General features: G+C 43.1%; 1 protein-coding gene and 3 pseudogenes across 1 annotated transcript; 2 read left to right on the top strand and 2 right to left on the bottom strand.

The window, feature by feature from the left end:
* Positions 1-20938: 20938 nt before the first annotated feature.
* Positions 20939-27483, bottom strand: LOC125828974 (agamous-like MADS-box protein AGL62; annotated as a pseudogene).
* A 33-nt stretch (positions 27484-27516) lies between these two features.
* Positions 27517-29504, bottom strand: LOC125828973 (uncharacterized; annotated as a pseudogene).
* A 9036-nt stretch (positions 29505-38540) lies between these two features.
* Positions 38541-46139, top strand: LOC125828994 (uncharacterized). Its single transcript, XM_049508282.1, is given in 12 exon segments — positions 38541-38594; positions 39305-39327; positions 39329-39380; positions 39799-40030; positions 40033-40094; positions 40620-40678; positions 41152-41360; positions 41363-41481; positions 41484-43028; positions 43030-43752; positions 43807-45157; positions 45160-46139. Coding segments are annotated over 12 exon segments (5370 nt in total). The 3' UTR covers positions 46101-46139.
* Positions 46140-46670: 531 nt separating this feature from the next.
* LOC125828995 (uncharacterized) lies at positions 46671-54143 on the top strand (annotated as a pseudogene).
* The last annotated feature ends 17946 nt before the right edge of the window (positions 54144-72089 follow it).

Genomic DNA, 72089 nt, shown 5'->3' with positions numbered 1-72089 from the left:
CCATACCTTTATTGAAGGGTTGGAACCAAACATGAAAATTTTACTTGATTCTGTTGCAGGTGGACAAGCTTTGGAGAAGACATATGTTGAGTTGTTTACAATGCTTAATAGAATTTCACAAGGTAATCCTGAGTGTAATGGAGGAGGAGCTAAACCGGTCGTACAAAAGACTGCTGGAGTGTTGAAAATAGATGCAGTGACAACTCTGACTGCACAGATTCAGCAATGCAGAATATGATGACTACTCATCTCAGTAACGTGTCACTCGGACAACAACAAACTCAAGTTAATATGGTGCAACCACCATCTTGGTGTGAAGTATGTGGAGGTGGAGATCACAATGTTGAGGTATGTGGAGTGAACCCAGAATCTGTTCATTTTGTAGGTAATGCCCAGCGAGAAGGAAATCACCAAAACTATGGCAATACTTACAATCCAAGCTGGTGGAATCACCCAAACTTTTCATGGGGTGGTAATCAAAACCAACATCAAGGACAGAACCAGTATAGGCCACAAGGTAGTGGACAACATTACAATCAGCAAAGCCATGGAAACCAGCAAGGTCATGGTAATTAGCAGACTACTAAGCAAGGTTATATGAGTGTGGAGGACATGCTAAAACAAATCATGGCTGACCAAGCTAAGTTAGCAACAGATGTCCGAAACAATCAACTAGCGACTCAAAATTTGGAAAAGCAATTTGGGCAGTTCGCTAGTGCACAAAATTCCCGACCACAAAGGGGTCTGCCTAGAAATACTGATCCAAAGCCAAAATAGGTAAATGTTGTGAGTACTCGTAATGGTCGTCCATTGGAGGAGTTAATGCCAAAGACCAAAGTTGTAGAAGAAAACAGAAAGCAGGTAGATGAAGCTGGACCAAGTGAGCAAAGGGTGGATGAGGAACCAAAAGCAAAACCACCTCCTCCATTCCCATAGAAATTCAAAAAGCAGAAGAAGGAGGAATGTTTCGGTAAGTTTATTGAGTTACTCAAACAAGTACATGTTAACTTGCCTTTGATTGATGTGTTGCAGGGCATTCCTAAGTATGACAAATATGTGAAAGATGTGGTAGCTAACAAGAGTAGATTGGTTGAGTATGCAACAGTGTGAGGAGTGCAGTTCTAGGATTCAGAATAGGCTCCCAACTAAGTTGAAACATCCAGGGAGTTTTACTGTGAAAATAAAATTGGTAAGTGCATTGAGGCAAGAGGGTTCTGTGATTTGGGCGCAAATATCAACTTGATTCCTACGTCCATGTTTCTCAAGTTGGGACTAGGAAGGCCCAAGTCCACAACCATTATGTTGCAGTTAGACGACCACTCAGTAGCAAGGCCAGATGGCGTTATTGAGGATGTCTTAGTCTAAGTGGGAACTCTGATTTTCCCCGTAGACTTTGCCATCTTGGATTTTGAGCCTGACCCAGAGGTCCCATTTATTTTGGGACGCCCATTCCTAGCAACCGATGGTGCGTTAATTGATGTGGCGGCTGGTAGACTGACAATGAGGGCTCATGGCAAGGTAGAGGTATTTGATGTGTACAAGGCAATGAAGTTTCCTGCAATATATGAGGAGCTGTTAACAATTATAGTCATTGATAAGGAAATGACAACTATTTATGTTGAAGCCCTAGACCCTTTAGAGAAAGTGTTAATTGGGAAAGACATTGAGGGAGACGTTAAAGCCCATGCTTCGCAAGTTTGTGGAGCTATTAAACATAGTCTTGGGACCACCTCCCAAGGCATCAATTGAGGAAGCACCAAAGTTGGAGTTAAAGGCTCTCCCCTCTCATCTCAGGTATGCATTCTTAGGTGTCAATGAATCTTTACCTGTAATCCTTTCTTCTGCTTTGTCTAAAGTGCAGGTTAAGGCCTCTCTGAAAATATTGAAGAAGAGGAAAAAGGCGATAGGCTGGCAGATGGATGACATACATGGCATCAACCCAGCTTTATGCATGCACATGATATTTATGGAGGAGGGCCACAAGTCAAGTGTAGAACCTCAACGCAGACTAAACCCAGTGATGAAAGATATGGTGTGCAAGGAGGTGATTAAATGGCTTGATGCGGGTATTGTATACCCGATTTCAAATAATAAGTAGGTCAGCTCGGTTTAGTGTGTGCCTAAAAAAGGAGGCATGACAGTGATCACCAATGAAAAATATGAGTTGATTCCAACTAGGACAGTGACACGGTGGCGAATATGCATGGATTACAGAAAATTGAATGAGGCCACTAGAAAGGATCACTACCCAATTCCTTTTATTGATCAGATGCTGGACAGGTTAGCTGGGCAAGAATATTATTGTTTCCTGGATGGCTATTCAGGATATAACCAAATTGTGATTGCACTAGAGGACCAGGAGAAAACTACATTCACTTGTCCTTATGGGACATATGTTTTCAAGCGAATGTCGTTAGGGATATGCAATGCTCCATCCACCTTCCAAAGATGCATGATGGCTTTCATGATATGGTTGAAGATTTTGTGGAGATATTCATGGATGACTTCTCAGTCTTTGAGGAGTCTTTTATAGGTGTCTGGAAAAGTTGGACAGGGTGCATGCTAGATCCGAGGAAACTAATCTTGTCCTAAACTAGGGAAAATGTCATTTTCTAGTGAAGGAAGGGATTGTATTGGGTCGTAAGGTGTCAAAATGAGGGCTGCGTTGATCGTACCAAAGTGGAAGTCTTTAAAAAGCTACCTCCCCCAGTCTCTGTTAAAGGGGTGAGAAGCTTTTTGGGTCATGCTGGTTTCTACAGGAGATTCATCAAGGATTTCTCTAAGACTGCATGATCCATGTGTAGTCTCCTAGAGAAGGAGATGAAATTTGTATTCGATGAGCAATGCATTCAAGCTTTTGAAGCTTTGAAGAAGAAGTTGATAGAAGCTTCAATCATGACTTCCCCAAATTGGGAGCTATATTTTTAGCTGATGTGTGACACAAGTGATGTGGCTGTAGGAGCAGTGTTAGGGAAAGGAAAGAGAAGGTGTTTCACTCAATATATTATGCAAGTAAAACACTAGATGTAGCCTAAACCAACTACACAGTGAAAAGAAATGCTACCCTTGGTCTATGCTTTTGACAAATATCTTACCTGGTAGGGACTAAAGTTGTTGTTTATACTGACCATGCAACTATTAGGTACATGTTCAACAAGAAGGATGCAAAGTCGCGGTTAATTAAGTGGATTCTATTGCTGCAAGAGTATGCCATAGAGATCAAGGACCGAAGAGGTTTCAAAAACCAAATTGCAGATCACCTGTCAAGATTGGAGAGTTCTTCACATGTGGGAGAGGAAGGTCAGATTCGGGAAGAGTTTCCTGATGAATAGCTATTGGCGCTAGAGGTGATAGAACTACCATGGTATGCAGATATTGTTAATTATTTGGTGAGCGAATTGTTCCCACCGAGTGAAACCACACATCAAAAGAAGAGGCTGATTAAGATGCTCGGTTCTACATATGGGATGAGTCTTATCTCTTCAAGCAAGGACCGGACAAAATGATGAGGAGGTGTGTGCCTGGGTCTAAGATGAGACAAGTGATAGATAGTTAACATTCGCCTTCATGTAGGGGTCATCATGGAGGTGAGCACACTGCACATAAGGTGCTCCAATAAGGTTTTTCCTGGCCTACTCTATTCAAAGATGTTGCAGGGTATGTTAAAAGTTGTGATCAATACTAGAGGAATGGGTCTATTTCCAGACAACATGAGATGCCTTTGCATAACATCTTGGAGATGAAATATTTTATGTCTGGGGGGTCGACTTCATGGGACCATTCCCTCCATCAAATGGAAATAAATATATACTTGTAGTTGTGGACTACGTGTCCAAGTGGGTTGAGGCAGTAGCTTTGCCTACTAATGATGCGAAAGTGGTGCTGAAGTTTTTGAAGAAGCATATCTTTACTCGATTTGGAACTCCTAGAGCAATAATCAGTGATGGAGGGACACACTTCATAAATCAATTGGTGAAGAATGTCTTATCTAAATATGGAGTCACAAGGTAGCTACAACGTATCACCCTCAAACTAGTAGCCAGGTGGAAGTGTTAAACCGGAAAGTGAAGCAGATTCGGCAGAAAACAGTGAATGCCCAAAGGAAAGATTAGGCAATGAAGCTTAATGATGCATTATGGGCGTACATGACCATCTATAAGACACCTATGGGACTTCTCCCAATCACTTGGTGTTTGGAAAAGCGTGTCACCTTCCTATTGAATTAGAACATCATGCTTACTGGTAGTGAAAAAATTGAATCTTGATCCGAAAATAGCCGGGAGAAAAATGATGGGTCAACTACATGAATTGGAGGAATTCAGACTACATGCCTATGAAAATGCTAAGCTTTATCAGGAGAAGACTAAACGATGGCATGATAAGCATATTGTGCCCCGACTCTTTGAGCCTGGTCAAAAGGTATTATTGTTTAATTCTAGATTGCGGTTGTTTCCAGGTAAGTTGAAATCAAAATGGAGCGGACCATTTGAGGTGGTGCGCATGACCGACCACAAAGCTGTAGAGTTATGAAATGAAAGTAAGAAATCAACGTTCATCGTGAATGGACAGAGGGTGAAGCATTATTTCGAACAAGAGGTGGATCAACAAGAAGAAAGAGTAGATCTGAGCAATGAATGAGGGGGAGATGAGTCGTGCCGCGACGTTAAATTAGGCACTACTCAGGAGGCAACCCATGACTTTATACTCTAGAAGATATTTTCTTTGAATTTTGTTTTGATAGTTTAGTTTTGTTTATTTTTAGTTATAGGTTAATTCATTTATCTTAAAAGTTGTAATTTGTAGTTCAAATAAAAAAAACTGGGGGAAAAATAGTGGAGTCTGCGACCTCACCGCATCGCGGACTAGTTTCTGCAAGATGATGGCCCCATGCGAAGAAAGAAATTCCTAGTCTTGTCCGCGACAGCTCCACGTCGTGGACATGTTGCTGAGAATTATGAAATTTATTAGGGATTAATAGTGGAGTCCGCGACTGGAGCGCGTCGCGGACTTGTTTCCACGGCGTATCATTTCTCCCGTGTTATGAAGCAACATTCACAAGGCATGTCTGCGACAGCTCCGCGTCCCGGACTTGGTAAGTTTTTGGGAACTTTTCATTAAAAAGTCGCGTTTTACCCAACTAATATGGTGAAACCTGACCCCCATCCCCTTTTAATTCCCAAAATCGTCCCTTAAACCCCATTCTCCCTACTTAATTTCATCAATTCTCCTTTCCCCATCAACCCTAACTCCCTTCCTCAATCAAATCTGTGTCGCGAAGTTGAAAGATCACCATCAAGTTCTTCAATTTTCCTTCTTTCTAACACTCATGGTATGTTTCTCACATCTTTTCTTCTCTCTTTGGGGTGAAATTTTGATGTAAGTTCATGAAGGGGTGGGGATTGATGCGTAAGGTTTTGGAAATTGATTTTTCTTGGTATAAATAGTGATAATAAGTGAAATGATTTAATAGTTTAACCTAAGTTTGGAACTTGTGTATGCTTACCTTGATGAATGACTATATGAGAAGTAGAAAAAAGATACTTCGAAGTAATTGGGTGAACTTTGGGGTTTGTGAAGTCTTGAATAGCAAATAGGTTATGAGGGAATGATTGAAGTAGAAGCATGGCAGTTGGTTCAAAATCTTGAGCAGAATCGAAGTAGTAAGGGTTTGTATGCTTAGACTGTGATGAATTTTGAGAATAATATGCTAAAAATAACATTGGGAAGTCTGAGTACCATGTTGTTTGTGAAAGTTGTGCTTGAAAATAAGTGTGGGGTGCTCTTTCATGATTGGGTCTCATTAACTGAAATGATAATTGTATGATTGCAGGATACAATGTCTAGCACAAAAAGGTCTGGCAAAGCGGTTGCGTCTAGCAGCCGTAAGAGAGTAAGGACGGGCAGAACCATTCCCCCAGTACCCGCAGTCCCAAGAGGGCACACTCAACGTTACGGTGCTAAGGCAGTCACATCTGAGGGCAAAAAGTAGTATAAATCACACACTGAAGACAAGTACTTCTCGGATGTGATACTTGATGACGTCTCATTAGAGAGGGAGTTCCCTCACATTATGCGCCGCCTACAAGAGTTGTGAATGGGATTCATCTTTCAGAGTGCAATGTTAGTATGGTGCGGGAATTCTATGCAAATTGGAAACCCGATGCTCATTCTCACTTTGTAACAGTGCATGGCGTGAAGGTCCCTCTGACACCCTCAACTATAAATCAATTATTGGGCACTGCAAATGCCCCTTCTGATGTCCTGACAGGGTTAAATATCAGCCCTCTTTATCAGCAGATTTGACACACTCTGTGTGGAGCACAGTCCACTGCGAAGTGGATTAGGCATGGTCATTGTGGTTATCATCAATCGTATCCTTATGCTCACATGAATCGTGAAGCCCAGGTGTGGCTAAAAATTGTAATGAATTGCTTCATACCAGGGTTGCATTACACTGAAGTGACGAGGGACCGTGTGTGCTTGGTTTATACTCTGATGAAGGACGTCCTTATAAATATAGGAGCGGTGTTGAAATCGGCCATGCGAAAGGCAAGAGTACATCGAGGTTGAAGGTATGTTTTTGGGGAACTAATCACTAATTTGTGCAGGCAAGCTGGAGTTCCAGAGGAAAGTGTGGACTACATAGCACCTTTGTTCACCACACCCTAGATGTCACAAAACAAAGGGGCCAAAGGAAAGTGTGCACGCATGTTTGGACTTGAAATAATACGTCTTAGAAATGGGTGTCGCACTTCAACTGAGGAGCAGTTGGATGAAATTACAACTAGGTACCCCCTAAATGAACATGTTGAGGCATTGTTGCGACTCGGGCCTACATTTCTGGAGCCTGTATGGGATGATGTTCCAACTGATGAAGACAAGTGACGAACCATGTCGGATAGTGAATCTGATTATGATGCAGAGGAGGGTGACCATTTGGCTCTTGAGGGCACCGGCGGTGATGCTGACATAGATGAATAATCAGGAAAGTACACCCGCCCTACTTTGCTTTCATTTTGGTATATGTCACACTGGGACAGTGTTGCATTTTTAAGTGTGGGGTGGGAGTATTATATATGTGTAAATATTTTTTTTTTTGCTCTTTTGTTTTGGGTTCTTTGGAAGTTGTTTTCGGTTCTTTGGCTAAGGACAGTCCCGTTGAACCGTATAAAAAAAGATTTTGTTTCTTAGGATTGAGTCAGTGTCATAGTTGAGTCAAGTCGCACTATGATAGATGGATGACGACCATCTTAAGGGAAGTTTCCGTCATTTGGGTCTATAGGGTTGGCATTTGGCTAAGGCTGCACAACTGCTTTGAGTTAGACTGAAGATTGAAAATAATGGATGACTTTGTGTTGAGACATTTATGCTCTTTTATGTGACTCTAAAGGGCATGCGCTTAAAATGAATTTGTGTTAGTGATTGGAAAGTAGTCTGTAGTGATTAGTTCTGATTTGAATGTGTGTCATGTGTGTAAGAATTGTGTATTCCTTGCTACTAATTAAAGTCTAGAACTTGCTTGGTGTGTCTGCATAGCGAAAAAGAGGATAAGGAGTTGAGGAAGTGATATAGGCATTTCTTTGATAGCCTTGTTTGTTTTCTCCATGTACCCACATTGATGGATATCCTTAGTTAACCCCTTCGAGCCTTTAGCTTATTCTTTGGTAGCCGAGCATGAAGCTCATTCCCCTTCCTTCTATGCCCTATAAATTTGATCCAAAAGTTCCTAAGCGCTTTGTGTGAACAATAGTGAAGGAAACGAAAGAATGAATGGGAAGCCCCAGCATTAGTCTGGCTCGTTTGTAAGTAAAAAAATAATTGTGATGAATTGAGAAAAAAAATGGTGGGAAGAAATGAATGTTGAGTGCCTTACAACAAAGGGCCAAATGGTTTCAAGAAAAGGAGCATAAGAAGAAGGTTATTAAAAGAAGTTCCAAAAATGAAGCATGTCTTGTATTAAAGCGCTTGGGAATGTAGCCACTATTTATATCCAAAAAAAGTTCCTACCCATCCCCTAGCGTACATTACAACCCTTAAAAGATATAATTGATCTTGAATTTCCTTATTCTTGAAACTAGTGATGCAGTACACTAAGGACAAGCCTATGGTTCGTTGGTTGTGGCATGTGAAGTCTTTTGAGAGCGTGGGTGAAATTTTCTTCCCACAGCCATCCGCGCCTATTGTGTGAATTTTTATATGTAAGTAAATTAAGGTGTTCATTTGTGGTGAGGGCACATGTTTAATAAGGTCTGGTAACTGATATAACTGTGGATCCAAAAGTTGTGCATGAGTTTGCTGCGTTATAAGAATCTATTCTTGAGGCTAGATTTTTTTGCTCGAGTTGTTCTGATGAATGCATAGTGTTTACCGTGTTGTTGTGAAGCTCTTGTAGTTGTTATGGCCGAAGCTAGAATGCCTTTAGATGGAATTGTAGTAGAGTCGTCAGATGTTTGAAGTGCGGAAGTGTTTGAGGACGAACAAAGCTTTAAGTGTGGGGTGATGATCTTAGGCATATTTATGCACCTAATAACCAATTTATCCCATATATATATAGCTAAGTTTGACAGCAAATTCTTAATCGGAACTGAACTTTTAGAGTCCATTGATTGTGTTTCCTCTAACCAGTATGATTAGATATTTCAGGGTGAAAAGCAAAGAAAAAGGAGATAAAAGTGTACCATGCAAAAGGTCGGAGAATAGAAGCCTAAGTTGCTGAGAAGAATGGCCAAGAAGCTAGAAAAATACACTGTAAGAGAGAAACTCCGCGTCGCGGAGCTGAAGCAGTTGTGTGGAAAACAATTTAGCGTAACAGAGGAGTGTGTTATAGTAGCGCGTCGCGGATTGGTTTAATATGTTCACAATATACAGTGAGGGAGCAGGTCCACGTCGCAGACCTGGGTGCAAGATTTTCACCACGTGTTTTATTTCTAGATTATAAATAGCTCAGCTGTGTTAGATTATTATTGTCAATTTTTTGAAAAACGGGAGAACATCGAATTGGGCAATTTTGCTGACACTATCTAGGGCTTTTCTTTTACTCCTTCATTTTGGTAAACTCTTCTATGATCTTTAAACATTATAGGATGATGTTTTGTTCTATGAGTAGCTAAATTCTCTTATTCTAGGGTTGCAGCTACGATTAATGGTGTAATAATATTTGTTTCTAGCATGAGATGAGTTTTCTTATGATTTATGCTTACATTCTTATTTAACTATTTTAATGACTGATCAACATTAAAATAAACTCATTGTCTACTCTTGAACTCGGAAGACGAATAGAGGGATAGACCAAAGAATGTGAGAAGTGTGTTCATTCTAGGGTAAAACTTAGAGTGTTTCGTATATCGGATAGGCTTATACCTATATGTCGTGTTTGATTAATATACAAGATGATAGCTTAATGCTCCGTCATTGGTTCATGCCTATCCCCGCTCTACGATGTAGTTAGGTTGTTAATGGTGGTAAGCGATTAGAGGTCGGTAGATCATGATCATAAATTTAACCTTGTGAGACAATAATTAGGATACCCTGTCGAATGTTAGGATAAGTTAATATTATTCTTGAAATCGGTATATGCTACAACCCTGGAATATTTTCCCCAAATTGTGAAATTCCCTTGTTTGAAACTGTTTAATTGTAGTGAGATTGTTTAACTTAGTAGATATAAACAATTCCTAAAATTGTTTGTCGCATAAGTAATTTTATTTTAGATACAACAAAGTTAGTATTTGTTGATTTGAAGTCCTTTGGGTTTGAATATCCAGCTCGAAAGAGTCACTGTACTACTTGAGTGACGCCGTGCATTTGCATGTGCTTCGGGACGCAATAGCCTGCCCCGCATCCCACCCGCCCCACATAACCTTATACCTACCCCGCCCCGCATAACCTTAAATCTACCTCGCCCCACATCCGCCCTGTGTCATAGTCTCTAGTAAAATGTTTATGTGCCGACTTAGTAAAACGTGTTGAAATGATACCGTCAAGTCTTATTTGATGTGTTTAAAATAAATGAATTTTAGTTGAGATGTTTAAATGAATATTGATGTCAATTTTATGAGATCATCGATAAATTCAGTCAATATATCTATAAAGGTATTTCTGAACAATATATGAAACTATGTGTTGGGTATATAGCAAGAGTTAATGGGAAATGGAGAGAAGATGAATAGAGAGGAACTTGAAAAGTTGGAAACTTGAAAAGTCAAGTTGGGAACTTGAAAAGTCCTCTTATGCTTTAGTAAAAAGGCATTTGTCCCTTATCGGTGGTGGAAAGAAAAACATAATTTAAAAAGAGAAACACTTCTATTAAATGTTAAAAGTGTTGGAAAGAGAGGGCCCCCTCGCGTCGTCGTCGTTCGCTCGGCTCGACTTCGGCTTTGGATAGATTTAGAGATTATTTTTTGGATAAAGTTTGTTTTAATTATTTATTTATTTAATTAAATTAAATTAAATGGCCAAAACTTTTCAATTAATTAGTTAATACCCGACTCAGATCCACGCTCGACCCGTTTTATTTAAACTTTCCAATTTTATTTAAATTTCCCTCCGTTGGAAATGACTGTTCTGAAAGGTTGCAACTTTCAGGAACAACCATGACCGTTTGAAAGGTTGCAACCATTCGAAATCAGTTCCTCTTGGCTATAAATACCACTGATTCTTCAGACTTTTTCCTTACGAATTTTTCTGATTTCTTCTTCTTCTTCTTCTGCACAAAGTTTTTTCGTGTACTTTACTGCCGTTGAGTGGCTCGCTGACACCAGCGTTTTGGGTATCAATACACTGGTGATTGAGATTATTCTATCCTGGGAGGACATATTCCAAATCAAACCTCGGTTACTAGAGGAGAATAATTTCCTTAAGGGGACACTGTGCATTCAGTGGGCTTGATCCTCCTCCCCGTTCTGTCTTTTAAAGATTCTGGTATGTTTTACAGATTTTAGTTTTTTGTGAATTAATTTTTATTCTTCTGTTCTTACTGGTTCATTAAACTTTGGTAACTTGGTGTTTCTGCAAAGTTTGTTGAAATCAGTAATTCTGTTTTTAAACACAGATTTGCAACAATCTTAAGGAAATTATTTTATTTGTTAATTTGTGTTTCTGTTGGAGACAAAAACCTTTGTAGTTTTATACTCCTATTCTGTTTGCAATTTAAAGTTATGCTTACTAAGTCTGTATCAATTTTTGTTTATCAGAAATGGAAAACAACAATGTTACAGTGGTTGTTGTTGCATCAACCCGAACTGTTGTACCACCAGTAGAGAAATCAAGAAAATTCTCTGGTGCGAATTTCAAAGGATGGCAGCAACGGGTATTTTTCTGGCTTACCACTCTTGATTTGTAGAAATTTACCAATAAAGAAACTCCAGTGCTTGCTGCTGATATGTCAGACAGAGAAAGGTTCATGATTATTAAAGCATGGACACATGCAGACTTCCTATGTAAGGGCTACATTTTGAGTGCTTTAGAGGATGACTTATATAATGTATATAGTGAAATGACAACTTCGAAAGAATTGTGAGGTGCACTTGAGAAGAAATATAAGACAGAAGATGCATGGTTGAAAAAGTTTGTGGTCGCAAAGTTTTTAAACTATAAAATGTTAGATAGTAAAATTGTTGGATCACAAGTGCAGGAACTTCAACTTATTTTCCATGATCTGATTATTGAGGATATGGTAGTAAATGAAGCTTTTCAAGTGGTTGCAATGATTGAGAAGTTGCCTCTTTCGTGGAATGATTTCAAGAATTATCTAAAGCACAAATGTAAGGAAATGAAACTTGAAGATCTTGTGATTCGGCTCAAGATTGAGGAAGATAACAAGACCGCCGAAAAGAAGTCTCGTAAGAGTTCGACAATAATTGGAGTTAATATTGTTGAAGAAGCTCCTACTAAAGGCAAGAAGAGAAAGAAGTCCAATGGACAAAATTCAGAACAGGCCAAGAAGAAATTCAAGGGCAATTGTTACAACTGTGGTAAGGCTGGTCACAAGTCTTCTGACTGTCGTGCTTCAAGAAAGGACAAAGACAAAGACAAAGGCAAATGTCAAGAAAACATCGTGGACGAGATGGAATATAAAGATGACCTATGTGCAATGATCTCGGAGTGCAACTTAGTTGGAAATCCCAAGGAGTGGTTTCTCGACTCAGGTGCCACTCGACATATTTGCTCTGTGAAAGAAGCCTTTGCAACGTACACTCCTGCTGAGTTCGATGAAGATTTGTTCATGGGGAACACAGCAACAACAAGGATTGCAGGAATTGGGAAAGTTATGTTGAAGATGACATCCGACAAGGTGTTGGCTCTGAACAACGTTCTGCACGTTCCTACTATTAGGAAGAATTTAGTTTCTGCTGCACTGCTCGTTAAGAACGAGTTTAAGTGTGTTCTAGTTAGTGACAAAGCTGTAATAAGTAAGAATGAGATGTTCTTAGGAAAGGGCTACCTCACTGAGGGCCTCTTCAAACTAAATGTAATGGTTGTTGACAGTATTAATAAGAATTTTGCTTTTGTTTACTTATTGGAGTCAAATGATTTATAGCATGCCCATTTGGGACATGTAAATTACAAAGCCTTAAGGAAATTGATTACTTTACAAGCATTACCTGATTTCAAATGCGATAAACCGAAATGCAAAATTTGTGTAGAAAGTAAGTTTGTTAAACATCCTTATAAGTCTGTTGAAAGAAATTCAAAACCTTTAGACTTAATTCACACAGATATATGCGATATGAAGTCGACACCATCTCGTAAAGTATTTTATAACTTTTATTGACGATTGCACTCGATTTTGTTATGTATATTTGCTTAATAGTAAGGATGAAGCAATTGATACATTTAAGCAATACAAAAATTAAGTGGAGAGTCAATTGAATCTAAAGATAAAAATGATTCGAAGTGGAGAATACGAATCTCCTTTTACAGAGATATGTTTGGAATATGGTATTATTCATCAAACTACTGCACCTTATACACCACAATCAAATGGTTTGGCGGAACGGAAGAATAGAACATTAAATGAAATGATGAATGCCTTGATAATTAGTTTTGGTTCACCGCGAAACCTGTGGGGGGAGGCCATCCTTACGGCTAACAAAATACTCAATAGGGTACCCCGAAGCAAAACGCAATCGATTCCATATGAGTTATGAAAAGGAAGGAAACCCAACTTGAAATATTTCAAAGTGTGGGGGTGTCTAGCCAATGTAGAGGTTCCTTTACCCAAGAGGGTGAAAATTGGACCCAAAATAGTGGACTGTGTATTTATTGGATATGTTGTGAACAGTAAGGCCTGTCGGTTTTTAGTTCACAAATATGATAATTCTGAAATTCATGTGAATACGGTAATTGAGTCAGATAACATTGAGTTTTTTGAACACATTTATCCGTATAAAACCGAATGTGAGTCGACAAGTGAAAGACCTAAACGACCACGGGAAGATCAACGGAAAATACACTACCTAATGAGGATCCTAGGCGTAGTAATCGCCAACGGAAATCCATTTCTTTCGGACCAAATTTTGTGGCATTCTTGCTTGAAAATGAGCCTCCAACATTTAAAGCAGTTATGTCTTCATCTGAGTCAATCTATTGGAAAGAAACAGTCAATAGTGAGATCGAATCAATTTTAAGTCATCATACTTGATAATTGGTTGATCTTCCTCCAGGAAATAAACCTTTAGGATCAAAGTGGATCTTTAAAAGGAAAATGAAAGCCGATGGGACTATTGACAAATATAAGGCTAGACTTGTAGTCAAAGGATACAGACAAAAGGAAGGTCTGGACTACTTTGATACATACTCTCCAGTAACAAGGATAACATCAATTAGGATGTTAATAGCACTAGGGACAGTGCAGGATCTTAAAATCCACCAAATGGATGTAAAGAAAGCCTTCTTAAATGGAGTGTTGGAGGAAGAAATTTACATGGAACAACCTGAAGGGTTTGTGGTTCCTGGTAAATAAGAGAAAGTGTGCAGACTTGTGAAGTCGCTTTATGGGCTCAAGCAAGCACCCAAATAATGGCATGCTAAATTTTACCAAATAATGTTGGCAAATGGATTCAAGATTAACGAATGTGATAAGTGTGATTACATTAAAAACGTTTTGAATCATGAAGTCATTGTTTGTCTGTATGTTGATGACATGTTAATAATGAGTAAATATATTGACGATATAAATGCTACTAAGCGCATGCTGTCCAGCAAGTTCGATATGAAGGACTTAGGAGTTGTTGATTTGATCTTAGGGATCAGGATTCTCAAAACTCCTCAGGGACTAGCATTATCTCAATCTCATTATATTGAAAGAGTATTGGATAAGTTCAACTACTTGACTTTCAATGTTGTCAAAACTCCAATTGATTTAAGCTTTACATTTCAAAAGAATGTAGGTGAAAGTGACTCTCAATTGGAATATGCCAGAGTATTGGGAAGTTTGATGTATATTATGAATTGTACGCGACCAGATATAGCATGTGCTATTAGCAAACTAAGTCGGTTCACTAGTAATTCGAATCAAACTTACTGGATGGTAATGAAACATGTGTTGGGGTATCTGAAACATACACAACACTATGCTTTTCATTATAATAAATATCCTGATGTGATTGAAGGATATAGTGATGCAAATTGGATCACCGGTTCAAATGAAGTAAAAACCACAAGTGGTTATGTTTTTACACTTGGTGGAGGAGCAGTCTCTTGGAAATCGTCCAAACAGACATGTAGCTCACTCCACAATGGAATCTGAATTTATTGCTTTAGATAAGGCTAGTGAAGAAGTTGAATGACTTCGAAATTTCTTAGAGGATATTCCATTCTGGCTCAAACCTGTGGGACCTATTTGCACACATTGTGATAGTCAAGCAGCAATAGGTAGGGCAGTGAGCGTCATGTACAACGGGAAGTCTCGTCATATACGACGAAGACATAACACCGTAAGACAACTGCTCTCTAGTGAAGTTATCACAATTGACTATGTGAAGTCAAGCGATAATGTGTCAGATCCACTAACAAAAGGCCTAGTGAGAGAGGCAGTTGAAAGATCATCTAAGGGAATGGGTTTATGGCTTAGGACAAGTCAGCATAGCGGTAACTCTATCTAGCAGATTGGAGATCCCAAGAGCTAGATTCAAGGAGAAAAACAAAGTTGTGACTGACGGTTCGACATTGTCAATCAACTCAATCTATTCTCATGATGAAGACAATGTTCAGAAACAAGGTTAAGACTTTAAGGCTTGTTAATGAATAATAAATCTTAAAGTTTATAATGATTTGCTAAGTTTGGCAGATTTGACCAAATAGTATCTACGAGATGACACGGTTAGAAATCACCTATGTGAGTGTGAAGTGTAAGTCGCTTCAAAGAGAATTTTATGTCAAAAGCCTATTCTCTATACACTTATGAAACCAGGAGGTGTTCATGGTTGAAACGAACACAACCGTAAGAACCATAAATGGTAAAGGGTTTGTTGACACCCAACTTTGGACCTCCACAATATATATTAATTATCGAGCTTCTTCAATTTCAAACGATTTAAAATAATTAGTTTTATAAAAAGTAATAATAATAATATAGTTTGCAAGTTATTTTAACTAGTTTCGTCTTATTTTATAATTTTTAGATAATATATATGTTTTACATAATTATTATATTTTATGAATATTCAAAAATCGTCTCAAAAGGAGTTTGTTTTATATTCAATTAAATTAATTTGGTTTAAAGTATAAGTTATTTATTTTATTAGTTTAATTATTCCTATTTTATATTATTTTGTCTTATTTAATTTTTTTGATTTGAAAAGAACATTTTATTTAAGTTACGTTATTTAAGTTATGGCCATAGTTTTAAAATAATTAGTTTTATAAAAGTAATAATAATAATATAGTTTGCAAGTTATTTTAACTAGTTCTGTCTTATTTTATACTTTTTAGATAATATATATGTTTTACATAATTATTATATTTTATGAATATTCAAAAATCGTCTCAAAAAGTGTTTGTTTTATATTCAATTAAATTAATTTGGTTTAAAGTATAAGTTATTTATTTTATTAGTTTAATTATTCTTATTTTCTATTATTTTGTCTTATTTAATTTTGTTGATTTGAAAAGCACATTTTATTTAAGTTACGTTATTTAAGTTATGGCCATACTTTTAAATTAATTAGTTTATAATCGAATTAATTATTTTATTTCGTTAACATTAAGAAGCTCATTAATTAATTTTATATTAGCTCACCTTATTTAGGTTTTAGCCGAATTTATTAATTCAACTCAATTTGGCTATTTCTTAAAATCCAAAATCTAACCGATTTAATTTTTTACTCTATATTCATCTTAAATGACCAAATTTTGGGATTTTATGTTGTATTTCCAACAATCCCTTCCAAATACACGTGCAATACGTACATGTACCAACCGACCCAACAATGTATTATAATAATACAACAACATACACTAACTGACCCCACCCTTTTTTTTTTCCTTTTTAATTACTAAACATACAATACATACAATTCAAAACATTTATACATACGTACAGCAGTAACCAATGACCCCCCCCCCCCCCCCCCCCCACGTTCTCCTTCTTCTTCAGCAGTCAAAAATGTCAAAGTAGCAGCAGCAATTCGGCGGAATCCATGGAAAAGCAAGCGTCTGCCCTCACCAACTCGTTCCAGCCTGCTGCCTTGTCCGAATTTTCTGAAGTTTTGGAGAAAATTTCATCCCAGCTGCTCTTTGTTCCAGATTATGAATTTTGAAATCGGAGGAAAATTTCGTTTCTGCCCCTGCTCCTATCCGTTCTTCATTCAAAACGTGAGCCCTGGAATTTCCCCTATATATATGTCCCTCCTTCTCCATTTAAAGGGTTGGAAAATTTTGAGAGTAAAGAATACTGATAGCAACTTAGGCAAAAGCAGTAAAAAATATTTACTAAGCACATTAGAAATATAAGAGAGATCAGTGAGACCATAGTGGGGTTTCCCTGCTCATTCATAAGAAAGTTCTCATCATCTCATTTTGGTGGGAAAGGTTGTCATCTCCCTGCTCGTCTCGCCCCTGTTCTCTGCCCATCGAAAGGTGAATAACTCTAATCTCTTTCATTTTGTTTAGCCTCCGGTAGACGTTCAGGTTTGAGTTGTGGATAGTGTGGGCCTTGAGATGCTCTTATATGATGTGTTCGAATCTAAGTGATGGCTCTAATCTTCATCTTATTTTTCTGAAATGAATAACGTGTGTTTAGACTCTAAGATAGCTTAATGCTCGTTTTGGTTTGTCTCTCTATTCGTTTCTTCTTTCTTCCGAATTCGTGATCAATGTGCTCGCCTCGAGCTTTAGTTTGTTCTTCATTGGATAGCCATGGTATTGTTTTGCTTTTATGTTGTTGAAACAACGTTCATGCTTTCGTTATGTGTTCGGATGGTGTCGAATAAATTATGTTATTGTATACTTGGTTGTTGTTGAGTACAAGTTGGAATTTTAAGTTTGAGGCATGTCCAAAAATCTGTTTATATCTCGTTTCGGGAGGAAAACATCTCATACTAGTCCTCTAGAGTCATTTGTTGCTCACTGTTTTAGCTTCAGAAAAGGTGTGACTATGAATCTTATTGTCTTCTTGTATTTCTAGACATAATTTGGTTTGGTTTCGGTATTGTTTAATGGTCGAAGAATCTGGGAATTTTGGTCTTTAATATGGTCACATTTCTATTTCTCTGTAGCCATTTTTGTGATAGAAAGCATCTTGGCAATCTGTGGCTCTTTAATATTTCATGTGAATGTGACTTTCATTTTGGCGTGAGCTAATCATGTATTCTTGGTATATCTCTCTGTGTGTTTCGTAAGTTAGCGATTATATGTTTCCGGCCATTGTCCATGAGTGTTACGTGATGTCTAATGTTTGGTTTGGTTAAAATAGCCGGTTTAGTTCTTGTTTGGATTGAAAAGGATATATATATATATATATATATACTTATATATTTATTTATTTATTCATTTTATTTTATTTTTGTCTATAGCTTCGGGAGCCTTGATGTCAAAATCAGTAACACTACTTAATGAATTTTTGTAGTATGACCATGCTTATTTCCAATTCTCTTGCCAAAGTACTTGGTCACTTTGTTGTTCTTTTATTTATTTATTTATCTCTTATCTTTCTTTTATTTATTTATTATTATTAATAAGCCAAGGGATACATATTCATCACTAAATGGGTCTTAATGATTAATTTAATTGAAATCTTTTCTCTTGCGTTTGATTTTGTCCTAATGGTCGGCAATACTTATATGTCCCCTGTGTTATGTTGTGTTTGTTGGGTTCTCTTCTTCCATCGTGAAAAGAAAAGTTGATCATTATCAATTTGTCTATTATGAGAAGTGTAGTAATATTAGTTTTCTAGTGTAAAAATTTGGAGTTATTGTTGGATTGAGTACATTGGTCATAATTTCAATTTGCCGTGAGATTGGAATACTCTTTGACATCATTGGCATCGTTTGAAGTAGAAAGAGCATGTGCGGATATCCTAGTAAAATCATGTGTTTGGCACGTTGTTAATTTATTTTATTATTATTATTTTTTTATTTTTCTTGAAGTTATTGTATCGAAAGCGTCTTATTGCTTCATTTCTTCTTACGAATTATTATGAATATTACTTATGTATCTTATTTGCTCTTGCTACATGTGAAATCCGTCCGAGTTCGCTACGAACTCCTATAGTCTTTCTTGCATTTTGGGAGAGCCATAAAGGCTCAAATTCCTCCTTTCCTAGTCAGCCGACCATTAAAATCGATGAACAGGGTTGAAGGAATTCGATGCCAGGGAGAATTGAAAAGATTGGGCCAAAAGGCCCACTCTGTATTCAAATTTGTATTTTGTAATTTTGGGCCTAAGCCTTCGTTATTTTATTTATTAATTATTTTGTTAGAATTTAGGACAGGTATGAAGGTGGCAAGAATTGGGCCAAAGGCCCAAAACGAGATTAGGCCCAAGTACTGGCCCAGGCGGACAGAAAACCAGACTTGGGCCCCAAATTTCTCTCTATACTTTATTACTTCATATTTGGTTATCTGTCAATATGTGTTATTAGTTTTAAGGTCACCACAATTTAATTCCCCGAAAGATAGCCATTCTGAACTAATCTTCTAAAAATTAACTAAATACTCGCTTCCTATAATATTAAAACATAAATCTATCAAAATGTTTAACTTAGATAATATCGCAATACTTCTCCTTGTCCTTTTTTTTTAAAAATAGTTCCAACTATAAAATAATTCAATTTTGCAATTTTAGTTAAGTTAAGTTATTTTAGCCAAATAAATTAATTGTCGGATAACCGTATTAGCGGAATATTCTAGGTGCCTTAAAAACCTTCCTAGAATGTTAATAGGAACCTCGAACCCCTCTTTAAATATTTTCAATCGATTTCCCTGTTTTAATCTTTTGAAAAGACAGTTTTCTTAATTTTTCTTAAAAATTAAGTGGCGACTCTTAAACCAGTCAAATTATTATTTTAAATAAAACAGGGTTAATTATGTGACATATGGTTGTCTAGGTATACACTAAAGCTCGACGGTTCAAAGATATCGCGTCTACCGATTGACCTAGTATATCCGACATATGTTCACTACGGAAAGTCCAAGGGGAAACCTACTTATCTAGATGCAATTGATCCTTGCTTGTAAAGTACACACTCGTCCGTGCATTCCTTATGTTATAACCATTCCCATTCATGTGGGGGAATATTGGGTATATAGCAAGAGTTAATGGGAAATAGAGGGAAGATGAAAAGAGAGAAACTTGAAAAGTCAAGTTGGGAGCTTGAAAAGTCCTCTTATACTTTAGTAAAAAGGCATTTGTCCCTCATCGGTGGTGGAAAGAAAAATAGAAGAGTTTAAATAGAGAAACACTTATATTAATTGTTAAAAGGGTTGGAAAGAGGGACCCCCCTCGCGCCGTTGTTGTCGTCGCTCGCTTAGCTTCGACTTTGGAAAATGATCGATCGAGAGATTATTTTTTGGACAAAGTTTGTTTTGTTTAATTATTTAATTAATTAAATTAAATTAAATGGCCAAAACATTTCAATTAATTAGTTAATTAACCGAAATGTTCCAACCCAACTCGGATCCGCGCGCGACCCGTTTTATTTAAACTTTTCCATTTTATTTAAATTTTCCTCCGTTGGAAATGACTGTTCTGAAAGGTTGCAACTTTCAGGAACAACCATGACCGTTTGAAAGGTTGCAAACTTTCATTAATGGTCGTGTGGATTCTGAAAGGTTGCAATCTTTCGGAATCAATTCCTCTTGGCTATAAATACCACTGATTCTTCAGACTTTTTCCTTACGAATTTTTCTAATTTTTTCTTCTTCTTCTGCACAAAGTTTCTTCGTGTACTTTACTGCAGTTGAGTGGCTCGCTGACACCAGCGTTTTGGGTATCAATAAACTGGTATTGAGATTATTCTACCCTGGGAGGACATATTCCAAATCAAACATCAGATACTAGAAGGGAATAATTTCCTTAAGGGGACACTATTCATTCAATGGGCTTGATCCTCTTCCCGTTCTGTCTTTTAAAGATTCTGGTATGTTTTACAGATTTTAGTTTTTTGTGAATTAATTTATGTTCTTCTGTTCTTCTGTTCTTACTGGTTCATTAAACTTTGATAACTTCGTGTTTCTGCAAAGTTTGTTGAAATCAGTAATTCTATTTTTAAACACAGATTGACAACACTATGTTCTCATAAACAATAATTCAAACTAACCATATCAATATATTATTAATGAAAATCATATCATAATACATGTTTGTAGCATTATTGAAATAAAACTTTTTTTGAAAAAATCACCTTATTAATATAGATTTTAACTTACTAGAGTCTTCCCTAATATATCTATAAGTGATGATTTAGGGTGTTGTAATTTGAATTTTTCAAATTTCACACTCAAAAAGATTCATATCTCATTGAGGATGAAGCTTCAATTTATAATTGATTCAAACGTTGGTGTATATTAGAACTAGTTTCATTTAGCCAAGTTTCAAATATGAACACTTCATCTGTATTAAGCTGCTCAATCGACTCTCACCAATCTTTTTGTCTTGTTTGTGTCATGTGGTCATAAGAGTTTTTTTAGCAATCGCAATGTCTTCTATGATATCAAGTTCTTCAAGCCTATTTTTGAGTTGATTCACTTTATTTCTAGCAGCAGTCGCTTCTAGATTTGTACTTTCACTTAACTGCATATCAAAATTTTGAATACGAGAAATAATTGCATTAACTGTAGGGTGAAAAAATGAATGAGGCTTACTAGTAGGGGAAACCATCATTATTCTAATGTCAACATTGCATTCTGTAACGAGATCGCTAGCTTTTTTGTACAAACCCTCCTGATGCTTTGTAAATGTAGCAAACATGGCATCCTTATTTTCAATTTTTTTTCATTGATATCTTTTGACGCCCTTTAGTCTTTTTTCTCTTCATGCCTAAGTGAAATGTTTTTCACAAAATGATACTTATGAAAAAATGACATTGCACTTATTTATATACATCAATTTTCTTACTAAATGATATATAATTAATTTTTTAGTCAAAGAACACAAATAAAAATAATATTTTCATCATAGAAAAAATTAGGAAAGTAATTCAATATTATACTTTAAATATATTTTGTATATTAACCACACTATTAAAATATAATATTTTTAATTAAATATTTTAATACACTCATGAAATTTATTAAGTTAAAGTTAGAAAATATGAATATAATTTTAAAAAGAAAAAATAATTATCCATTTTAAAAAAATCTTTATGTATGATAGACAAAACAAAATAGTAACAAAAACAAATCTGAAAGTTATCTATAATGGGAAATATCTTACTATATTTTGCATAAATTAATCAAATTCAAATAGACAATAAAAAATAATTGATTATAATTAGAAATAACATTAATTGCAAATTAAAGTAATTTTAAATTTAAAGTAAACTTAAATTATTTATATGCATTAGCATTAAATAGACATTGAATTGAATAAGATTCAAAGATTTAACTTTAATAAGAAATAAATTAATGAAATGCAATAATACAAAAGGAAATTATATAATGATTATCAAGTTGAAGTTAATAAATGTGAATATAATTAGCTGTAAAATAAATTGCATGCCAAAAAATTTTAGTTTTTTTTTATAAGAAGCAAAATTAAAATCCTAATTTACCTTAGCAAAAATAAATCTAAAATTTAACCATAATAGGAAAATATATTAATGTTTTTACAAAATTTAAAATTTTAAGTAAAATCAAATCATTCATATGCACAATAAATAGTTGTTGACTTAAGTAGGATTCAAAAGTCTAATCTTAATAGGAAAATATATTAATGACATACAACAATAAAGAAATAAAATTTTACATATAATAATCAAATATGAAATTTTCTGTTGTTGGAACATGTTAAGTAGGAGTCGTTGTGTGTTCATTAGGAAATAAGCATGTAATATTTTTCTCTAGAAGCATGATGTTTATTTGAACTCTTTTTTTTTCTTAATCTGCATCTTTTCTATATGTTATTTTTAATCTCTGTGTGTAAGAATGTAGTCATGTTTGTCTTTGGTCTAAACCTCTCAAAGTGACTCTGTTTCTTCCAGTTTGGTTTGGATAATAATTTGTTGCTTTTTGTTCCTATCTTATATATGTGTTTTCTTGACATGTAAGTAGAATTAATCTCTATCCTCTCATTTAGTATGCATATAATTTTATTTTGGTCTTGTTCTAGTGAAGAGAATTAATAGCATAAATCAGAGGAAACTTACATAAATGTTCACCCCACCCCCCAAACCCCCGGACCCCAAATGTTCAGCATTTTGAAACACATTTTCTAACAAAGCCAATTTCCTTAAATTACTTGTGAGAATTGAGAAATTGAATTGAGAAACTAAGGCAAGGAGATCTTGTTGAATGATATTGAAAGAACTAAAAAACATGTTTTCAGCAAATTCACGTCAGCAACTTGTTCTTGTATGTAGAGAGAACTACCAACCATGGGTAGTGAAAATCAAAGTTTTTTTGCGATGATTAAAGGTAATAGTGAAGATAAAAGCTTTAAGCTGAAAAATTATGGGAGGTAACGGAGACAGGGGAAGTCACTTGAGTTGTCTAAGGATCCGATAGTTTCTCACTTCCAAATTCTAAAGCTAAGAAGAAGAAAAGAGTTGAGGATCTAACACGTTTTAGATATCAAGAGAGCCAAACTCTTCTATTCAACAATATAGAGAAGGGAATTCATGGAACATCATCCTTAGAACGAACATACGGGATCGGGAAATGGAGGAGTTGGTCAGCCTACTAGCAGCACTTCACAACATTATAATTAACAGTGAAACACTAGACCAACTCAATTGGGGAGCAAAAGGGGATGGGAAGTTCTCAGTTATAGCAACATTCAAGCTTCTAGGCCCACAAAATGCAATTACAGCCACTGGCCTTGGAAGCTTATATGGAAGATCAAGTTGCCCCCGAAGATTAGTTGCTTCAGCTGGATTGCACTTCATGGAGCTTTCCTGACCCAAGAAAACCTGGCCAGAAGGAAGTTTCAGATGGCTAACAGATGTTATATGTGCATGAAGGAAGCAGAAACACACAAACCACCTATTTGCAGCAGATCCTATGGAGTATGTTTTTAGGTCTTATTGGTCGCAAATGAGTCATGCCTCAGAATATCCGGGATGTATAGATAAGCTGAAGTTGCTGGAGGTTGATAGCACCATCAAGAGAATCTGGAAGATGACGCCTGCAGTCATTTTTCAGAGTATCTGGAACAAAAGGAATAGAAGATGCTTTGATGGAATATCAACTACCTACCAATCTTGAAAAACTAATTGCCTCATGTATTTGAATAGTTGGGTTTATTTATCCCCTCTAGATTCCCCTGATTCATTTCTTAACTTTGTCAGCTCTCTGGCTCTTAACGAACAATGTAAAGAGGAGAGCTGACCTTTTTCTACTTTGCTTTTGTAACTATTATGCATCTACTTGATGCCTGCAATAGAACTAATTACTTCATCAAGAAAAGGCTCTAAAACATCTACATACTTCAGTCTCAGAAGCAATTTTCGTAAAGACTATGCCTTGCTTTTCTCTTAATGAAATATGGAAAAATTGGTAGACAGAATATCAAAGGTCAGATAGGACCAGAAATATTAATATTATCACTTTGAAGACACAACTTGAAAACTTAAAATGGAGGAGATGGAGAGACGTAATACCCAAACAAGTTGATGAAACTTGTGAGTCAAATCCAAATATTATGTAAGGATCTTTTGAAAGAAAGGGTTGTCGAAAAAGTCCACCAAAGTTCACCTAAAAGTTTTGCACTGAAAATCTCTTCCCCTGAGGATTTTATGGATATTGTAAAGATGATTTTTTCAGAAATTATTAGTGCTCTTGAGGCCCAAGAACAAAGAAGTATGAGGTACCATGAAATTGCTCATGAGCTAGCTTTACAAGTCAATAATATGATCAAACCCAAGCTCCTCAAAAAAGGTAAAACTTTAGTGGAAAAGGCAAAAGCTACAAGAAGAAAAATGTAACTCAACCTTCTCACAACCATTGCCAAAAAGGAAAGTTACCATCATCCCACCACCTTTGAAATGCAGATATTGCAAAAAAAATCACCGGATGGAAAAGTTTTGTTTCCATAAGCAAAGGCAGCAACAAGAACAGCAGGTAAACCTTGTTATTGTGATGACGAAGAAGAAGTAGAAGAGACAACATTGTTATTGGCACTCCAGGAGAAAGAAGTTGGAACTTCAAAATTGAAATGCCGAAGAATGTTTTGTGAATTCCAACCACAAGTTTTAAGGTGTTGGAGAATGAGCTTTGTATTGGAAGAAGAAAAGGCATTATTCGATTTTTGTGATACAAGAATTATCTTAATTCATGTATAATGAAATTAATTTAAGGATACATGTATTGTTTTGTCCATGAACTAGAGAAGAGCAAAAAGTAAACAATAAAATTAAGATATGTGTACTAGATAAAGTAGGAAAAGTTCTATAAACATGTATGCTCTATAGCATTTTATGTAAGCAAGTTGAGAAAAAGATAAAAGAATCATTTACTCCACTAGTCTTCAACATAATTTGACTGTTTTTTGAGAATGTTCCTCCTAACACATTTCACACCCGAGTACTCAAAGTATAACGCCTTCTTATTAGTTAATTTAGAATTAGTGCAAGCCTACATTTAAAATCATCAAGAATCAGTAGGTAAATTTACCCTTCTCTTTTTCCTCATTTGATTTCTCTATTGTCTATTCCTCCCCAATTCTCTTACTTCAACCTCTTAATTCTTATTTCTTTTTATAGTGTAGTTCGACTATGGGAGATCGTCAATAAACAGAGTTGTTTCCATAGATTCCCTCTAATTGTCCTATTTTATTTTATATCTCAATTTGATTGGGCAGATTGTGTAGTTGACGAATTGATTTAAACAAATACATCTCATGTCCATTCTCCATTCCTCTTCATTAAAATTGAGGATTGCCATACAAGAACAGGAAATAATGTACAAAAGAAAAGAAGAACCAAAAAGTTTTCAATTTAAGAAAAGGATAACTAACCTAACAGAGACGGGACAATGTGGAGCCAATTGTTAACAGGGAAGAGATTATTAAGTGTACATGACAGGGCAAGATTGTGGAAGTGGCAAAACTTAAGTAACGAAGCAGTGAAACTCTTTCACATTCGCTCAATCACTCAACTGCTTTGGAGGATTTTTCAATAATTTGTTCAATTAGGCTGTAATCTGAATTTAGTGCGCCGAATAGCTATTGTGTTATTTCTACATCGTTAGAGAATTCCAATGGTGAAGAAGAATTTACCTCAGTGGCAACAAGAGAGAAGTTGCCAGAATTTGAGGCAGTTTCAGGGCCGCCTTTCCGCCTGTTGAGGAGATGGTGGGCATCATCGAAGTCGCCGGACATGGAAAGTGCGTCAATGAGGCAAGTGGCTAGCACGTGCTCCTTAAGGCCATAAAAGTGAGTCGCATGGAAGCAAAATTGTCCTGAGGCTTCCTGCAGAAGGTATCTACATTCCAGAACTTGGACCGCTTCTTCTCTTCTGTATCCACTGGAAAAGGTGACCATTACGCTAAATTTTATGTCTTCTCCACCAACACTGCTATTAACAAAATCAGAAATTCAATACAAAAACAGTGAATGTGTACATGAGGAAAGGGTGCTAGGAATGTAAATAGTATACAAGATCACAACAATGTTTTTCCAGTTGTTAGAAATTTGTACTTATATCCAGAACTTGAATCAGGTAAGCTGATGATGTAGCCATTCCTCTCAACAAACCATAGTTGTGGTTCAAAAATTAAATTTAAAGGTGCTCTGTCAAATACCAAAATAGAAGCAGTGTAACAAGAAACAAGAAACACAGACTATGACAAACCGAAGGCATATTTTGTGTTAAGATGATTAGATTGAAACCCGTAACAGCATCAAGGAGAAAAAATTGAACATCACCTGCCTATGATAAGCAGGAACATTTGGAGCATTATCAATGTTCAATCAATCTGGTTATTGCATTTCAAAACAGGAAATAGATGAAACACAAGATTACCCCCATCAGATGCACATGCTTGGGTGGTTAACACCCTCCACCTCCAACTCTAAATTTGTAGCGTTTGAATCACAAACAGAGCAAATTGGTGAAGAGGGGTATATTCATCTTTGGTTGAGATTTTCATCCTAAATTCTTGAAATCGGAAAGCCCCTCCCATTTTCAACCATCAAGAAATCTTACAATTAAAGGCAAAGGTTCATAGTAAAAGTGCAAAATAATACACAAAACATAAATGAAGCCAGAAGGAAACATCAATAAAGATAGAAAAATCACAGAATTGATTCGACCAACTAAGATTTTCAGAATTCAACAAGGTGCTAAAGAGTGACTTGATTCTATTTCTGTTGGTCTGGGTTATATTGAAGATTAAGTACTATCCCTTGCAGTTGAACTAAATGATAAAATCCGCCAGCTGTAGTCCATCCTGTCAGTAACTGATCAATTTCTCTCTTTTTTTGTGGCAGAGCATGGTTCTAGTTGAAGCACCTTTTCTACTCCCTCTTCTCCTTATCAGTACTACAAATATCTTCTAGTATTATATTTGCTTATCCTGCTATTTTTGGTTTAGATACTTTCCTTATCATCATTGCTTCTTTACTCTTGTATTTTCTTCAAACTTATTTTTGAGGCCCATTGGAAACAGTCTTTCTACCTAGCACAAGATGGGATAAGGTCTGTACACACTCTTGGTATAGTTAACATACTCTAGATGCAAGGCTCGATCCACCGTAGTCCTATTTTTTTTCTTCTCTTACCCCAGCTATCTTTCCAACCCATCAATAAATGACAAAAGGGCCCTTCAATCATGTTACTGTTTCAAAAAAAAAAAGACAAAAGATGCAGTAATCCTAACTTGAGTTCATTCAATTCATCCAATCTAATCTGAAACAAAAAATTTAGAAAAAGAAAATAGAAGGAAAGAACAGAAAAACATTAGCTGATTTAGGATAGATGACTGACCAATGACTACAACGGATATATTTCAAAGGGCTGCGAGTGATCCTTGAGTTGAAAGTAGTGTCCACCAATGCTTTGAATGGATAGGTGTTCCAAAGCAATGCAAAATCTAGAACACCGTCATCCGGCCAGCTGATATATCGTGGCTTTACTGATTTAGGAGATGCAGCACAAGGGGAAAAAGATACACAACGGACCTGATCATAAAAGATTAGTTCTGGCAGCTCTTCCACTTGGACATAATGCTTCGTTGGGCTTTCTGGCTGATATGTTGATGACTACATTTAATTTAACAAAACCACAAATTCAATGCAAAAACATTGAATAAGTACATGAGGAAAAGGTGCTAGGAATGCAAATACCTTCGACTTCATTGATAGTTCAAGTGCATGTGGAGATGCTCTTAGATGCAAAGGGACATCATCTGCCAAAGGAGAACTGGATCAGCAAAATGTTTCTAATACACGGTTCAATCAAATATCAGTGTTGGTCATACCATGATCTAATCCAACTTCCTTGAGAAAACAACTCATGTCCATGGCCTTTCTCTGTGCTTTGACGCAATTCTGATTGCAGAACAGATGACGACTTGGTTGAGTTTGTAAGATCAGCTAGTGCTTTCCTGCTACCCTTTTTCTCCAAAACTTTAGAATAATTATCTTTTCTTCCTGCACTAAATTTGTTTCTAGAGGAATCAAGATCTTTCCCTCATATTTGCGGAATTATTTTTCTTTGATGCTTGTAGAGCAGAGGCTTTGAGCTATCATTAAGTGCTTTTCTTCCACCAATCCCTCCTCTTTTCTTCGAGATACCATTCTTTCCCACCAGAGAAGCCCCTGCTAAGAAATAGTATATCACACCAATGTATTCCAGTTGTTAGATGAAATTTGTATCATTATAGTGTATACTTATATTCTGATCTTGAATCAGGTAAGTTGATGCTGTAGCCATTCCTCTCAACAAATCATAGTTGTGGTTCAAACATCAAATTTAAAGGTGATGTAATGAAAACCAGAATAGAAGCAGAGTAACAATAAACGACAAAGACAGACTATGACAACAACAAAAAAATTGAGATTTTCATCCTAAATTCTTGAAATCGGAAACTCCCATCTCCCACCCCTCCCATTTTCAACCATCAAGAAATCTTACAATTAAAACCAAAGGTTCATAGTAAACCCAGAAATCTTAGTGAAGTACAAAATAATACAAAGAACAGAAATGAAGCAAGAAAGAAACATCAGTCAAGAAATTAGAATTTTTGTATGGTTGAAATATAGATAAAAAAAATTACAGAATTGATTCCAGAAACATTTCTGTAATTCCCCACCCCCACCCCTTCCATTTTCAACCATCAAGAAATCTAACAATTAAAACCAAAAAGCTCAGTGAAGTGCAAAATAATACCCAGAACAGAAATGAAGCAAGAAGTAAACATCAATAAAGATAGAAAACTCATAGAATTGATTAAACCAACAAATTTATTCCTAAATTCTTGAAATCGATAACCCCCAACCCCCACCCCTCCCATTTTCCATCAAGAAATCTTATAAGTAAAACAAGAAATCACAATGAAGTAAGAAGGAAACATCCTAAATTAAAGGTGATGTAATGAATACCAAAATAGAAGCAGAGTAACAAGAAATGACAAACAGAGACTATGACAAAACTAAGGCATATTTTGTGTTAAGATGATTAGACGAAAACCAGCAAGGAGAGAAAATAGAACATCTGCGTATTATAAGCTACATCAATCTGGTAATTGCATTTCAAAATAGGAAAGAGATGAAACACCATCAGGATTCGGAGTCATCAACAGATTTTCGACGGGTAATTCTCCACCCATCCTAAAATTCTTGAAATTGGAAACCCCCATCCTCCATCCCTCCCATCCTAAATTCTTGAAATCAGAAGGCCCCATCCCCATCCCTCCGATTTTCAACGATCAAGAATCTTACAATTAAAACCAAAGGTTCGTAGTAAACCCAGAAATCTCAGTGAAGTGCAAAATAGTACAAAGAAGAGAAATGAAGCAAGAAAGAAACATCAGTCGAGATTTCAACAAGCAACAACATGCAAGAAATTAGAAATAAAACTAACAGAGAACTATGATTTTCAGTGTTGTTCCAAAAACATTTCTGTAATTCCCCACCCCCACCCCTTCCATTTTCAACCATCAAGAAATATTACCGTTAAAACAAAAAATCTCCAAAATAATACCCAGAAAAGAAATGAAGCAAGAAGTAAACATCATTAAAGATCGAAAACACACAAAGTTGATTCGATCAACTAAGATTTTCAGTCTTGTTCAAAAATTTATTCGTAAATTCTTGAAATCGGAAACCCCCACCCCTACCCCTCCCATTTCCAACGATCAAGAAATCATACAATTGAAACCAAAGGTTCATATTAAACCCAGAAATATCAGTGAAGCAAGCTTGAAATGGGAAACCCCCACCTCCACCCCTCCCATTTTCCATCAAGAAATCTTACATGTAAAACCAGAAATCATGGAATATCAATACAGATAGAAAACTCACACAATTAATTGGGACGATCACAATCTTTCTTCTTTCTTGCCGATGTATTACAATTCAAATTCCAAAAGGGAAGCTTTGGCGATTGCGAGACATAGCTCAACGGTCACTAATGAGCCTTTTGGTTTAGGAACTTACAATTAAAACCATCAATAGCGATAACAATCTTTCTTCTTTCTTGCCAATTTATTTCAAAAAAAAATTTGTGTTTTAAAGTTGCCAAAGAGAAGCTTTAGAGACGTTGGGAAATGCTCATATTTTCCCCCACTATCTATACTATGAAAAAATTGAATAAAAGGTTGCAAAAAAATGCTCATCATTGTTGGCATAAGTATAAATTATTATCCCTTATTATTTCATAATCAGCTGTAATTCTCAACCTTTTTTTATTTACCTTGTAGATAAAATCAGGGGCGGATCTATGTGTAACCGTGGGGTGCCACGACACTGTAATGACCCTCTTGGTCATTTCTGTGTCTTGCCTTCTATGTGTCGTTTAGAGCGTTCCTATAGCGACACCAAGTCATTTATGACTTGCTGGGACTGACAGTTCGGTCACCTGGTCGTTCGTTTGGTCTTGGTGCGAGTTTTTGTGTTTTGGAGCTTATGAACCTTGAACGATCATTTTCGATCAAAAGTTCAAGAAGATGACATCGGAATCCAATTCTGACGATTCCATCAGCTCCGGAAGGGTCATTTTAGGCTAGTAGCATGGTCGACATGATTCCCGAGGCTTTCAGTGTGAGTCGGTGCGATTAGGCGTTTTAACTTTAAGTTTAAGCCAAAGTTTGACTTTGGTCAACATTCTGAGTAAACACGCTCGGATGAGAATTCCGTCAGTGTGGTTAGCTTCGGAATGTCGAGTTTGGTCTAGATTGACCCTTCTTTTGTGTCTGGAGGTTTTCGATATCTTTCCGAGCCCTTTTGTGAGTTTTGACTTAAAATGACTTTTGGAAGTGGGACCCACTTTTTATCGAAATGACCTCTGATGAAAATTTCGACTGCGCCGTTGAGTCTGGAATATCAAATTTGGTATGGTTGCATATCTCGTTTGCGTGCACGGGGTTCTGAACGAGATCGGAGCACCCCATCGATTTTTTCAAGTTTTGGAAATGTTACAGATTTTCTACAATAAATTGCAGAAAATCAGCAACATTTCCCAAATTTCAAACCCTCATCTCTCTCTCATCTCCCAACCGATTTGGGTGATCCAAAAGGCAAAGTTGTGAGATTTTTCGACGGCAACGCGTTGGTTTTTTGAGACTTGTTTTTGGAAATTTTTGAGACTTGTTTTCTTAGCCATTTTAGATGCGATTTTGGTGATTTTTGAGGCTATTTTGAGTGGTTTTTCGAGGAGAACATTATGGTGTTGTTAGATTTCACTGTAGATCGCCCGTTTTTGGTAAATACACTGATTCAACTGCTGTCCCATTTCTAATTTTTGAGAAAATTTGGGTTTTAGTTGCATGTTGATATTGTGTTGTTCCCGAGCCCCGAATTGTGTCCCATTTTGGGACATGAGCTGGGGGAAACTGGTTAGGACCCACTTTTGGGGTTAATTTCAGAATTTCCTACGCGGGTCCCACGATTCCCGTTTTGACTCCAAAATTGACCCGTCTGCGTTTGTTGTGATTTTGGTGTCTAAACAACCGTATTAACGTTGTGACTCTATTTTTGATAGCGGGGCAGCGTTTCGAGGACGTTCGGAAAGGGAAAGCTCCGAAGGAGTGATTTTGGAGCGCGTGTGATCGGCCGACAGGTAGGCTACGGTTTCCCTCTCTTAGATTGAGCTCGAGAATGTGAATGCATGTTGATTAGTTGGGATTTGGGTTGCGTAGTTATTGAATCCTACATAAGCGTTAAGAAATCATGTTTTCGGCATATTTCGAGAATTATCGGGTAATTGTGAGCATGCTTTGTGTTATTAACGGACTTGAGTCTGATAGTTTGGGCCTTAGTTAAGCGATACTCTTTCTCCGGCTATAGTTATCCTTATTTTCCCCGATGTTACTGCTTCACGAGTTGCATCGGCGACACTAGTTCTACTTCGCGGTTTGAATTTGATTTTCGATTTGGTTCCAAGGACTTACATTGATTGGCTAAGTATGGACGACATTCCATGGACATTTATGAGTGTGGATCGATTAGGACTCTTTCAGCAGCTACATTGGCACTTTTATAGAGCATCCGGTTAGAGTTCCGGCCTCTATTGCCTAGATACTTATATAGAGCATCCGGTTTAAGGTCCGGCCTATATTTCCCAGATACGTATATAGAGCATCCGGTTAGAGTTCCGGCCTCATATACTTGATATTTGTGATTGGTTACTTGGTATTCTGGTGAGCATCCGGTTAGAGGTCCGACCTCCGTACTGTCAGATTTTACTAATTAGGGTTGAGGTTCTGATTCGTGTTCTTCGTTCTTGGGTTCTTTTATGCAATTCTCTTTTGTTTTAGTTATTCTGTGTACTCGTCGGGCTTATGGGGGTCCGTTCGGGTTTTTATTTAACTTGCGCACGAGTGTACCTTCTGGGCTTATGGGGGCCCAGTTAGGTGTAGCTAGCTTATAGATTACTTTACTTAGTTCTTTGTACACTCGTGTGCATTCCCTTGTTAGTTAGATTTTAGTTCTTGACTTCGGTTTGTGTTATTCCTTCTTTTCATATTGCCTTTTCAATTTAGTCGGCCTGTGATGCCTACTGGGTACCTGTTGTTTTGGTACTCATGCTACGCTCTGCATCTATTTCGTGATGCAGGTCCGGGCACTAGTAGCCAGCTCTGATACCAACTTGTCACGACGCGATTTCTCAAGTCATGATGGCACCTACTATAACCTACCAGCAGGTAAGCCAACCCGTTAACCCGGAACAACAAGTAATGGGTTGAGGGTAGAAACTAAACAAGAGTAGACAAATAACAATATAAATAGGCGGTAGCAAACCAAAAACATATATACAAATAAAGATCCCTCCCAGAACCTGGAAGTCACTAGTACAGAGCTACTAACAAAATGAGTACAAGTCCCAAAAGTAGACAACAGAGACTGGAATGTCTTGAAAGGTAAAGACAAGTCTATATATACAGATGGAGACTGAAATAGTACAAAACTTCGTGTACTCACTCCCGTCTCCGGATCAGTCTGCCCCCGGCCCCACCGGCTGCACCAGCTACAGCTGCAGCTCCTGATCTTCATGCTCTGCTGACTCAGATACTAGCAGCTATTGGGGAGATGCGACAGGCACCAGCACCCAGCCCAGCACCAGCACCAGCTCCAGCGCCGCAGGGTCAGCCTGCCGCAGCGGCACCAGAGGTTCAGCCGCCACCAGTTCATGTGACTGTCGTGTCAGACTTAAAGGACGGGGAGATGCCACTGCGCGAGCAGAAGATGCTCGGGGTATTCCAGAGGTTGGCACCGCCGATATTCTCAGGGGCGATGGGGGAGGATGCCTACGAGTTCCAGCTCACTTGTCAGGAGCAGCTACAGTCATTAGGCCTCTTGGAGTCGAGAGGAGCCGACTTCACTGCTCATCAGTTTCGTGGGCCAGCCAGGCAGTGGTGGCGCTCGTATCGAGAGTCCAGGCCAGTTGGATCGCCTCCTGTATCTTGGAGTGAGTTCTCAGAGGCTTTCTTAGCCCGGTTCATGCCACGGAGCGTCAGGGATAGGCTTCGTGATCAGTTCTCCAGATTGGAGCAGGGCCCTATGACCGTCTCAGAGTACGAGACGAGATTCCATGAGTTGTCTCGACATGCTACCATGATCCTACCCACGGAGGAGGAGAGAGTTCGTTGTTTTGTACGTGGGTTGCGGTACCGTCTGAGGGTCGACACAGAGCATTTAGTTTCTGCCGGCCGTTCATTTCTTGATGTAGTTGACCATGCCCGATCCATGGAGCATATTCATCGCGAGGCCCAAGGGGGCAGCGATAAGAGGGCACGCTACCAGGGCAGCTACAGCGGGTCCCAGACTAGAGGGAGAGACTCCTATGATAGGCCCCGCCAGAGGTTCCAGCAGGGTCAGTCCAGTCGTCCTGTTCAGGCGGCATTACCTGCTTCTGAGGGAGGCCAGTATCACCAGGGTGGTCCTAGTACGGGCCAGAGTTCGAGGGGATCAGATTCCCTCCCTTCCTACCGCAGTCGGGTTACTTCAGGGCGTTCAGCTTCGGGGTGTTTTGATTGCGGTGCTCCTGACCATTGGTCCAGAGAGTGCCCCCGGCGAGGGCGAGGAGCGATTGTACCAGCTCCCCTTGCACCTAGACCAGTTTCAGCAGTGCCCCCTCTAGCTAGAGGTGGTGGTCAGGACCAGGGTCGTCGGGACAGCCGACAGGGTACCAGAGGCGGAGCTCGAGGAGGCAGGCTAGGTGGTAGATCAGATGCATCGGGCAGAGGTGCTCAGGGCCATTTCTACGCAGCCCCGGCGAGGGCGACGGCTGAGGCATCTGACGATGTTATCACAGGTACGCTTTTATTATGCCATCAGCCTGCTACAGTATTATTTGATCCCGGGTCCACATTCTCGTATGTATCTGTTTATTTTGCTCCTCGATTGGGTATGAGGTCTGAGTCTTTGGCAGAGCCAGTTCATGTTTCGACCCCGGTGGGTGAGTCCTTAGTAGTGGATCAGATATTGCGATCTTGCTTAGTGACTATCCAGGGTTGTGATACTAGAGTTGATCTTATTCTGCTAGATATGGTTGATTTTGATGTGATTCTGGGCATGGACTGGTTATCCCCTTACCATGCGGTCTTGGATTGCTACGCCAAGACTGTTACCTTAGCGATGCCTGCATTCCCCAGTGTTGTGGCAGGGTGCTTATAGTCACACACCGACAGGGATCATCTCTTTTATGCGGGCTAGACGGTTGGTTGCTTCTGGGTGTTTAGCTTATTTGGCTTATGTGCGAGATGTGAGTAGGAGGGCTCTTCAGTTGACTCAGTTCCTGTGGTTAGAGAGTTTGCAGATGTGTTCCCTACAGACCTACCTGGCTTACCTCCAGATCGTGACATTGATTTTGCCATAGATTTGGAGCCCGACACCCGTCCTATTTCTATTCCGCCTTACCGGATGGCTCCTGCAGAGCTCAGGGAGCTCAGTGCTCAGTTAGAGGATCTCTTAGGTAAGGGGTTTATCCGTCCGAGTGTGTCGCCTTGGGGTGCTCCTGTTCTGTTTGTGAAGAAGAAGGACGGGACTATGAGGATGTGTATTGACTACAGGCAGCTGAACAAGGTGACGGTGAAGAACCGTTACCCCATGCCTCGTATTGATGATTTGTTTGATCAGCTTCAGGGTGCCGCCGTGTTTTCTAAGATTGATTTGAGGTCCGGGTACCATCAGCTGAGGATTAGGGCAGCAGACATCCCTAAGACTGCATTTAGGACCCGTTATGGCCACTATGAGTTCCTTGTGATGTCTTTTGGGTTGACTAATGCCCCTGCTGCCTTCATGGACTTGATGACACGTGTGTTCAGGCCATACCTTGATTTATTTGTCATCGTCTTCATTGATGACATACTGGTATACTCGCGGAGCCGGAGTGAGCATGAGCAGCATTTGAGGATAGTGCTCCAGACTTTGAGAGATCAGCGGCTTTATGCCAAGTTCTCAAAGTGCGAGTTTTGGCTTGAGTCTGTAGCCTTCTTGGGGCACGTGGTGTCCAAGGAGGGTATTAGGGTTGATCCGGCGAAGATTGAGGCTATTCGTGATTGGCACAGGCCCACCTCAGTTACTGAGATTCGGAGCTTCGTCGGACTAGCAGGCTATTACAGACGCTTTGTTGAGGGCTTTTCTACTATTGCAGCCCCGTTGACTCGATTGACTCGTGTTGATGTTCCCTTTGTTTGGTCAGAGGAGTGTGAGGCGAGCTTTTTGAGGCTCAAGGAGTTATTGACCACCGCTCCTATATTGACTCTTCCAGTTGAGGGTGAGGGCTTCACAGTTTATTGTGACGCATCCGGTGTTGGTTTGGGTTGTGTATTGATGCAGCAGGGCCGGGTTATTGCTTATGCATCGAGGCAGCTTAAGATCCATGAGCGCAACTACCCCACTCATGACTTGGAGTTGGCGGCGGTAGTTTTCGCGCTTAAGATTTGGAGGCACTACTTGTATGGAGTTCGATGTGAGATCTATACCGATCATAGGAGTCTTCAGTACATCATGAGCCAGAGGGACCTTAATTCGAGGCAGCGTCGTTGGATTGAGCTCCTGAAGGACTACGACCTCTCTATTCTCTATCATCCGGGCAAGGCGAATGTGGTAGCGGACGCCTTGAGCCGGAAGGCAGTGAGTATGGGTAGTCTAGCCTTCTTATCTGTTGAGGAGCGACCCTTAGCTTTGGACATTCAGTCCTTAGCTAATAGCATGGTTCGGTTGGATATCTCAGATTCTAGACGCGTCTTGGCCTTTATGGGAGTTCAGTCTTCTTTGCTTGATAGGATCCGTGGTTGCCAGTTTGAGGATGATACTTGGTGGCCCTTAGAGATCGAGTGTTAGCGGGTGATGGTGGTCAGGCTACCTTAGATCCTGATGGAGTGTTGAAATTTGCCGGCCGCATCTGTGTTCCGAGAGTTGGAGATTTGATACAGTTGATACTTTCTGAGGCCCATGAGTCTAGATACTCTATCCATCCGGGCACAGCGAAGATGTATCGTGATTTGAGGCAGCATTACTGGTGGAGTGGCATGAGGAGAGATATTGCTGACTTTGTTTCCCGTTGCTTGTGCTGCCAGCAGGTAAAGGCCGAGCATTTGAGGCCTGGTGGCGAGTTCCAGAGATTACCCATTCCAGAGTGGAAGTGGGAGCGTATCACTATGGATTTCGTTGTGGGGTTGCCTCGGACTTCTAGAGGTGTTGACAGCATTTGGGTCATCGTGGATCGATTGACCAAGTCAGCACACTTCCTTCCTGTTCATACTACTTCAGTGCGAGAGGTTGGCTCGTATCTACATTAGGGAGGTAGTCGTCTTCATGGCGTGCCTGTTTCTATCATTTCAGATCGGGGTTCACAGTTCACTTCCAGCTTTTGGAGGGCTTTTCAGGAGGAGTTGGGAACCCGTGTCCACCTTAGCACAGCATTTCACCCACAGACGGATGGTCAGTCAGAGCGTACTATTCAGGTCCTTGAGGATATGTTGCGGGCCTGTGTTATGGATTTTGGAGGTCAGTGGGACCAGTTCTTGCCTTTGGCGGAGTTTGCGTACAACAACAGCTACCACTCTAGTATTCAGATGGCCCCGTTTGAGGCCTTATATGGTAGGCGTTGTCGCTCTCCAGTTGGTTGGTTTGAGTCTACAGAGCCTAGGCCGCGTGGTACAGATTTGCTTCAGGAGGCCCTGGATCAGGTGAGGGTGATTCAGGATAGGCTCAGGACGGCTCAGAGTAGGCACCAGAGTTATGCGGATCAGAGGCGTCGACCTTTGAGATTCTCTGTTGGTGACGGGTATTCCTCCGTGTGTCGCCCATGAAGGGCGTGATGAGGTTTGGGAGGCGGGGCAAGCTTAGCCCCAGGTACATTGGGCCTTTTGAGATACTCCGGACAGTTGGGGAGGTTGCTTATGAGTTGGCCCTACCTCCAGTATTTTCAGCCATCCACCCAGTGTTTCATGTTTCGATGCTGCGGCGGTATGTTCCTGATGAGTCCCATGTGCTCCAGTATGATGCAGTCGAGTTGGATGATCGTTTGACATTCGTAGAGGAGCCAGTTGCCATTCTAGCCAGAGATGTGAGGAGATTGCGCTCGAGAGCCATTCCTGTTGTTAAGGTCCGTTGGAGGCATCGTCCAGTCGAGGAGGCTACCTGGGAGACCGAGCAGGAGATGCGAGAGCAGTTTCCCGGCTTGTTTGAGCCTTCAGGTACTTCTTGATCCTTTCTTTCGCGGACGAAAGTCCTTTTTAGTAGTGGATATTGTAATGACCCTCTTGGTCATTTCTGTGTCTTGCCTTCTGTGTGTCGTTTAGAGCGTTCCTATAGCGACCCCAAGTCATTTATGACTTGCTGGGACTGACAGTTCGGTCACCTGGTCGTTCGTTTGGTCTTGGTGCGAGTTTTTGTGTTTTGGAGCTTATGAACCTTGAACGATCATTTTCGATCAAAAGTTCAAGAAGATGACATCGGAATCCAATTCTGACGATTCCATCAGCTCCGGAAGGGTCATTTTAGGCTAGTAGCATGGTCGACATGACTCCCGAGGTTTTCAGTGTGAGTCGGTGCGATTAGGCGTTTTAACTTTAATTTAAGCCTAAGTTTGACTTTGGTCAACATTCTGAGTAAACGCGCTCGGATGAGAATTCCGTCAGCGTGGTTAGCTCCGGAATGTCGAGTTTGGTCTAGATTGACCCTTCTTTTGTGTCTGGAGGTTTTCGATATCTTTCCGAGCCCTTTTGTGGGTTTTGACTTAAAATGACTTTTGGAAGTGGGACCCACTTTTTATCGAAATGACCTCTGATGGAAATTTCGACTGCGCCGTTGAGTCTGGAATATCGAATTTGGTATGGTTGCATATCTCGTTTGCGTGCACGGGGTTCCGAACGAGATCGGAGCACCCCGTCGGATTTTAAGTTTTGGAAATTTGCAGATTTTCTGCAATAAATTGCAGAAAATCAGCAACATTTCCCAAACTTCAAACCCTCATCTCTCTCTCATCTCTCAACCGATTTGGGTGATCCAAAAGGCTAAGTTGTGAGATTTTTCGAGGCAACGTGTTGGTGAGCTCGGATAGTGATTTGGAGTCCCCGTTTGAGGTAATTTTCGAAAAATACCTGCTGCCAGACCCTTTTTGTGAGCTTGATTTTGGAAATTTTTGAGACTTGTTTTCTTAGCCATTTTAGATCCGATTTTGGTGATTTTTGAGGCTATCTTGAGTGGTTTTTCGAGGAGAACATTGTGGTGTTGTTAGATTTTACTGTAGATCGCCCGTTTTTGGTAAAAACGCTGAATTAGCTGCTGTCCCATTTCTATTTTTTGAGAAAAATTGGGTTTTAGTTGCTTGTTGATATTGTGTTGTTCCCGAGCCCCGAATTGTGTCCCATTTTGGGACATGAGCTGGGGGAACTGGTTAGGACCCACTTTTGGGGTTAATTTCGGAATTTCCTGCGCGGGTCCCACGATTCCCGTTTTGACTCCAAAATTGACCCGTCTCCGTTTGTTGTGATTTTGGTGTCTAAACGACCGTATTAACGTTGTGATCTATTTTTGATAGCGGGGCAGCGTTTCGAGGACGTTCGAAAGGGAAAGCTCCGAAGAGTGATTTTGGAGCGCGTGTGATCGGCCTACAGGTAGGCTACGGTTTTCCCTCTCTTAGATTGAGCTCGAGAATGTGAATGCATGTTGATTAGTTGGGATTTGGGTTGGGTAGTTATTGAATCTTGCATAGGTGTTAAGAAATCATGTTTTCGGCCTATTTCGGAATTATCGGGTAACTGTGAGCATGCTTTGTGTTTTAACGGACCTCCTCGCTATGTGGAGTGCTTGCATGCTTAATTATTGTTTATTTGAAGATGTTGGCTTAGTTTATCTAGGCCTTAGTTTTGCCCCGACGTCGCTCGGTCGCTATTATGTTTATTTGAAGATGGGCCTTAGTTTAGGTTTGACTAGGCTTGCCTTAGAAATACATTATTCGGATCCAATAGCCTTAGTTTTGCCCCGACGTCGCTCGGCGCTTAGATCCCTGTAGACTGGTGTAGCAGACTTGAGTCTGATAGTTGGGCCTTAGTTAGGCGATACCTTGCTCCGACTTTAGTTATCCTTATTTTCCCCGATGTTACGGCTTCACGAGTTACATCGGCGACACTAGTTCTACTTCGCGATTTGAATTTGATTTTCGATTTGGTTCCAAGGACTTACATTGATTGGCTAAGTATGGACGGCGTTCCATGGACATTTATGAGTGTGGATCGATTAGGACTCTTTCAGCAGCTACATTGGCACTTTATAGAGCATCCGGTTTAAGGTCCGGCCTCTATTGCCCAGATACTTATATAGAGCATCCGGTTTAAGGTCCGGCCTCTATTTCCCAGATACTTATATAGAGCATCCGGTTAGAGTTCCGGCCTCATATACTTGATATTTGTGATTGGTTACTTGGTATTTCTTGTGAGCATCCGGTTCGAGGTCCGGCCTCCGTACTGTCAGATTCTACTAATTAGGGTTGAGGTTCTGGTTTGATGTTCTTCGTTCTTGGGTTCTTTTATGCAATTCTCTTTAGTTTTAGTTATTCTGTGTACTCGTCGGGCTTATGGGGGTCCGTTCGGGTTTTTATTTAATTTGCGCACGAGTGTACCTTCTGGGCTTATGGGGGTCCAGTTAGGTGTAGTTAGCTTATAGATTACTTTAGTTAGTTCTTTATACACTCGTGTGCATTCCCTTGTTACTTAGATTTCGTTCTTGACTTCGGTTTGTGTTATTCCTTCTTTTCATATTGCCTTTACTTTTCAAGTTCAGTCGGCCTATGATGCCTACTGGGTACCTGTTGTTTTGGTACTCATGCTACGCTCTGCATCTATTTCGTGATGCAGGTCCGGGCACTAGTAGCCAGCGTTGATCGAGCTTGGAGCAGACTGATCCGGAGACGGGAGTGAGCACACGACGTTTTGTACTATTTCAGTCTCCATCTGTATATATAGACTTGTCTTTTACCTTTCGAGACAGTCCAGTCTCTGTTGTCCACTTTTGGGACTTGTACTCATTTTGTTAGTAGCTCTGTACTAGTGACTTCCAGGTTCTGGGAGGGATCTTTATTGTATATATGTTTTTGGTTTGCTTCCGCCTGTTTTATTGTTATTTGCTACTCTTGTTTAGTTTCTACCCTCAGACCCATTGTTCCGGGTTACGGTTGGCTTACCTACTGGTGGGTTATAGTAGGTGCCATCATGACTTGAGAAATCGGGTCGTGACAAGTTGGTATCAGAGCCCCAGGTTTATCGGTCTCACTTGTACAGAGCTAACGTCTAGTAGAGTCCTGCGGATCGGTGCGGAGACGTCCGTAACTTATCTTCGGAGGCTACAGGATGTCTTAGGAAAATTTCCTCTTTTGTTTCGCTTTCGTGCATCGTGTGTCTTATTGGTTCTGGAAATCTCATTGTTTCACTCTTTCGCAGGATGGCTCGCTCGCGAGGTGGCGCGGCCAGGGGTGGCGCCCCGGGTCTGCAGGCAGAGCCTCAGCTTGGGGTAGACGCCGACCCCGAGGTCGAGCAGGGCCGTAGCACCAGCCCGAGATAGGGAGGAGGAGCCTCAGGCAGCATATGTACCTCCACAGCCGGTGGGCCGGGGCCAGCCCAGCCACCACCTGCACCAGCTGCAGCTGCAGCTCCTGATCTTCATGCTCTGCTGACTCAGATACTAGCAGCTATTGGGGAGATGCGACAGGCACCAGCACCAGCCCAGCAGCACCAGCAGCACCAGCTCCAGCGCCGCAGGGTCAGCCTGCCGCAGCGGCACCAGAGGTTCAGCCGCCACCAGTTCATGTGACTGTCGTGTCAGACTTAAAGGACGGGGAGATGCCACTGCGCGAGCAGAAGATGCTCGGGGTATTCCAGAGGTTGGCACCGCCGATATTCTCAGGGGCGATGGGGGAGGATGCCTACGAGTTCCAGCTCACTTGTCAGGAGCAGCTACAGTCATTAGGCCTCTTGGAGTCGAGAGGAGCCGACTTCACTGCTCATCAGTTTCGTGGGCCAGCCAGGCAGTGGTGGCGCTCGTATCGAGAGTCCAGGCCAGTTGGATCGCCTCCTGTATCTTGGAGTGAGTTCTCAGAGGCTTTCTTAGCTCGGTTCATGCCACGGAGCGTCAGGGATAGGCTTCGTGATCAGTTCTCCAGATTGGAGCAGGGCCCTATGACCGTCTCAGAGTACGAGACGAGATTCCATGAGTTGTCTCGACATGCTACCATGATCCTACCCACGGAGGAGGAGAGAGTTCGTTGTTTTGTACGTGGGTTGCGGTACCGTCTGAGGGTCGACACAGAGCATTTAGTTTCTGCCGGCCGTTCATTTCTTGATGTAGTTGACCATGCCCGATCCATGGAGCATATTCATCGCGAGGCCCAAGGGGGCAGCGATAAGAGGGCACGCTACCAGGGCAGCTACAGCGGGTCCCAGACTAGAGGGAGAGACTCCTATGATAGGCCCCGCCAGAGGTTCCAGCAGGGTCAGTCCAGTCGTCCTGTTCAGGCGGCATTACCTGCTTCTGAGGGAGGCCAGTATCACCAGGGTGGTCCTAGTACGGGCCAGAGTTCGAGGGGATCAGATTCCCTCCCTTCCTACCGCAGTCGGGTTACTTCAGGGCGTTCAGCTTCGGGGTGTTTTGATTGCGGTGCTCCTGACCATTGGTCCAGAGAGTGCCCCCGGCGAGGGCGAGGAGCGATTGTACCAGCTCCCCTTGCACCTAGACCAGTTTCAGCAGTGCCCCCTCTAGCTAGAGGTGGTGGTCAGGACCAGGGTCGTCGGGACAGCCGACAGGGTACCAGAGGCGGAGCTCGAGGAGGCAGGCTAGGTGGTAGATCAGATGCATCGGGCAGAGGTGCTCAGGGCCATTTCTACGCAGCCCCGGCGAGGGCGACGGCTGAGGCATCTGACGATGTTATCACAGGTACGCTTTTATTATGCCATCAGCCTGCTACAGTATTATTTGATCCCGGGTCCACATTCTCGTATGTATCTGTTTATTTTGCTCCTCGATTGGGTATGAGGTCTGAGTCTTTGGCAGAGCCAGTTCATGTTTCGACCCCGGTGGGTGAGTCCTTAGTAGTGGATCAGATATTGCGATCTTGCTTAGTGACTATCCAGGGTTGTGATACTAGAGTTGATCTTATTCTGCTAGATATGGTTGATTTTGATGTGATTCTGGGCATGGACTGGTTATCCCCTTACCATGCGGTCTTGGATTGCTACGCCAAGACTGTTACCTTAGCGATGCCTGGCATTTCCCCCAGTGTTGTGGCAGGGTGCTTATAGTCACACACCGACAGGGATCATCTCTTTTATGCGGGCTAGACGGTTGGTTGCTTCTGGGTGTTTAGCTTATTTGGCTTATGTGCGAGATGTGAGTAGAGATGACTCTTCAGTTGACTCAGTTCCTGTGGTTAGAGAGTTTGCAGATGTGTTCCCTACAGACCTACCTGGCTTACCTCCAGATCGTGACATTGATTTTGCCATAGATTTGGAGCCCGACACCCGTCCTATTTCTATTCCGCCTTACCGGATGGCTCCTGCAGAGCTCAGGGAGCTCAGTGCTCAGTTAGAGGATCTCTTAGGTAAGGGGTTTATCCGTCCGAGTGTGTCGCCTTGGGGTGCTCCTGTTCTGTTTGTGAAGAAGAAGGACGGGACTATGAGGATGTGTATTGACTACAGGCAGCTGAACAAGGTGACGGTGAAGAACCGTTACCCCATGCCTCGTATTGATGATTTGTTTGATCAGCTTCAGGGTGCCGCCGTGTTTTCTAAGATTGATTTGAGGTCCGGGTACCATCAGCTGAGGATTAGGGCAGCAGACATCCCTAAGACTGCATTTAGGACCCGTTATGGCCACTATGAGTTCCTTGTGATGTCTTTTGGGTTGACTAATGCCCCTGCTGCCTTCATGGACTTGATGACACGTGTGTTCAGGCCATACCTTGATTTATTTGTCATCGTCTTCATTGATGACATACTGGTATACTCGCGGAGCCGGAGTGAGCATGAGCAGCATTTGAGGATAGTGCTCCAGACTTTGAGAGATCAGCGGCTTTATGCCAAGTTCTCAAAGTGCGAGTTTTGGCTTGAGTCTGTAGCCTTCTTGGGGCACGTGGTGTCCAAGGAGGGTATTAGGGTTGATCCGGCGAAGATTGAGGCTATTCGTGATTGGCACAGGCCCACCTCAGTTACTGAGATTCGGAGCTTCGTCGGACTAGCAGGCTACTACAGACGCTTTGTTGAGGGCTTTTCTACTATTGCAGCCCCGTTGACTCGATTGACTCGTGTTGATGTTCCCTTTGTTTGGTCAGAGGAGTGTGAGGCGAGCTTTTTGAGGCTCAAGGAGTTATTGACCACCGCTCCTATATTGACTCTTCCAGTTGAGGGTGAGGGCTTCACGGTTTATTGTGACGCATCCGGTGTTGGTTTGGGTTGTGTATTGATGCAGCAGGGCCGGGTTATTGCTTATGCATCGAGGCAGCTTAAGATCCATGAGCGCAACTACCCCACTCATGACTTGGAGTTGGCGGCGGTAGTTTTCGCGCTTAAGATTTGGAGGCACTACTTGTATGGAGTTCGATGTGAGATCTATACCGATCATAGGAGTCTTCAGTACATCATGAGCCAGAGGGACCTTAATTCGAGGCAGCGTCGTTGGATTGAGCTCCTGAAGGACTACGACCTCTCTATTCTCTATCATCCGGGCAAGGCGAATGTGGTAGCGGACGCCTTGAGCCGGAAGGCAGTGAGTATGGGTAGTCTAGCCTTCTTATCTGTTGAGGAGCGACCCTTAGCTTTGGACATTCAGTCCTTAGCTAATAGCATGGTTCGGTTGGATATCTCAGATTCTAGACGCGTCTTGGCCTTTATGGGAGTTCAGTCTTCTTTGCTTGATAGGATCCGTGGTTGCCAGTTTGAGGATGATACTTTGGTGGCCCTTAGAGATCGAGTGTTAGCGGGTGATGGTGGTCAGGCTACCTTAGATCCTGATGGAGTGTTGAAATTTGCCGGCCGCATCTGTGTTCCGAGAGTTGGAGATTTGATACAGTTGATACTTTCTGAGGCCCATGAGTCTAGATACTCTATCCATCCGGGCACAGCGAAGATGTATCGTGATTTGAGGCAGCATTACTGGTGGAGTGGCATGAGGAGAGATATTGCTGACTTTGTTTCCCGTTGCTTGTGCTGCCAGCAGGTAAAGGCCGAGCATTTGAGGCCTGGTGGCGAGTTCCAGAGATTACCCATTCCAGAGTGGAAGTGGGAGCGTATCACTATGGATTTCGTTGTGGGGTTGCCTCGGACTTCTAGAGGTGTTGACAGCATTTGGGTCATCGTGGATCGATTGACCAAGTCAGCACACTTCCTTCCTGTTCATACTACTTTCAGTGCGAGAGGTTGGCTCGTATCTACATTAGGGAGGTAGTCCGTCTTCATGGCGTGCCTGTTTCTATCATTTCAGATCGGGGTTCACAGTTCACTTCCAGCTTTTGGAGGGCTTTTCAGGAGGAGTTGGGAACCCGTGTCCACCTTAGCACAGCATTTCACCCACAGACGGATGGTCAGTCAGAGCGTACTATTCAGGTCCTTGAGGATATGTTGCGGGCCTGTGTTATGGATTTTGGAGGTCAGTGGGACCAGTTCTTGCCTTTGGCGGAGTTTGCGTACAACAACAGCTACCACTCTAGTATTCAGATGGCCCCGTTTGAGGCCTTATATGGTAGGCGTTGTCGCTCTCCAGTTGGTTGGTTTGAGTCTACAGAGCCTAGGCCGCGTGGTACAGATTTGCTTCAGGAGGCCCTGGATCAGGTGAGGGTGATTCAGGATAGGCTCAGGACGGCTCAGAGTAGGCACCAGAGTTATGCGGATCAGAGGCGTCGACCTTTGAGATTCTCTGTTGGTGACCGGGTATTCCTCCGTGTGTCGCCCATGAAGGGCGTGATGAGGTTTGGGAGGCGGGGCAAGCTTAGCCCCAGGTACATTGGGCCTTTTGAGATACTCCGGACAGTTGGGGAGGTTGCTTATGAGTTGGCCCTACCTCCAGTATTTTCAGCCATCCACCCAGTGTTTCATGTTTCGATGCTGCGGCGGTATGTTCCTGATGAGTCCCATGTGCTCCAGTATGATGCAGTCGAGTTGGATGATCGTTTGACATTCGTAGAGGAGCCAGTTGCCATTCTAGCCAGAGATGTGAGGAGATTGCGCTCGAGAGCCATTCCTGTTGTTAAGGTCCGTTGGAGGCATCGTCCAGTCGAGGAGGCTACCTGGGAGACCGAGCAGGAGATGCGAGAGCAGTTTCCCGGCTTGTTTGAGCCTTCAGGTACTTCTTGATCCTTTCTTTCGCGGACGAAAGTCCTTTTTAGTAGTGGATATTGTAATGACCCTCTTGGTCATTTCTGTGTCTTGCCTTCTGTGTGTCGTTTAGAGCGTTCCTATAGCGACCCCAAGTCATTTATGACTTGCTGGGACTGACAGTTCGGTCACCTGGTCGTTCGTTTGGTCTTGGTGCGAGTTTTTGTGTTTTGGAGCTTATGAACCTTGAACGATCATTTTCGATCAAAAGTTCAAGAAGATGACATCGGAATCCAATTCTGACGATTCATCAGCTCCGGAAGGGTCATTTTAGGCTAGTAGCATGGTCGACATGACTCCCGAGGTTTTCAGTGTGAGTCGGTGCGATTAGGCGTTTTAACTTTAATTTAAGCCTAAGTTTGACTTTGGTCAACATTCTGAGTAAACGCGCTCGGATGAGAATTCCGTCAGCGTGGTTAGCTCCGGAATGTCGAGTTTGGTCTAGATTGACCCTTCTTTTGTGTCTGGAGGTTTTCGATATCTTTCCGAGCCCTTTTGTGGGTTTTGACTTAAAATGACTTTTGGAAGTGGGACCCACTTTTTATCGAAATGACCTCTGATGGAAATTTCGACTGCGCCGTTGAGTCTGGAATATCGAATTTGGTATGGTTGCATATCTCGTTTGCGTGCACGGGGTTCCGAACGAGATCGGAGCACCCCGTCGGATTTTAAGTTTTGGAAATTGCAGATTTCTGCAATAAATTGCAGAAAATCAGCAACATTTCCCAAACTTCAAACCCTCATCTCTCTCTCATCTCTCAACCGATTTGGGTGATCCAAAAGGCTAAGTTGTGAGATTTTTCGAGGACAACGTGTTGGTGAGCTCGGATAGTGATTTGGAGTCCCCGTTTGAGGTAATTTTCGAAAAATACCTGCTGCCAGACCCTTTTTGTGAGCTTGATTTTGGAAATTTTTGAGACTTGTTTTCTTAGCCATTTTAGATCCGATTTTGGTGATTTTTGAGGCTATCTTGAGTGGTTTTTCGAGGAGAACATTGTGGTGTTGTTAGATTTTACTGTAGATCGCCCGTTTTTGGTAAAACGCTGAATTAGCTGCTGTCCCATTTCTATTTTTGAGAAAAATTGGGTTTTAGTTGCTTGTTGATATTGTGTTGTTCCCGAGCCCCGAATTGTGTCCCATTTTGGGACATGAGCTGGGGGAACTGGTTAGGACCCACTTTTGGGGTTAATTTCGGAATTTCCTGCGCGGGTCCCACGATTTCCGTTTTGACTCCAAAATTGACCCGTCTCCGTTTGTTGTGATTTTGGTGTCTAAACGACCGTATTAACGTTGTGATACTATTTTTGATAGCGGGGCAGCGTTTCGAGGACGTTCAGAAAGGGAAAGCTCCGAAGAGTGATTTTGGAGCGCGTGTGATCGGCCTACAGGTAGGCTACGGTTTTCCTCTCTTAGATTGAGCTCGAGAATGTGAATGCATGTTGATTAGTTGGGATTTGGGTTGGGTAGTTATTGAATCTTGCATAGGTGTTAAGAAATCATGTTTTCGGCCTATTTCGGGAATTATCGGGTAACTGTGAGCATGCTTTGTGTTATTAACGGACCCTCCTCGCTATGTGGAGTGCTTGCATGCTTAATTATTGTTTATTTGAAGCATGTTGGGCCTTAGTTTAGGTTTGACTAGGGCTTGCCTTAGAAATACATTATTCGGATCAATAGCTTAGTTTGCCCGACGTCGTCCGAGTCTGATGAGTCTGATAGTTGGGCCTTAGTTAGGCGATACGCTTGCTCCGACTTTAGTTATCCTTATTTTCCCCGATGTTACGGCTTCACGAGTTACATCGGCGACACTAGTTCTACTTCGCGATTTGAATTTGATTTTCGATTTGGTTCCAAGGACTTACATTGATTGGCTAAGTATGGACGGCGTTCCATGGACATTTATGAGTGTGGATCGATTAGGACTCTTTCAGCAGCTACATTGGCACTTTATAGAGCATCCGGTTTAAGGTCCGGCCTCTATTGCCCAGATACTTATATAGAGCATCCGGTTTAAGGTCCGGCCTCTATTTCCCAGATACTTATATAGAGCATCCGGTTAGAGTTCCGGCCTCATATACTTGATATTTGTGATTGATTACTTGGATATTTCTTGTGAGCATCCGGTTCGAGGTCCGGCCTCCGTACTGTCAGATTCTACTAATTAGGGTTGAGGTTCTGGTTTGATGTTCTTCGTTCTTGGGTTCTTTTATGCAATTCTCTTTAGTTATAGTTATTCTGTGTACTCGTCGGGCTTATGGGGGTCCGTTCGGGTTTTTATTTAATTTGCGCACGAGTGTACCTTCTGGGCTTATGGGGGTCCAGTTAGGTGTAGTTAGCTTATAGATTACTTTAGTTAGTTCTTTATACACTCGTGTGCATTCCATTGTTACTTAGATTTCGTTCTTGACTTCGGTTTGTGTTATTCCTTCTTTTCATATTGCCTTTACTTTTCAAGTTCAGTCGGCCTATGATGCCTACTGGGTACCTGTTGTTTTGGTACTCATGCTACGCTCTGCATCTATTTCGTGATGCAGGTCCGGGCACTAGTAGCCAGCGTTGATCGAGCTTGGAGCAGACTGATCCGGAGACGGGAGTGAGCACACGACGTTTTGTACTATTTCAGTCTCCATCTGTATATATAGACTTGTCTTTTACCTTTCGAGACAGTCCAGTCTCTGTTGTCCACTTTTGGGACTTGTACTCATTTTGTTAGTAGCTCTGTACTAGTGACTTCCAGGTTCTGGGAGGGATCTTTATTGTATATATGTTTTTGGTTTGCTTCCGCCTGTTTTATTGTTATTTGCTACTCTTGTTTAGTTTCTACCCTCAGACCCATTACTTGTTGTTCCGGGTTACGGGTTGGCTTACCTACTGGTGGGTTATAGTAGGTGCATCATGACTTGAGAAATCGGGTCGTGACAAGTTGGTATCAGAGCCCCAGGTTTATCGGTCTCACTTGTACAGAGCTAACGTCTAGTAGAGTCCTGCGGATCGGTGCGGAGACGTCCGTAACTTATCTTCGGGAGGCTACAGGATGTCCTTAGGAAAATTTCCTCTTTTGTTTCGCTTTCGTGCATCGTGTGTCTTATTGGTTTCTGGAAATCTCACTTGTTTCACTCTTTCGCAGGATGGCTCGCTCGCGAGGTGGCGCGGCCAGGGGTGGCGCACCCGGGTCTGCAGGCAGAGCCTCAGCTTGGGGTAGACGCCGACCCCGAGGTCGAGGCAGGGCCGTAGCACCAGCCCGAGATAGGGAGGAGGAGCCTCAGGCAGCATATGTACCTCCACAGCCGGTGGGGCCGGGGCCAGCCCAGCCACCACCTGCACCAGCTGCAGCTGCAGCTCCTGATCTTCATGCTCTGCTGACTCAGATACTAGCAGCTATTGGGGAGATGCGACAGGCACCAGCCCAGCACAGCCCAGCAGCACCAGCCAGCACCAGCTCCAGCGCCGCAGGGTCAGCCTGCCGCAGCGGCACCAGAGGTTCAGCCGCCACCAGTTCATGTGCGGTCGTGTCAGACTTAAAGGACGGGGAGATGCCACTGCGCGAGCAGAAGATGCTCGGGGTATTCCAGAGGTTGGCACCGCCGATATTCTCAGGGGCGATGGGGGAGGATGCCTACGAGTTCCAGCTCACTTGTCAGGAGCAGCTACAGTCATTAGGCCTCTTGGAGTCGAGAGGAGCCGACTTCACTGCTCATCAGTTTCGTGGGCCAGCCAGGCAGTGGTGGCGCTCGTATCGAGAGTCCAGGCCAGTTGGATCGCCTCCTGTATCTTGGAGTGAGTTCTCAGAGGCTTTCTTAGCTCGGTTCATGCCACGGAGCGTCAGGGATAGGCTTCGTGATCAGTTCTCCAGATTGGAGCAGGGCCCTATGACCGTCTCAGAGTACGAGACGAGATTCCATGAGTTGTCTCGACATGCTACCATGATCCTACCCACGGAGGAGGAGAGAGTTCGTTGTTTTGTACGTGGGTTGCGGTACCGTCTGAGGGTCGACACAGAGCATTTAGTTTCTGCCGGCCGTTCATTTCTTGATGTAGTTGACCATGCCCGATCCATGGAGCATATTCATCGCGAGGCCCAAGGGGGCAGCGATAAGAGGGCACGCTACCAGGGCAGCTACAGCGGGTCCCAGACTAGAGGGAGAGACTCCTATGATAGGCCCCGCCAGAGGTTCCAGCAGGGTCAGTCCAGTCGTCCTGTTCAGGCGGCATTACCTGCTTCTGAGGGAGGCCAGTATCACCAGGGTGGTCCTAGTACGGGCCAGAGTTCGAGGGGATCAGATTCCCTCCCTTCCTACCGCAGTCGGGTTACTTCAGGGCGTTCAGCTTCGGGTGTTTTGATTGCGGTGCTCCTGACCATTGGTCCAGAGAGTGCCCCCGGCGAGGGCGAGGAGCGATTGTACCAGCTCCCCTTGCACCTAGACCAGTTTCAGCAGTGCCCCCTCTAGCTAGAGGTGGTGGTCAGGACCAGGGTCGTCGGGACAGCCGACAGGGTACCAGAGGCGGAGCTCGAGGAGGCAGGCTAGGTGGTAGATCAGATGCATCGGGCAGAGGTGCTCAGGGCCATTTCTACGCAGCCCCGGCGAGGGCGACGGCTGAGGCATCTGACGATGTTATCACAGGTACGCTTTTATTATGCCATCAGCCTGCTACAGTATTATTTGATCCCGGGTCCACATTCTCGTATGTATCTGTTTATTTTGCTCCTCGATTGGGTATGAGGTCTGAGTCTTTGGCAGAGCCAGTTCATGTTTCGACCCCGGTGGGTGAGTCCTTAGTAGTGGATCAGATATTGCGTCTTGCTTAGTGACTATCCAGGGTTGTGATACTAGAGTTGATCTTATTCTGCTAGATATGGTTGATTTTGATGTGATTCTGGGCATGGACTGGTTATCCCCTTACCATGCGGTCTTGGATTGCTACGCCAAGACTGTTACCTTAGCGATGCCTGGCATTTCCCCAGTGTTGTGGCAGGGTGCTTATAGTCACACACCGACAGGGATCATCTCTTTTATGCGGGCTAGACGGTTGGTTGCTTCTGGGTGTTTAGCTTATTTGGCTTATGTGCGAGATGTGAGTAGAGATGACTCTTCAGTTGACTCAGTTCCTGTGGTTAGAGAGTTTGCAGATGTGTTCCCTACAGACCTACCTGGCTTACCTCCAGATCGTGACATTGATTTTGCCATAGATTTGGAGCCCGACACCCGTCCTATTTCTATTCCGCCTTACCGGATGGCTCCTGCAGAGCTCAGGGAGCTCAGTGCTCAGTTAGAGGATCTCTTAGGTAAGGGGTTTATCCGTCCGAGTGTGTCGCCTTGGGGTGCTCCTGTTCTGTTTGTGAAGAAGAAGGACGGGACTATGAGGATGTGTATTGACTACAGGCAGCTGAACAAGGTGACGGTGAAGAACCGTTACCCCATGCCTCGTATTGATGATTTGTTTGATCAGCTTCAGGGTGCGCCGTGTTTTCTAAGATTGATTTGAGGTCCGGGTACCATCAGCTGAGGATTAGGGCAGCAGACATCCCTAAGACTGCATTTAGGACCCGTTATGGCCATATGAGTTCTTGTGATGTCTTTTGGGTTGACTAATGCCCCTGCTGCCTTCATGGACTTGATGACACGTGTGTTCAGGCCATACCTTGATTTATTTGTCATCGTCTTCATTGATGACATACTGGTATACTCGCGGAGCCGGAGTGAGCATGAGCAGCATTTGAGGATAGTGCTCCAGACTTTGAGAGATCAGCGGCTTTATGCCAAGTTCTCAAAGTGCGAGTTTTGGCTTGAGTCTGTAGCCTTCTTGGGGCACGTGGTGTCCAAGGAGGGTATTAGGGTTGATCCGGCGAAGATTGAGGCTATTCGTGATTGGCACAGGCCCACCTCAGTTACTGAGATTCGGAGCTTCGTCGGACTAGCAGGCTATTACAGACGCTTTGTTGAGGGCTTTTCTACTATTGCAGCCCCGTTGACTCGATTGACTCGTGTTGATGTTCCCTTTGTTTGGTCAGAGGAGTGTGAGGCGAGCTTTTTGAGGCTCAAGGAGTTATTGACCACCGCTCCTATATTGACTCTTCCAGTTGAGGGTGAGGGCTTCACGGTTTATTGTGACGCATCCGGTGTTGGTTTGGGTTGTGTATTGATGCAGCAGGGCCGGGTTATTGCTTATGCATCGAGGCAGCTTAAGATCCATGAGCGCAACTACCCCACTCATGACTTGGAGTTGGCGGCGGTAGTTTTCGCGCTTAAGATTTGGAGGCACTACTTGTATGGAGTTCGATGTGAGATCTATACCGATCATAGGAGTCTTCAGTACATCATGAGCCAGAGGGACCTTAATTCGAGGCAGCGTCGTTGGATTGAGCTCCTGAAGGACTACGACCTCTCTATTCTCTATCATCCGGGCAAGGCGAATGTGGTAGCGGACGCCTTGAGCCGGAAGGCAGTGAGTATGGGTAGTCTAGCCTTCTTATCTGTTGAGGAGCGACCCTTAGCTTTGGACATTCAGTCCTTAGCTAATAGCATGGTTCGGTTGGATATCTCAGATTCTAGACGCGTCTTGGCCTTTATGGGAGTTCAGTCTTCTTTGCTTGATAGGATCCGTGGTTGCCAGTTTGAGGATGATACCTTGGTGGCCCTTAGAGATCGAGTGTTAGCGGGTGATGGTGGTCAGGCTACCTTAGATCCTGATGGAGTGTTGAAATTTGCCGGCCGCATCTGTGTTCGAGAGTTGGAGATTTGATACAGTTGATACTTTCTGAGGCCCATGAGTCTAGATACTCTATCCATCCGGGCACAGCGAAGATGTATCGTGATTTGAGGCAGCATTACTGGTGGAGTGGCATGAGGAGAGATATTGCTGACTTTGTTTCCCGTTGCTTGTGCTGCCAGCAGGTAAAGGCCGAGCATTTGAGGCCTGGTGGCGAGTTCCAGAGATTACCCATTCCAGAGTGGAAGTGGGAGCGTATCACTATGGATTCGTTGTGGGGTTGCCTCGGACTTCTAGAGGTGTTGACAGCATTTGGGTCATCGTGGATCGATTGACCAAGTCAGCACACTTCCTTCCTGTTCATACTACCTTCAGTGCTGAGAGGTTGGCTCGTATCTATATTAGGGAGGTAGTTCGTCTTCATGGTGTGCCTGTTTCTATCATTTCAGATCGGGGTTCACAGTTCACTTCCAGCTTTTGGAGGGCTTTTCAGGAGGAGTTGGGAACCGTGTCCACCTTAGCACACATTTCACCCACAGACGGATGGTCAGTCAGAGCGTACTATTCAGGTCCTTGAGGATATGTTGCGGGCCTGTGTTATGGATTTTGGAGGTCAGTGGGACCAGTTCTTGCCTTTGGCGGAGTTTGCGTACAACAACAGCTACCACTCTAGTATTCAGATGGCCCCGTTTGAGGCCTTATATGGTAGGCGTTGTCGCTCTCCAGTTGGTTGGTTTGAGTCTACAGAGCCTAGGCCGCGTGGTACAGATTTGCTTCAGGAGGCCCTGGATCAGGTGAGGGTGATTCAGGATAGGCTCAGGACGGCTCAGAGTAGGCACCAGAGTTATGCGGATCAGAGGCGTCGACCTTTGAGATTCTCTGTTGGTGATCGGGTATTCCTCCGTGTGTCGCCCATGAAGGGCGTGATGAGGTTTGGGAGGCGGGGCAAGCTTAGCCCCAGGTACATTGGGCCTTTTGAGATACTCCGGACAGTTGGGGAGGTTGCTTATGAGTTGGCCCTACCTCCAGTATTTTCAGCCATCCACCCAGTGTTTCATGTTTCGATGCTGCGGCGGTATGTTCCTGATGAGTCCATGTGCTCCAGTATGATGCAGTCGAGTTGGATGATCGTTTGACATTCGTAGAGGAGCCAGTTGCCATTCTAGCCAGAGATGTGAGGAGATTGCGCTCGAGAGCCATTCCTGTTGTTAAGGTCCGTTGGAGGCATCGTCCAGTCGAGGAGGCTACCTGGGAGACCGAGCAGGAGATGCGAGAGCAGTTTCCCGCTTGTTTGAGCCTTCAGGTACTTCTTGATCCTTTCTTTCGCGGACGAAAGTCCTTTTTAGTAGTGGATATTGTAATGACCCTCTTGGTCATTTCTGTGTCTTGCCTTCTGTGTGTCGTTTAGAGCGTTCCTATAGCGACCCCAAGTCATTTATGACTTGCTGGGACTGACAGTTCGGTCACCTGGTCGTTCGTTTGGTCTTGGTGCGAGTTTTTGTGTTTTGGAGCTTATGAACCTTGAACGATCATTTTCGATCAAAAGTTCAAGAAGATGACATCGGAATCCAATTCTGACGATTCCATCAGCTCCGGAAGGGTCATTTTAGGCTAGTAGCATGGTCGACATGACTCCCGAGGTTTTCAGTGTGAGTCGGTGCGATTAGGCGTTTTAACTTTAAGTTTAAGCCTAAGTTTGACTTTGGTCAACATTCTGAGTAAACGCGCTCGGATGAGAATTCGTCAGCGTGGTTAGCTCCGGAATGTCGAGTTTGGTCTAGATTGACCCTTCTTTTGTGTCTGGAGGTTTTCGATATCTTTCCGAGCCCTTTTGTGGGTTTTGACTTAAAATGACTTTTGGAAGTGGGACCCACTTTTTATCGAAATGACCTCTGATGGAAATTTCGACTGCGCCGTTGAGTCTGGAATATCGAATTTGGTATGGTTGCATATCTCGTTTGCGTGCACGGGGTTCCGAACGAGATCGGAGCACCCCGTCGGATTTTAAGTTTTGGAAATGTTGCAGATTTTCTGCAATAAATTGCAGAAAATCAGCAACATTTCCCAAATTTCAAACCCTCATCTCTCTCTCATCTCTCAACCGATTTGGGTGATCCAAAAGGCTAAGTTGTGAGATTTTTCGAGGACAACGTGTTGGTGATCTCGGATAGTGATTTGGAGTCCCCGTTTGAGGTAATTTTCGAAAAATACCTGCTGCCAGACCCCTTTTTGTGAGCTTGATTTTGGAAATTTTTGAGACTTGTTTTCTTAGCCATTTTAGATCCGATTTTGGTGATTTTTGAGGCTATCTTGAGTGGTTTTTCGAGGAGAACATTGTGGTGTTGTTAGATTTTACTGTAGATCGCCCGTTTTTGGTAAATACGCTGAATTAGCTGCTGTCCCATTTCTAATTTTTGAGAAAATTGGGTTTTAGTTGCTTGTTGATATTGTGTTGTTCCCGAGCCCCGAATTGTGTCCCATTTTGGGACATGAGCTGGGGGAAACTGGTTAGGACCCACTTTTGGGGTTAATTTCAGAATTTCCTGCGCGGGTCCCACGATTCCCGTTTTGACTCCAAAATTGACCCGTCTCCGTTTGTTGTGATTTTGGTGTCTAAACGACCGTATTAACGTTGTGATACTATTTTTGATAGCGGGGCAGCGTTTCGAGGACGTTCAGAAAGGGAAAGCTCCGAAGAGTGATTTTGGAGCGCGTGTGATCGGCCTACAGGTAGGCTACGGTTTCCCTCTCTTAGATTGAGCTCGAGAATGTGAATGCATGTTGATTAGTTGGGATTTGGTTGGGTAGTTATTGAATCTTGCATAGGTGTTAAGAAATCATGTTTTCGGCCTATTTCGGAATTATCGGGTAACTGTGAGCATGCTTTGTGTTATTAACGGACCCTCCTCGCTATGTGGAGTGCTTGCATGCTTAATTATTGTTTATTTGAAGCATGTTGGGCCTTAGTTTAGGTTTGACTAGGGCTTGCCTTAGAAATACATTATTCGGATCCAATAGGCCTTAGTTTTGCCCCGACGTCGCTCGGCCGGCTTAGATCCCTGTAGACTGGTGTAGCAGACTTGAGTCTGATAGTTTGGGCCTTAGTTAGGCCATACTCTTTCTCCGACTATAGTTATCCTTATTTTCCCCGATGTTACGGCTTCACGAGTTACATCGGCGACACTAGTTCTACTTCGCGGTTTGAATTTGATTTTCGATTTGGTTCCAAGGACTTACATTGATTGGCTAAGTATGGACGGCGTTCCATGGACATTTATGAGTGTGGATCGATTAGGACTCTTTCAGCAGCTACATTGGCACTTTATAGAGCATCCGGTTAAGGTCCGGCCTCTATTGCCCAGATACTTATATAGAGCATCCGGTTTAAGGTCCGGCCTCTATTTCCCAGATACTTATATAGAGCATCCGGTTAGAGTTCCGGCCTCATATACTTGATATTTGTGATTGGTTACTTGGTATTTCTTGTGAGCATCCGGTTCGAGGTCCGCCTCCGTACTGTCAGATTTTACTAATTAGGGTTGAAGTTATGGTTCGTGTTCTTCGTTCTTGGGTTCTTTTATGCAATTCTTTTTAGTTTTAGTTATTCTGTGTACTCGTCGGGCTTATGGTGGTCCGTTCGGCTTTTTATTTAACTTGCGCACGAGTGTACCTTCTGGGCTTATGGGGGCCCAGTTAGGTGTAGTTAGCTTATAGATTACTTTACTTAGTTCTTTGTACACTCGTGTGTATTCCCTTGTTAGTTAGATTTTAGTTCTTGACTTCGGTTTGTGTTATTCCTTCTTTTCATATTGCCTTTACTTTTCAAGTTCAGTTGGCCTATGATGCCTACTGGGTACCTGTTGTTTTGGTACTCATGCTACGCTCTGCATCTATTTCGTGATGCAGGTCCGGGCACTAGTAGCCTGCTCTGATACCAACTTGTCACGATCCGATTTCTCAAGTCATGATGGCACCTACTATAACCCACCAGCAGGTAAGCCAACCCGTAACCCGGAACAACAAGTAATGGGTATGAGGGTAGAAACTAAACAAGAGTGGACAAATAACAATATAAATAGGCGGGAGCAAACCAAAAACATATATACAAATAAAGATCCCTCCCAGAACCTGGAAGTCACTAGTACAGAGCTACTAACAAAATGAGTACAAGTCCCAAAAGTAGACAACAGAAACTGGACTGTCTCGAAAGGTAAAAGAAAAGTCTATATATACAGATGGAGACTGAAATAGTACAAAACGTCGTGTAGTCACTCCCGTCTCCGGATCAGTCTGCCCCTGGCCCCACGTTGGGGTGCTCCAGTTCTGTTTGTGAAGAAGAAGGACGGGACTATGAAGATGTGTATTGGGTACAGGCAGCTGAACAAGGTGACGGTGAAGAACCGTTACCCCATGCCTCGTATTGATGATTTGTTTGATCAGCTTCAGGGTGCCGCTGTGTTTTCTAAGATTGATTTGAGGTCCGGGTACCATCAGCTGAGGATTAGGGCAGCAGACATCCCTAAGACTGCATTTAGGACCCGTTATGGCCACTATGAGTTCCTTGTGATGTCTTTTGGGTTGACTAATGCCCCTGCTCCTTCATGGACTTGATGACACGTGTGTTCAGGCCATACCTCGATTTATTGGTCATCGTCTTCATTGATGACATACTGGTATACTCGCGGAGCCGGAGTGAGCATGAGCAGCATTTGAGGATAGTGCTCCAGACTTTGAGAGATCAACGGCTTTATGCCAAGTTCTCAAAGTGCGAGTTTTGGCTTGAGTCTGTAGCCTTCTTGGGCACGTGGTGTCCAAGGAGGGTATTAGGGTTGATCCGACGAAGATTGAGTCTATTCGTGATTGGGCACAGGCCCACCTTAGTTACTGAGATTCGGATCTTCGTCGGACTAGCAGGCTATTACAGACGCTTTGTTGAGGGCTTTTCTACTATTGCAGCCCCGTTGACTCGATTGACTCGTGTTGATGTTCCCTTTGTTTGGTCAGAGGAGTGTGAGGCGAGCATTTTTGAGGCTCAAGGAGTTATTGACTACCGCTCCTATAATGACTCTTCCAGTTGAGGGGAGGGCTTCAAGTTTATTGTGACGCATCCGGTGTTGGTTTGGGTTGTGTATTGATGCAGCAGGGTCGGGTTATTGCTTATGCATTGAGGCAGCTTAAGATCCATGAGCGCAACTACCCCACTCATGACTTGGAGTTGGCGGCGGTAGTTTTCGCGCTTAAGATTTGGAGGCACTACTTGTATGGAGTTCGATGTGAGATCTATATCAAGCATAGGAGTCTTCAATACATCATGAGCCAGAGGGACCTTAATTCGAGGCAGCGTCGTTGGATTAGCTCCTGAAGGACTACGACCTCTCTATTCTCTATCATCCGGGCAAGGCGAATGTGGTAGCGGACGCCTTGAGCCGGAAGGCAGTGAGTATGGGTAGTCTAGCCTTCTTATCTGTTGAGGAGCACCCTTAGCTTTGGACATTCAGTCCTTAGCTAATAGCATGGTTCGGTTGGATATCTCAGATTCTAGACGCGTCTTGGCCTTTATGGGAGTTCAGTCTTCTTTGCTTGATAGGATCCGTGGTTGCCAGTTTGAGGATGATACCTTGGTGGCCCTTAGAGATCGAGTGTTAGCGGGTGATGGTGGTCAGGCTACCTTAGATCCTGATGGAGTGTTGAAATTTGCCGGCGCATCTGTGTTTCGAGAGTTGGAGATTTGATACAGTTGATACTTTCTGAGGCCCATGAGTCTAGATACTCTATCCATCCGGGCACAGCGAAGATGTATCGTGATTTGAGGCAGCATTACTGGTGGAGTGGCATGAGGAGAGATATTTTGACTTTGTTTCCCGTTGCTTGTGCTGCCAGCAGGTAAAGGCCGAGCATTTGAGGCCTGGTGGCGAGTTCCAGAGATTACCCATTCCGGAGTGGAAGTGGGAGCGTATCACTATGGACTTCGTTGTGGGGTTGCCTCGGACTTCTAGAGGTGTTGACAGCATTTGGGTCATCGTGGATCGATTGACCAAGTCAGCACACTTCCTTCCTGTTCATACTACCTTCAGTGCTGAGAGGTTGGCTCGTATCTATATTCGGGAGGTAGTTGTCTTCATGGTGTGCCTGTTTCTATCATTTCAGATCGGGGTTCACAGTTCACTTCCAGCTTTTGGAGGGCTTTTCAGGAGGAGTTGGGAACTCGTGTCCACCTTAGCACAGCATTTCACCCACAGACGGATGGTCAGTCAGAGCGTACTATTCAGGTCCTTGAGGATATGTTGCGGGCCTGTGTTATGGATTTTGGAGGTCAGTGGGACCAGTTTTGCCTTTGGCGGAGTTTGCGTACAACAACAGCTACCACTCTAGTATTCAGATGGCCCCGTTTGAGGCCTTATATGGTAGGCGTTGTCGCTCTCCAGTTGGTTGGTTTGAGTCTACAGAGCCTAGGCCGCGTGGTACAGATTTGCTTCAGGAGGCCCTGGATCAGGTGAGGGTGATTCAGGATAGGCTCAGGACGGCTCAGAGTAGGCACCAGAGTTATGCGGATCAGAGGCGTCGACCTTTGAGATTCTCTGTTGGTGATCGGGTATTCCTCCGTGTGTCGCCCATGAAGGGCGTGATGAGGTTTGGGAGGCGGGGCAACTTAGCCCCAGGTACATTGTGCCTTTTGAGATACTCCGGACAGTTGGGGAGGTTGCTTATGAGTTGGCCCTACCTCCAGTATTTTCAGCCATCCACCCAGTGTTTCATGTTTCGATGCTGCGGCGGTATGTTCCTGATGAGTCCCATGTGCTCCAGTATGATGCAGTCGAGTTGGATGATCGTTTGACATTCGTAGAGGAGCCAGTTGCCATTCTAGCCAGAGATGTGAGGAGATTGCGCTCGAGAGCCATTCCTGTTGTTAAGGTCCGTTGGAGGCATCGTCCAGTCGAGGAGGCTACCTGGGAGACCGAGCAGGAGATGCGAGAGCAGTTTCCCGGCTTGTTTGAGCCTTCAGGTACTTCTTGATCCTTTCTTTCGCGGACGAAAGTCCTTTTTAGTAGTGGATATTGTAATGACCCTCTTGGTCATTTCTGTGTCTTGCCTTCTATGTGTCGTTTAGAGCGTTCCTATAGCGACCCCAAGTCATTTATGACTTGCTGGGACTGACAGTTCGGTCACCTGGTCGTTCGTTTGGTCTTGGTGCGAGTTTTTGTGTTTTGGAGCTTATGAACCTTGAACGATCATTTTCGATCAAAAGTTCAAGAAGATGACATCGGAATCCAATTCTGACGATTCCATCAGCTCCGGAAGGGTCATTTTAGGCTAGTAGCATGGTCGACATGACTCCCGAGGTTTTCAGTGTGAGTCGGTGCGATTAGGCGTTTTAACTTTAAGTTTAAGCCTAAGTTTGACTTTGGTCAACATTCTGAGTAAACGCGCTCGGATGAGAATTCCGTCAGCGTGGTTAGCTCCGGAATGTCGAGTTTGGTCTAGATTGACCCTTCTTTTGTGTCTGGAGGTTTTCGATATCTTTCCGAGCCCTTTTGTGGGTTTTGACTTAAAATGACTTTTGGAAGTGGGACCCACTTTTTATCGAAATGACCTCTGATGGAAATTTCGACTGCGCCGTTGAGTCTGGAATATCGAATTTGGTATGGTTGCATATCTGTTTGTGTGCACGGGGTTCCGAACGAGATCGGAGCACCCCATCGGATTTTAAGTTTTGGAAATGTTGCAGATTTCTGCAATTAATTGCAGAAAATCAGCAACATTTCCCAAACTTCAAACCCTCATCTCTCTCTCATCTCTCAACCGATTTGGGGATCCAAAAGGCTAAGTTGTGAGATTTTTGAGGACAACGCGTTGGTGAGCTCGGATAGTGATTTGGAGTCCCCGTTTGAGGTAATTTTCGAAAAACACCTGCTGCCAGACCTCTTTTGTGAGCTTGATTTTGGAAATTTTTGAGACTTGTTTTCTTAGCCATTTTAGATCCGATTTTGGTGATTTTTGAGGCTATCTTGAGTGGTTTTTCGAGGAGAACATTGTGGTGTTGTTAGATTTTACTGTAGATCGCCCGTTTTTGGTAAATACGCTGAATTAGCTGCTGTCCCATTTCTAATTTTTGAGAAAAATTGGGTTTTAGTTGCTTGTTGATATTGTGTTGTTCCCGAGCCCCGAATTGTGTCCCATTTTGGGACATGAGCTGGGGGAACTGGTTAGGACCCACTTTTGGGGTTAATTTCGGAATTTCCTGCGCGGGTCCCACGATTCCGTTTTGACTCCAAAATTGACCCGTCTCCGTTTGTTGTGATTTTGGTGTCTAAACGACCGTATTAACGTTGTGATCTATTTTTGATAGCGGGGCAGCGTTTCGAGGACGTTCAGAAAGGGAAAGCTCCGAAGAGTGATTTTGGAGCGCGTGTGATCGGCCTACAGGTAGGCTACGGTTTTCCTCTCTTAGATTGAGCTCGAGAATGTGAATGCATGTTGATTAGTTGGGATTTGGTTGGGTAGTTATTGAATCTTGCATAGTGTTAAGAAATCATGTTTTCGGCCTATTTCGGGAATTATCGGGTAACTGTGAGCATGCTTTGTGTTATTAACGGACCCTCCTCGCTATGTGGAGTGCTTGCATGCTTAATTATTGTTTATTTGAAGCATGTTGGGCCTTAGTTTAGGTTTGACTAGGGCTTGCCTTAGAAATACATTATTCGGATCCAATAGGCCTTAGTTTTGCCCCGACGTCGCTCGGCCGCTTAGATCCCTGTAGACTGGTGTAGCAGACTTGAGTCTGATAGTTTGGGCCTTAGTTAGGCGATACGCTTGCTCCGACTTTAGTTATCCTTATTTTCCCCGATGTTACGGCTTCACGAGTTACATCGGCGACACTAGTTCTACTTCGCGGTTTGAATTTGATTTTCGATTTGGTTCCAAGGACTTACATTGATTGGCTAAGTATGGACGGCGTTCCATGGACATTTATGAGTGTGGATCGATTAGGACTCTTTCAGCAGCTACATTGGCACCTTTATAGAGCATCCGGTTTAAGGTCCGGCCTCTATTGCCCAGATACTTATATAGAGCATCCGGTTTAAGGTCCGGCCTCTATTTCCCAGATACTTATATAGAGCATCCGGTTAGAGTTCCGGCCTCATATACTTGATATTTGTGATTGATTACTTGGATATTTCTTGTGAGCATCCGGTTCGAGGTCCGGCCTCCGTACTGTCAGATTCTACTAATTAGGGTTGAGGTTCTGGTTTGATGTTCTTCGTTCTTGGGTTCTTTTATGCAATTCTCTTTAGTTATAGTTATTCTGTGTACTCGTCGGGCTTATGGGGGTCCGTTCGGGTTTTTATTTAATTTGCGCACGAGTGTACCTTCTGGGCTTATGGGGGTCCAGTTAGGTGTAGTTAGCTTATAGATTACTTTAGTTAGTTCTTTATACACTCGTGTGCATTCCATTGTTACTTAGATTTCCGCTCTTGACTTCGGTTTGTGTTATTCCTTCTTTTCATATTGCCTTTACTTTTCAAGTTCAGTCGGCCTATGATGCCTACTGGGTACCTGTTGTTTTGGTACTCATGCTACGCTCTGCATCTATTTCGTGATGCAGGTCCGGGCACTAGTAGCCAGCGTTGATCGAGCTTGGAGCAGACTGATCGGAGACGGGAGTGAGCACACGACGTTTTGTACTATTTCAGTCTCCATCTGTATATATAGACTTGTCTTTTACCTTTCGAGACAGTCCAGTCTCTGTTGTCACTTTTGGGACTTGTACTCATTTTGTTAGTAGCTCTGTACTAGTGACTTCCAGGTTCTGGGAGGGATCTTTATTGTATATATGTTTTTGGTTTGCTTCCGCCTGTTTTATTGTTATTTGCCTACTCTTGTTTAGTTTCTACCCTCAGACCCATTACTTGTTGTTCCGGGTTACGGGTTGGCTTACCTACTGGTGGGTTATAGTAGGTGCCATCATGACTTGAGAAATCGGGTCGTGACAAGTTGGTATCAGAGCCCCAGGTTTATCGGTCTCACTTGTACAGAGCTAACGTCTAGTAGAGTCCTGCGGATCGGTGCGGAGACGTCCGTAACTTATCTTCGGAGGCTACAGGATGTCCTTAGGAAAATTTCCTCTTTTGTTTCGCTTTCGTGCATCGTGTGTCTTATTGGTTTCTGGAAATCTCATTGTTTCACTCTTTCGCAGGATGGCGCTCGGAGGTGGCGCACCCGGGTCTGAGGCAGAGCCTCAGTTGGGGTAGACGCGACCCCGAGGTCGAGGCAGGGCCGTAGCACCAGCCCGAGATAGGGAGGAGGAGCCTCAGGCAGCATATGTACCTCCACAGCCGGTGGGCCGGGGCCACCCAGCCACCACCTGCACCAGCTGCAGCTGCAGCTCCTGATCTTCATGCTCTCCTGACTCAGATACTAGCAGCTATTGGGGAGATGCGACAGGCACCAGCCCAGCCCAGCAGCACCAGCACCAGCTCCAGCGCCGCAGGGTCAGCCTGCCGCAGCGGCACCAGAGGTTCAGCCGCCACCAGTTCATGTGCGGTCGTGTCAGACTTAAAGGACGGGGAGATGCCACTGCGCGAGCAGAAGATGCTCGGGGTATTCCAGAGGTTGGCACCGCCGATATTCTCAGGGGCGATGGGGGAGGATGCCTACGAGTTCCAGCTCACTTGTCAGGAGCAGCTACAGTCATTAGGCCTCTTGGAGTCGAGAGGAGCCGACTTCACTGCTCATCAGTTTCGTGGGCCAGCCAGGCAGTGGTGGCGCTCGTATCGAGAGTCCAGGCCAGTTGGATCGCCTCCTGTATCTTGGAGTGAGTTCTCAGAGGCTTTCTTAGCTCGGTTCATGCCACGGAGCGTCAGGGATAGGCTTCGTGATCAGTTCTCCAGATTGGAGCAGGGCCCTATGACCGTCTCAGGTACGAGACGAGATTCCATGAGTTGTCTCGACATGCTACCATGATCCTACCCACGGAGGAGGAGAGAGTTCGTTGTTTTGTACGTGGGTTGCGGTACCGTCTGAGGGTCGACACAGAGCATTTAGTTTCTGCCGGCCGTTCATTTCTTGATGTAGTTGACCATGCCCGATCCATGGAGCATATTCATCGCGAGGCCCAAGGGGGCAGCGATAAGAGGGCACGCTACCAGGGCAGCTACAGCGGGTCCCAGACTAGAGGGAGAGACTCCTATGATAGGCCCCGCCAGAGGTTCCAGCAGGGTCAGTCCAGTCGTCCTGTTCAGGCGGCATTACCTGCTTCTGAGGGAGGCCAGTATCACCAGGGTGGTCCTAGTACGGCCAGAGTTCGAGGGGATCAGATTCCCTCCTTCCTACCGCAGTCGGGTTACTTCAGGGCGTTCAGCTTCAGGGTGTTTTGATTGCGGTGCTCCTGACCATTGGTCCAGAGAGTGCCCCCGGCGAGGGCGAGGAGCGATTGTACCAGCTCCCCTTGCACCTAGACCAGTTTCAGCAGTGCCCCCTCTAGCTAGAGGTGGTGGTCAGGACCAGGGTCGTCGGGACAGCCGACAGGGTACCAGAGGCGGAGCTCGAGGAGGCAGGCTAGGTGGTAGATCAGATGCATCGGGCAGAGGTGCTCAGGGCCATTTCTACGCAGCCCCGGCGAGGGCGACGGCTGAGGCATCTGACGATGTTATCACAGGTACGCTTTTATTATGCCATCAGCCTGCTACATATTATTTGATCCCGGGTCCACATTCTCGTATGTATCTGTTTATTTTGCTCCTCGATTGGGTATGAGGTCTGAGTCTTTGGCAGAGCCAGTTCATGTTTCGACCCCGGTGGGTGAGTCCTTAGTAGTGGATCAGATATTGCGTCTTGCTTAGTGACTATCCAGGGTTGTGATACTAGAGTTGATCTTATTCTGCTAGATATGGTTGATTTTGATGTGATTCTGGGCATGGACTGGTTATCCCCTTACCATGCGGTCTTGGATTGCTACGCCAAGACTGTTACTTAGCGATGCCTGGCATTTCCCCAGTGTTGTGGCAGGGTGCTTATAGTCACACACCGACAGGGATCATCTCTTTTATGCGGGCTAGACGGTTGGTTGCTTCTGGGTGTTTAGCTTATTTGGCTTATGTGCGAGATGTGAGTAGGAGGGACTCTTCAGTTGACTCAGTTCCTGTGGTTAGAGAGTTTGCAGATGTGTTCCCTACAGACCTACCTGGCTACCTCCAGATCGTGACATTGATTTTGCCATAGATTTGGAGCCCGACACCCGTCCTATTTCTATTCCGCCTTACCGGATGGCTCCTGCAGAGCTCAGGGAGCTCAGTGTTCAGTTAGAGGATCTCTTAGGTAAGGGGTTTATCCGTCCGAGTGTGTCGCCTTGGGGTGCTCCTGTTCTGTTTGTGAAGAAGAAGGACGGGACTATGAGGATGTGTATTGACTACAGGCAGCTGAACAAGGTGACGGTGAAGAACCGTTACCCCATGCCTCGTATTGATGATTTGTTTGATCAGCTTCAGGGTGCGCCGTGTTTTCTAAGATTGATTGAGGTCCGGGTACCATCAGCTGAGGATTAGGGCAGCAGACATCCCTAAGACTGCATTTAGGACCCGTTATGGCCATTATGAGTTCTTGGTGATGTCGTTTGGGTTGACTAATGCCCCTGCTGCCTTCATGGACTTGATGACACGTGTGTTCAGGCCATACCTTGATTTATTTGTCATCGTCTTCATTGATGACATACTGGTATACTCGCGGAGCCGGAGTGAGCATGAGCAGCATTTGAGGATAGTGCTCCAGACTTTGAGAGATCAGCGGCTTTATGCCAAGTTCTCAAAGTGCGAGTTTTGGCTTGAGTCTGTAGCCTTCTTGGGGCACGTGGTGTCCAAGGAGGGTATTAGGGTTGATCCGGCGAAGATTGAGGCTATTCGTGATTGGCACAGGCCCACCTCAGTTACTGAGATTCGGAGCTTCGTCGGACTAGCAGGCTATTACAGACGCTTTGTTGAGGGCTTTTCTACTATTGCAGCCCCGTTGACTCGATTGACTCGTGTTGATGTTCCCTTTGTTTGGTCAGAGGAGTGTGAGGCGAGCTTTTTGAGGCTCAAGGAGTTATTGACCACCGCTCCTATATTGACTCTTCCAGTTGAGGGTGAGGGCTTCACAGTTTATTGTGACGCATCCGGCGTTGGTTTGGGTTGTGTATTGATGCAGCAGGGCCGGGTTATTGCTTATGCATCGAGGCAGCTTAAGATCCATGAGCGCAACTACCCCACTCATGACTTGGAGTTGGCGGCGGTAGTTTTCGCGCTTAAGATTTGGAGGCACTACTTGTATGGAGTTCGATGTGAGATCTATACCGATCATAGGAGTCTTCAGTACATCATGAGCCAGAGGGACCTTAATTCGAGGCAGCGTCGTTGGATTGAGCTCCTGAAGGACTACGACCTCTCTATTCTCTATCATCCGGGCAAGGCGAATGTGGTAGCGGACGCCTTGAGCCGGAAGGCAGTGAGTATGGGTAGTCTAGCCTTCTTATCTGTTGAGGAGCGACCCTTAGCTTTGGACATTCAGTCCTTAGCTAATAGCATGGTTCGGTTGGATATCTCAGATTCTAGACGCGTCTTGGCCTTTATGGGAGTTCAGTCTTCTTTGCTTGATAGGATCCGTGGTTGCCAGTTTGAGGATGATACCTTGGTGGCCCTTAGAGATCGAGTGTTAGCGGGTGATGGTGGTCAGGCTACCTTAGATCCTGATGGAGTGTTGAAATTTGCCGGCCGCATCTGTGTTCCGAGAGTTGGAGATTTGATACAGTTGATACTTTCTGAGGCCCATGAGTCTAGATACTCTATCCATCCGGGCACAGCGAAGATGTATCGTGATTTGAGGCAGCATTACTGGTGGAGTGGCATGAGGAGAGATATTGCTGACTTTGTTTCCCGTTGCTTGTGCTGCCAGCAGGTAAAGGCCGAGCATTTGAGGCCTGGTGGCGAGTTCCAGAGATTACCCATTCCGAGTGGAAGTGGGAGCGTATCACTATGGACTTCGTTGTGGGGTTGCCTCGGACTTCTAGAGGTGTTGACAGCATTTGGGTCATCGTGGATCGATTGACCAAGTCAGCACACTTCCTTCCTGTTCATACTACTTCAGTGCTGAGAGGTTGGCTCGTATCTATATTCGGGAGGTAGTTCGTCTTCATGGTGTGCCTGTTTCTATCATTTCAGATCGGGGTTCACAGTTCACTTCCAGCTTTTGGAGGGCTTTTCAGGAGGAGTTGGGAACCCGTGTCCACCTTAGCACAGCATTTCACCCACAGACGGATGGTCAGTCAGAGCGTACTATTCAGGTCCTTGAGGATATGTTGCGGGCCTGTGTTATGGATTTTGGAGGTCAGTGGGACCAGTTCTTGCCTTTGGCGGAGTTTGCGTACAACAACAGCTACCACTCTAGTATTCAGATGGCCCCGTTTGAGGCCTTATATGGTAGGCGTTGTCGCTCTCCAGTTGGTTGGTTTGAGTCTACAGAGCCTAGGCCGCGTGGTACAGATTTGCTTCAGGAGGCCCTGGATCAGGTGAGGGTGATTCAGGATAGGCTCAGGACGGCTCAGAGTAGGCACCAGAGTTATGCGGATCAGAGGCGTCGACCTTTGAGATTCTCTGTTGGTGACCGGGTATTCCTCCGTGTGTCGCCCATGAAGGGCGTGATGAGGTTTGGGAGGCGGGGCAAGCTTAGCCCCAGGTACATTGGGCCTTTTGAGATACTCCGGACAGTTGGGGAGGTTGCTTATGAGTTGGCCCTACCTCCAGTATTTTCAGCCATCCACCCAGTGTTTCATGTTTCGATGCTGCGGCGGTATGTTCCTGATGAGTCCCATGTGCTCCAGTATGATGCAGTCGAGTTGGATGATCGTTTGACATTCGTAGAGGAGCCAGTTGCCATTCTAGCCAGAGATGTGAGGAGATTGCGCTCGAGAGCCATTCCTGTTGTTAAGGTCCGTTGGAGGCATCGTCCAGTCGAGGAGGCTACCTGGGAGACCGAGCAGGAGATGCGAGAGCAGTTTCCCGGCTTGTTTGAGCCTTCAGGTACTTCTTGATCCTTTCTTTCGCGGACGAAAGTCCTTTTTAGTAGTGGATATTGTAATGACCCTCTTGGTCATTTCTGTGTCTTGCCTTCTGTGTGTCGTTTAGAGCGTTCCTATAGCGACCCCAAGTCATTTATGACTTGCTGGGACTGACAGTTCGGTCACCTGGTCGTTCGTTTGGTCTTGGTGCGAGTTTTTGTGTTTTGGAGCTTATGAACCTTGAACGATCATTTTCGATCAAAAGTTCAAGAAGATGACATCGGAATCCAATTCTGACGATTTCATCAGCTCCGGAAGGGTCATTTTAGGCTAGTAGCATGGTCGACATGACTCCCGAGGTTTTCAGTGTGAGTCGGTGCGATTAGGCGTTTTAACTTTAATTTAAGCCTAAGTTTGACTTTGGTCAACATTCTGAGTAAACGCGCTCGGATGAGAATTCCGTCAGCGTGGTTAGCTCCGGAATGTCGAGTTTGGTCTAGATTGACCCTTCTTTTGTGTCTGGAGGTTTTCGATATCTATCCGAGCCCTTTTGTGGGTTTTGACTTAAAATGGCTTTTGGAAGTGGGACCCACTTTTTATCGAAATGACCTCTGATGGAAATTTCGACTGCGCCGTTGAGTCTGGAATATCGAATTTGGTATGGTTGCATATCTCGTTTGCGTGCACGGGGTTCCGAACGAGATCGGAGCACCCCGTCGGAGTTTTAAGTTTTGGAAATTGCAGAAATTTCTGCAATAAATTGCAGAAAATCAGCCAACTTTCCCAAACTTCAAACCCTCATCTCTCTCTCATCTCTCAACCGATTTGGGTGATCCAAAAGGCTAAGTTGTGAGATTTTTCGAGGACAACGTGTTGGTGAGCTCGGATAGTGATTTGGAGTCCCCGTTTGAGGTAATTTTCGAAAAACACCTGCTGCCAGACCCTTTTTGTGAGCTTGATTTTGGAAATTTTTGAGACTTGTTTTCTTAGCCATTTTAGATCCGATTTTGGTGATTTTTGAGGCTATCTTGAGTGGTTTTTCGAGGAGAACATTGTGGTGTTGTTAGATTTTACTGTAGATCGCCCGTTTTTGGTAAATACGCTGAATTAGCTGCTGTCCCATTTCTATTTTTGAGAAAAATTGGGTTTTAGTTGCTTGTTGATATTGTGTTGTTCCCGAGCCCCGAATTGTGTCCCATTTTGGGACATGAGCTGGGGAACTGGTTAGGACCCACTTTTGGGGTTAATTTCGGAATTTCCTGCGCGGGTCCCACGATTTCCGTTTTGACTCCAAAATTGACCCGTCTCCGTTTGTTGTGATTTTGGTGTCTAAACGACCGTATTAACGTTGTGATACTATTTTTGATAGCGGGGCAGCGTTTCGAGGACGTTCAGAAAGGGAAAGCTCCGAAAAGTGATTTTGGAGCGCGTGTGATCGGCCTACAGGTAGGCTACGGTTTTCCTCTCTTAGATTGAGCTCGAGAATGTGAATGCATGTTGATTAGTTGGGATTTGGGTTGGGTAGTTATTGAATCTTGCATAGGTGTTAAGAAATCATGTTTTCGGCCTATTTCGGGAATTATCGGGTAACTGTGAGCATGCTTTGTGTTATTAACGGACCCTCCTCGCTATGTGGAGTGCTTGCATGCTTAATTATTGTTTATTTGAAGCATGTTGGGCCTTAGTTTAGGTTTGACTAGGGCTTGCCTTAGAAATACATTATTCGGATCCAATAGGCCTTAGTTTTGCCCCGACGTCGCTCGGCCGACTTAGATCCCTGTAGACTGGTGTAGCAGACTTGAGTCTGATAGTTTGGGCCTTAGTTAGGCGATACGCTTGCTCCGACTTTAGTTATCCTTATTTTCCCCGATGTTACGGCTTCACGAGTTACATCGGCGACACTAGTTCTACTTCGCGGTTTGAATTTGATTTTCGATTTGGTTCCAAGGACTTACATTGATTGGCTAAGTATGGACGGCGTTCCATGGACATTTATGAGTGTGGATCGATTAGGACTCTTTCAGCAGCTACATTGGCACTTTATAGAGCATCCGGTTTAAGGTCCGGCCTCTATTGCCCAGATACTTATATAGAGCATCCGGTTTAAGGTCCGGCCTCTATTTCCCAGATACTTATATAGAGCATCCGGTTAGAGTTCCGGCCTCATATACTTGATATTTGTGATTGATTACTTGGATATTTCTTGTGAGCATCCGGTTCGAGGTCCGGCCTCCGTACTGTCAGATTCTACTAATTAGGGTTGAGGTTCTGGTTTGATGTTCTTCGTTCTTGGGTTCTTTTATGCAATTCTCTTTAGTTTTAGTTATTCTGTGTACTCGTCGGGCTTATGGGGGTCCGTTCGGGTTTTTATTTAACTTGCGCACGAGTGTACCTTCTGGGCTTATGGGGGCCAGTTAGGTGTAGTTAGCTTATAGATTACTTTACTTAGTTCTTTGTACACTCGTGTGCATTCCCTTGTTAGTTAGATTTTAGTTCTTGACTTCGGTTTGTGTTATTCCTTCTTTTCATATTGCCTTTACTTTTCAAGTTCAGTCGGCCTATGATGCCTACTGGGTACCTGTTGTTTTGGTACTCATGCTACGCTCTGCATTTATTTCGGGATGCAGGTCCGGGCACTAGTAGCCAGCTCTGATACCAACTTGTCACGACCCGATTTCTCAAGTCATGATGGCACCTACTATAACCCACCAGCAGGTAAGCCAACCCGCAACCCGGAACAACAAGTAATGGGTATGAGGGTAGAAACTAAACAAGAGTAGAGAAATAACAATATAAATAGGCGGAAGCAAACCAAAAACATATATACAAATGAAGATCCCTCCCAGAACCTGGAAGTCACTAGTACAGAGCTACTAACAAAATGAGTACAAGTCCCAAAAGTAGACAACAGAAACTGGACTGTCTCGTAAGCTAAAAGAAAAGTCTATACACTACAAGAAAAAGTATCTCTAGGGACCAACGATTTGGGACGAGTAGAAATTTGGGTCCTTAATTGTATATATACAAGGACTGGATTTTTTTGTAGTCTTTAATTTCCGTATCTCGTTTCTAATTTAGGGAAGAGAAAATATCTAGTCTCTAAAATAGTAAATAACTGGTCCTAATCGTGTAAAATGAGCGGTGAAAGTAAAATATATTTCAATATACCCCACCACAACCCTAACCTCATCCCACTTCTCTCTTCCAAAATTAAACCTTTTCTCTGTGAAAATTGGTTCTTCAAAATCCCCAAACCCTCTGCAAAATGCTTAATCTTAAATTTTATGGTACAAACTACTACTAACCTATATGTATATCCTCTTGTTTCAAAAATGATAGCCTGTGAAACCTAGAAATCGAACTCCATTTGTTCAGTGACGGAGAATTTAGGCATGAAAACTACAAAAGAGATGTAAGTACCCATCTATTAAAATTCTTCTATGTAATTTATGAATGGAGAGTATACTGTGATTTTTTCTTATTTTTCTTGTGAAAAAGGGACAAGGGCTTGTTGGTTATGAATTTGTGTGAAAACGGGTTGAATTACTTTTGAGAAAGTATATTTTATCTGAACATAGGAAAGATCAAAATAAAATAACTAAGTTTCAGTTTTATATTTTGGGAGGCGGTGAACTCAACCTTCATTATATATTTTGGGACAGTTGCGTTTCTTTTTACTCTCCCTGCAACTATTCTGTTAAGATTCTCAACTTTTTGGGTCCAAGATTTCATTGGGCCAAATTTAGATGATGAGGATTTGGAGTTTCTTATTGTACTATGTCATTTTGGTTGAGCTTCTGGGGAAGTGTGGTCTTTAGTACTTTTTAGGGGTTCACCAATTAGTTAAAATATGTTCATCCTTTCCTGAATTTTTGAGAAATATATCATGATGATTCTTTGGGTTAAGCTTGAGATTCATTGTTATTTATTTACTCTAGTATAATTGTGCAGATAGATTATTTATTTTAATTCTGATATATCTAGTTTGCACTTTACCTTGTTGTTTCATCGACAATTGCTTTCGTAGGTTCATGTGGTAGAAATAATCTCTTTATATTAGAAATAACTTGATGCTTGATATAATTTGGGGTAGTCATACTACTAATCTGTCATCTTCTTTTGTGTTCGTGGCTCAAGGGGAGTGGAGGAAGAAAGGTGTTGGTAGCAAAAGTTCCAAAAATTTGCTCTATCTTTACTTAATAGTTCTTTTAAGTGCGGATGACTTAGCTAACAAT

The sequence above is a fragment of the Solanum verrucosum genome, unplaced genomic scaffold, assembly GCF_900185275.1.
Source record: "Solanum verrucosum unplaced genomic scaffold, falcon-dt-bn FXZP01000231.1, whole genome shotgun sequence".
NCBI classification, from domain to species: domain Eukaryota; kingdom Viridiplantae; phylum Streptophyta; class Magnoliopsida; order Solanales; family Solanaceae; genus Solanum; species Solanum verrucosum.
This window is presented reverse-complemented; position numbering and strand designations above follow the sequence as displayed.